Source organism: Caretta caretta, chromosome 1 (genome assembly GCF_965140235.1).
Source record: "Caretta caretta isolate rCarCar2 chromosome 1, rCarCar1.hap1, whole genome shotgun sequence".
NCBI lineage: Eukaryota > Metazoa > Chordata > Testudines > Cheloniidae > Caretta > Caretta caretta.
The window spans coordinates 6,668,912-6,741,000 of NC_134206.1; the positions used below are offsets into that span (position 1 = coordinate 6,668,912).

At 46.5% G+C, this 72,089-nt stretch overlaps 3 protein-coding genes and 1 pseudogene across 3 annotated transcripts; all 4 read right to left on the reverse strand.

The window, feature by feature from the left end:
* Positions 1-2,619: 2,619 nt before the first annotated feature.
* Positions 2,620-9,376, reverse strand: LOC125644419 (olfactory receptor 51G2-like; annotated as a pseudogene).
* A 7,659-nt stretch (positions 9,377-17,035) lies between these two features.
* LOC125633233 (olfactory receptor 51G1-like) lies at positions 17,036-17,971 on the reverse strand. Its single transcript, XM_048842243.2, has one exon. It carries the CDS (start codon positions 17,969-17,971, stop codon positions 17,036-17,038), a length of 936 nt encoding a protein of 311 aa, XP_048698200.2.
* Positions 17,972-29,077: 11,106 nt separating this feature from the next.
* Positions 29,078-30,013, reverse strand: LOC142073480 (olfactory receptor 51G2-like). The gene has a single exon (XM_075133337.1). It carries the CDS (start codon positions 30,011-30,013, stop codon positions 29,078-29,080), a length of 936 nt encoding a protein of 311 aa, XP_074989438.1.
* Positions 30,014-48,021: 18,008 nt separating this feature from the next.
* Positions 48,022-48,957, reverse strand: LOC142068339 (olfactory receptor 51G2-like). Its single transcript, XM_075133365.1, has one exon. It carries the CDS (start codon positions 48,955-48,957, stop codon positions 48,022-48,024), a length of 936 nt encoding a protein of 311 aa, XP_074989466.1.
* Positions 48,958-72,089: the final 23,132 nt, after the last annotated feature.

Sequence of the window (72,089 nt, forward strand, 5' to 3'; positions counted from 1 at the left end):
AGGGCCAGGATACCCTTGCACCAAATGCACACATATGCACCTCACCCTTAGGGCAGGTAATATAATACATGCTGCATTGGGTGCAATAAACTGGATAGCCTCTACTCTGTTCCTGGACTTCTGCCTGCATTCTCTTTCTACTCCTTCAGCTGGTTCCTTTGTTGTTGTTTTGTTTCTATGAAGGGGTGATTTTTAACTTCAGTTTAAAGAAGTTTAAGGAATGTTAAAAGAACAAGGAGTCCTGTTGCACCTATAAAATCAGTTGCGAAACTCCCGTTTCGCAGGAACAGCTGCTCCTGTTCACTAGCTCCTCTGCTTGTTTAGGAGTGGGCTTTTTAAAGCCCTGGTCTTCCTGAGTAGCCCCACCTCCTAGTTAAGGCTTGATGGGTGCTAAAGGGATTAGGGATCACAGCCTCGTTAAGAAGCTCTCAGATCTCAATCTTGTCTAGCAGGCCCCTAGGCTCAGCATCCACACCATCAGCACATGATTCCCCAAACAAACAAACCACATGATGGATTTGAGTCCAGCAGCAAACACACACACACACACACAACAAACTTACCCCAAGTGTCATGTAATCACTCCTCCTTCACCTGGGGCAGGATCATAGAATCATAGAATCATAGAATATAAGGGTTGGAAGGGACCCCAGAAGGTCATCTAGTCCAACCCCCTGCTCAAAGCAGGACCAATTCCCAGTTAAATCATCCCAGCCAGGGCTTTGTCAAGCCTGACCTTAAAAACCTCTAAGGAAGGAGATTCTACCACCTCCCTAGGTAACGCATTCCAGTGTTTCACCACCCTCATAGTGAAAAAGTTTTTCCTAATATCCAATCTAAACCTCCCCCACTGCAGCTTGAGACCATTACTCCTCGTACTGTCATCTGATACCATTGAGAACAGTCTAGAGCCATCCTCTTTGGAACCCCCTTTCAGGTAGTTGAAAACAGCTATCAAATCCCCCCTCATTCTTCTCTTCTGCAGGCTAAACAATCCCAGCTCCCTCAGCCTCTCCTCATAACTCATGTGTTCCAGACCCCTAATCATTTTTGTTGCCCTTCGCTGGACTCTCTCCAATTTATCCACATCCTTCTTGAAGTGTGGGGCCCAAAACTGGACACAGTACTCCAGATGAGGCCTCACCAATGTCGAATAGAGGGGAACGATCACGTCCCTCGATCTGCTCGCTATGCCCCTACTTATACATCCCAAAATGCCATTGGCCTTCTTGGCAACAAGGGCACACTGCTGACTCATATCCAGCTTCTCGTCCATGGATGAGGACCAGGATGAGGGTCTGGGGCTCCATACAGTGTCTCTGGCTCCCTGGGCAGCTCTTACAACATCCGGTCTCTGGTGTTGGGCCTGGAAAGGGGGTGGAGCCTTAGGTAAAGAGGAAGAGCAGTGGTGAGGCTTGCAGGAAGGGATGGGGCAGAGGGGGAAGAAGAGGAGCAGGGACTGGGTCATTGGGGGGATGTGGCTCCTGCATATGTTCTGCTTTTGCCTTTTTAAAAGCTAGTCACCCCACACTGAATGGGCTGACCTAGGACAGGAGATGGCGGTGACTGTGGGGGAGCTGAGGCCAGTTTTCACCACTTTGCACTGCTGGGGAAGCAGAAATGGAGCAGACAGGGATGGAGTCTGGGCCTGAGTCTCTTTCCAGGACTCCTGTGTGTCAGACCCTCACTCACACACACATCTCTGCCCTGTTCAGTAGGTGTGCTGTGTGCAGAGTCATCAATGGGGGTGGGGGAAGCTGCCTGAATGGCTTCTCCTGAACTCCTGTGTTAATTATGTTTCTGACAGGACACAGTCAAAATGTCCTGGCTGAGTGTGTGGGGGAAGGGGGGGTGTCCGTGCCCCTTGAATAGCCCCTGTCCAGAGCTGGTGCAGCCCCATGGATCACGCAGCACCTAGAGCGCTCAGGAAGGGTGAGCACTGTGACAGAAGAACAGCCCTGCAGCTTTCTTCATGGCCCCTCAATGTTTAACCAGAGACGGGACAGGGACAGGTCAGGTGTAACAGGAAACAACATCCACGTCCCTTCTCTTTATTGACTGTATTGACAGATATTCTGAGGTCAAAGCAGCCACTGATATGGCTATTTATGGGCCAAGAACCTACCGGTGCCCTGGATTTCCATGAACACAGTCACTAGGTGAATGCTGCTGCCTGCCATTGTCTCCTTCTCCAAGTGCCCTGTCCTCACTCCCCAGCTGGTGAGGACAGCCCCTATTCCATTGCTCCAAGCCTTAGATCCCATCAGAAGCTTTCTCTATTGAATGGAGATGAATAGCTCATTGGTCCTGGATGTAAGGGTCCATAATGTAATAGGTGGAGCATTTTTTAATCTCCCATGTCACAGGCGCTGTAGCCAGGTGATGAACTGACCCTTCACTTGATGAACAACCTGATTATCCTCCCACAAAGATGTTTGCTTTTCACGCTGTACACGATTGGGTTCGTCAGGAGTGGGACCAGCAGGTAGACATATCTGAAGCACAGACAGGACAATCTGAAGCAAGTCAGAAGAACTATTCCCTAATCTGTAAAAAGAAAAGGAGTACTTGTGGCACCATAGAGACTAACCAGTTTATTTGAGCATGAGCTTTCATGAGCTACAGCTCACTCTTATGTGCAGACAAACTTATCTCTGGTATATAGAAGAGCAAGACAACACAGAGGTGGGAAACACAGGTTTTCAGGGCTCTGAGACACTCCACCTTCGATGCAATGCTCAACACTGTTTTGAAGATCATCACATAAGAGAAGAAGATGAGCAGCGAATCCAACCCCATCGTTAAGAGTGAACCAGACAAGACACAAATGCTGTTGACTGTGATGTCTGAACAAGCCATCTTCATGACCTCCTGGTGCAGGCAGTAGGAATGGGAGAGGACATTGACTCTACAGTATTGGTACCGTTTCAGGAGAAGGGGGAGTGGGATTACTATGGCTACTCCTCTTGGCTATTCTCAGCAGGGTTAAGATGGAGGCATATCTCAGTGGGTTACAGATCGCAACAAAGCGGTCAAAGGCCATCAACAAGAGCATGGAGGATTCAATGCATTGAAGCAAGTGGATGAAGAACTGGGCAAAACAGGCATGGAGGCTGATCTCTATTGAGTTGAACAAGAATGTGCCCAATATCGTCGGTCTGGTGGCTATCAATAAGCCAAGGTCTGTGACGGCCAACATGGAAAGGAAAATGTACATGGGATCATGGAGGCTTGGATCTATTTTTATAATGAACAGAATGACTGAATTTCCTACTATTGAAATAACATACATTAAGCAGAAGGGGATAGAGATCCACAGATAGACGTCTTCCTGCCCAGGTATACCAGTGAGAAGGAACACTGCATAGTTGAAGTTGGTGTCATTGAGAGCTGACATAATGTACTGGGGAGGTCTGAGAAGTGTTGAACTTTCTTTCCTAAAAGGAAAAAGAACAGGAGACTAGATGATATTTAACTAGACATCATTCTGCTCGGAGTTGAAGTCTAGACACTCTCAGGAGTTCAAGGTAGATCAGCAAAAACATAGTAATGGATTTACAGCAATAGGAAGATAGGCACTGCCAGACTGGATCAGACCTGCAGTCCATTTAGCCCAGTGGCCAGTTCCAGATGCTGCAGAGGAAGGTTCAAGAAGCCCTGAAATAGGTAGCTATGAGATAACCTGCTCCCAGGGAATGTTTCCGCCTGACACCCAGTAGTTACACATATTTTGTGGTATAAATGAGGAAAGCTTAGAACCCTTACAAACCTCTTTTTAAAATCCTCATTATTGTAATTGGATTTTCTGGTTAACCATATAAACATCCCGTCCCTCTTTGAATCTTGCTAAGTTTTGGCCCCATTGATATCTTGTGCCTGGGAGTTCCACAGCCTAATGTGCATTGTGTGATTTTAGAGTTCTGACATTCCCAAAGACATCCTTTTCTGGCCCTTCCCTTTGGAATGTGGCCCATTTTATCATGATCCATGATATATGTATAAACGCATGGCAATTGCATGGTTATGAAAAGTCATTGTATGTATATGTCCTGCTTTGAAGATATTTACAAATGTGTTTCATTGCCTCATTATATGTATTTTTTTTAAAACTGTTCTCCAATTCTGAGAGTCCCAGTTATGTCAGTTCCTTTTTGCACTACATAGGATAAATTCTTAGGCGTATGTTCTGGATTCAATAACATTGACTTCAACTGCGTCACTCCAGATTTACATGTGTAAATTCGATCAGAACTGGGCTATATTAACTTTCCCTTAAAAATGCTCCCAGTGATACACTCTGACCCCAAGAGTCCCTATAAGAGAACCTGAAGTGCTTTGCCTGGCAAATGTTGACTGAATTCACAGAGTTCAATCACCCAACGAGTTTCTCTTCATCGTCACAGGACTTGCATCCTCTCCCCATCCAAGGTTCTGTAGATATCTGCAAAGTTACAAGCTAACACAGACAGTTACTTCAGCTGTGCAGGGGCAGGGTTGGCCTTCCACATGGATGAATACTGCAAACACTAGGTTTTCACTAGTATCCATTTGAGTGTGCAAGTTACTTCAGCCATGTGCGTGTAACAGGTGGTGGGCAAAAATTATATACAACCACTATAGCATTCCCCTTTCCTGGATCTCAGCTCGACTCTTTGCTGAAACACAGACCAGCAGTTCTGATCTCTCAGGACTTTTTGGAAAGTCTCACACAGGTATTGAACAGGGATTTTGTTCATGTCCCTGAATGAAGTGTTACAAAGAACTTCTGATCAGTTACCAGGAGACAGTATCATACAACTGTTCACTGAACAAAGAGTTAACACACAAATCCGTTCCAAACAGTATGTGGAGTACTTCTAAAATGCTTTCTAAAACAATACCAATTAAGCAGTAAAGTTACCACTGCTCCTTCCTGTAGAGATTCCAACAACTCTGCCATTGGCTTTCAATATACAGCCTGTCATGAAAGTTTGGTTTCTAATATTTATATAACAATGAAAAGTTTTGGCATAACATTTACACAAAAGCCATTCCACAGGGATCATTTCCAGGTCCAGTTCTGTTCAATATCTTCACCAATGATTTAGATAATGGCATACAGAGTACACTTATAAAGTTTGCAGATGATACAAACCTGTGAAGGGTTGCAAGTGCTTTGGAGGATAGGATTATAATTCAAAATGATCTGGACAAACTGGAGAAACGATTTTAAGTAAATAGATGAAATTCATTAAAGACAAATACAAAGTACTCCATTTAAGAATCAACAATCAGTTGCACACATACAAAATGGGAAATGACTTCCTAGGATGGAGTATTGCGGAAAGGGATTTAAGTGTCATAGTGGGCCACATGCTAAATATGAGTCAGCAGTGTAAAGCTCTTGCAAAAACAGCAAAAATCATTCTCAGATGCATTAGCAGGAGTGTTGAAAGCAAGACACAAGAAGTAATTCTTCCGCTCTGCTCTGCTCTGATTCAGTCGCAACTGGAGTATTGTGCCAATTCTGGCCGCTACATTTCAGAAAAGATGTGGACAAACTGGAGAAAGTCCAGAGAAGAGCAACAAAAATGATTAAAGGTCTAGCAAACATGACCCATGAGGGAAGATTGAAATAAATGGGTTTTAGTCTGGAAAAGAGAAGACTGAGAGGGGACACGATAATAGTTTCAAGTACATAAACATTGTTACAAGGAAGGGAGAGAAAAATTATTCTCCCTAACCTCTGAGGATAGGAGAAGAAGCAGTGGGCTTAAATTGAAGCAAGGGAGGTTTAGTTTGGACATTAGGAGAAAGTTCCTAACTGTCAGGGTGGTTAAGCACTGGAATAAATTGCCTAGACATGTTGTAGAAGCTCCATCATTAGAGATTTTTAAGAGCCGGTTAGACAAACACCTGTCAGGGATGGTCTAGATGGTGTTTGGCCCTGCCATGAGTGCAGGGGACTGGACTTGATGGCCTCTCGAGGTGACTTCCAGTTCTACATTTCTATGATTCTATGATTAAGTAGTAAAGTTAACACTGCTCCTTCCTGTACAGAGATTCCAACAACTCTGCTGCTGGCTTTCACTATACATGCCATGTCATCAAAGTTTGGTTTCTAATGTTTGGGTTACAATGTAACATGTTGGCCTAACCTTTACACATTTGCACTTTAGTACACACATGTCAACCCATTCTTTCCCCTCTCATCTACTTTCAGAGATAATTTCTCATTTTAGAGCTGGACTTAAACTGTAGCATCTTTCATCTGGATTTCTTCAGACCCTGAAAAGATCACAGCGTTTCAGCCTTCATTCAATCACTTGTCAGCAAACAAAAGTCTAGTATTCTCTCTCCCTGGGGTAATAGCTGACTGGTTCTCCTCAGGTTCTGGTATTGTGACAGACAAAGCTGAGCTGACAAAATGAATGCGTGAGTGTCAAGGTTCCTTCCCCACTCTGAACTCTAGGGTACAGATGTGGGGACCTGCATGAAAACCTACTAAGCTTACTTTTACCAGCTTAGGTTAAAACTTCCCCAAGGTACAAATTATTTTACCCTTTGCCCTTGGATTTCCACTGACACCACCAAACTTTATCTGGGTTCCTGAAAAAATGGAGTTTGGACATGTCTTTCCCCCCAAAATCCTCCCCACTTCCTGGGGAAGGTTTGGTAAAAATCCTCACCAATTTGCATAGGTGACCACAGACCCAAACCCTTGGATCTTAGATCAATGAAAAAGCATTCAGCTTCCTTACAAGAAGACTTTTAATAGAAGTAAAAAGAAAAGAATCACCTCTGTAAAATCAGGACGGTAGATACCTTACAGGGTAATTAGATTCAAAACATAGAAAATCCCTCTAGGCAAAACCTTAAGTTACAAAAAAGACACACAGACAGGAATATTCATTCTATTCAGCACACCTATTTTCTCAGCCATTTCAAGAAATCATAATCTAACACATACCTAGCTAGATTACTTACTAAGTTCTAAGACTCCATTCCTGTTCTGTCTCCGGCAAAAGCATCACCAGACAGACACAGACCCTTTGTTTTTCTCCCTCCTCCCAGCTTTTGAAAGTATCTTGTCTCCTCATTGGTCATTTTGGTCAGGTGCCAGTGAGGTTACCTTTAGCTTCTTAACCCTTTACAGGTGAGAGGATTTTTCCTCTGGCCAGGAGGGATTTTAAAGGGGTTTACCCTTCCCTTTATATTTATGACAGAGTGTTAAACCCAATTCTTGGGATGTTTCCGGTAGAGCTATAGTGGGCTATTTTTTGGGATGTTTATCTTATGGCTATATTATGTTAAACCAGTTCAGCTTCTCTTAGTTTAATAGCAGGCTGTTAGAAAACAAGCAGGAAGGGAAGCAACAGATCCAGAAAAGCCATCGTTCAGAAACAAGGCAGTTGAGAGACAACACCAGAGCTACGAGCTGGGAATAGCCTATTTTGGGGCTCCAGCCACATTACACAGCTTGTATTATCCTGAGAAGCTCTTCAGACTGACAGGGACCAACAGCAGTAGGGAAGTCTGCCTGTGTCCCCCGTCAGAATGGGAGGGCTTGGGGTAAGAGACAAGGTCAGACTGTTGTTTGAAAACCCTTTAATTCTCCCATGTTACACTTTATTCCTTGTGTTCAAACTAAACAGTGTTTTGGCTCTAGAAGGCTGGCTGGTCACTCATCTCACCACTACTCACAGACTCCCAAAGGGAAGAACCACAGGTGCCGAACCCACTCAGCAAGCACAGTTCACCCACAGTGTGCTGTAGCCCAGGGCCTAGTCTGAGGGTGGGAGGATCGTGGGATTCCACCCCTAGGAGAGGGCAGGGTCTGAGGTCTGACATCTGGCACTCAGAGACCAGAACGGGGGTCGAGATACCAGGAGCCCCATAACTCTGAGGGGTATCTATAGGCTAGAAGTGCTGGAGCCCTCAGCCAGTCAGGAAACAAAAATATGCCCTATCAGACCTGTTACCACAGATCAACATAACTGATTGTTCTGCCTTAACAATTGAGCCAGAGAATAAAAGCTTTGAAAATGCATTTGCTGATTAAATTTCCAGGAGGAAATAAACAGGAGGTGATTTGGGAACGAGTCACTGATATTTCAGGGGGGTCTCTTCTCACTCATCTGCTCGTAGGATAGGGCCCAGAGCACACAGCACCTCTCGAAATGAGAGCCCTTGAGAAATTCTGACACAGGGCACTGGAGTTTTAACACTCTGAGCTTGCTTTGAATGTCACATTTCTGTGTTGCTTGCACAGCTCATCATGGAGCATGGGAAGATGTAGGGGAAGGGCTCCTAAGCTACCTACTGCTGCCTGCCTTCCAGCCCCATTACAGAGTTACCGCGACAGCCCACCTGTGTCCTCTGCCACTCCACAGAACAGTGGCAAATGGAAACAGCTTGCAGACTTTTCCCTGCAAGTTTGCATTTTAAAGAGAGTGAAACCTGCCAACGTACCGAATTTCTGCTAGAAGGGAGCCGCTGACACCAGAGGTCTTCACCCTAAAGGACAAGGAGTCATCAGAGAGGTTACACGAGCAGCAGCATTTGTTGAGATAGGGAGGTAACTGTCTATATGAAGAATGTTTGCACATTCCCGTAGGGGGCAATTGGCCCTTGGCTCAGTGTGCACCAGCTTTAACCCCCATCACGGCCAATGGCAAACTGCAGAGGCCAAATCAGAGGAGACGCTTGGTGAACCTACCCAGCCGGACTACAGCGCCAGCCCTGCTGCAGGCTCTATTCCTGGGATCCAGGCTTGTCGTCACTGTTTGTATGGATCTGATTAGTCACATGGCTACATCGGGGGCGGCCACGTGGTAACAACGTCACAGCTGTGATCTAGCCGAAATAAAATTAATAAATAAGTAAATTAATAATAAAAATATTATTAATAAAGGACCAGATTTTTCCCCAGTAGCCCCCTGACCTGTATTACAAACCCAAGGTGCAGGCCAGGGAAGGGGAGATTCCACAACCCTCCCTACATGGAAATTTCCCTTGGATCGTTCCAGGAAGGGGGTCCCTTCCCTGCTCCCAAGGAATGAAAAGGGGGACCCAGGATCAAGGGATCCCCAAAGTTACGCAAAGATCTTGGTGATCCACTGGTAGCTAGGCCCCCCACCCACAATCTCTGGGCCTCCACAACTGCTCTAGGACCCTCTCCAGCTCCCTCTAGCACAGGCTCATCAGAGATGTGCTACCAGGGCCTGTCACAGTAGCCACTGCCCGCAGGATGTGCTGAAGGCACATTGTACAGTGTGGAGGGGGCAACACATAGATGGGAAGGCTGGTTAGAGTAGTTAATGAGCACAATAACCCACCTGCAGACGGTCAGGAGGTTTCGAGACTCCAGAGTCAGAGACTCCATCAGTTCAACCATCATTTACATTCTGAGGATGAGGCAGATGAAAAGCCTCCAATTTCTCTTGGGGATCCAGGCACCTGGAAGCTGAGCTTTCAGAGAACAATGTTCCATTTCCTATGAAAAGTAACCCCCAAAAAGGATGCAAAGGAAACATTTTAGTTTGGGTCAAAACGTTGTGTGTTTTCCAGCCCAGCTCCAGCCACTAGCTGGCAGTAGCCCTCCATCAGCCTCCCACACTGAGCAGCCCCTTAGGGTGACTATAATTCCCAAAGAGAAAACAGGAGACCCCCAGATGATCGCATTAAGCCTCCCACCCCCATGAGATGCTGTTGCCTATTGCTGTAACTCTGTAGGGGCCCCCTCAGATTTCAGGAGGCTGTTTCCTCCCCAACACCTCTGCCTCATCCCTTGCAGGTGGCTGGCATCTCCACTCACCTCCGCCGAACATTCCTCCACTCTCCACTTCCCCACTTCTTTGACAGAAGTGGGCATATCTCCTCTTTGCTGTTCCCAGCTGATCAAGTCAGCAAGAGGAAACAGGACAAATGCCTCCTTCTGGAAAAAAAAAAAAGTCTCACACAGGACTTAAAAAAGGGACTGTCCTGGCCCAAAAAGATACGTATTGAAACTATATGTATTGTCACCCTACCATAGATGATGGCCACACAAGCCCTATAATGGAGCGAGCCCCTGGAAAAGGCTTGTCTGAATCAAACCATCCATCAGAGGAACAGATTCAGAACATAAGAATGATCATATGGATTCAGACCAATGGTCCATCTAGCCCAGTGTCCTGTCTTCTGACAATGGCCAGTGAAGATGCTTCAGAGGCAATTAACAGAACAGCACAATTATTGAGTGTTTCATCCTCTGTCATCTGCTCCCATCCTCTGAAAGTCAGTGGTTTACAGACAGCCAGAGCATGGGGTTTCGTCCTTCACTATCCTGGCTAATAGCCACTGATGAACCTCTCTCCCTTGATCTTACCTGGACCCAGTTATGCATTTGGCCTTCACAACGTCACCTAGCAATGAGTTCCACAGGCTGACTGTGCCTTGTGTGAAGAAATACTTCCTTTTGTTTCTTTTAAACCTGATGCTCATTAACTTCACGGGTGACCCCTGTGAAGGGGCAAATAGCTCTTCCTGAATCACTTCCTCCACATCAATCATGACTTTACAGACCTCTCTCATATCCCCTCTGAGTCATCTCATTTCCAAGCTGAAAATTCCCAGGCTTTTCCTCTCCTCATATGGAAGCTGTTCCCTGCCCCTAAAGATTTTTGTCACCTTTGTCTGTACATTTTCCAAGTCTAATATATCTTTTCTGAGATGGGGCGACCAGAACGACACAAAGTATTCAAGGTGTGGGCATACCACAGATTTAGATTTTCATATATTTCTGTCACTCTTCGGGGAGGCGAGCCCTCCGGCCCCTCTCCTTCTGCACGAGGCACACCCTACCCTGCACCCGGAATGCCAAGCCCCCCACCATCCTGGAGATGCCCAGAGCCTCTACAGCCCACGGGGATGGAGCCGCCCCCCACCCGCCCGAGCCGTGCCACTCCACCTCTCTTGAGACCTGAAGCCAAACTGGGGAAAAGCTGGTCTCATCCCAAAGATCCTGAGCTTGTTATTTTCACCATGCAGGTTCCAGGGCAGCCGAGGAGAGGGTTGTGACACTGCCCGCATATTCATCACAGTAGTATCCTTGCGATATGTTTATGACGTAGTTCTGACATATCTTCTACAAAATATAGCCCGTGAGGTGTCTATGAAAAAGTTATGGTTTCCAGAATATGATGATCCTATTTGTGTGCATGTATCATTTTTATATCTGAACTTATGAATATAGACTATGTATCTATGTTCCAGATGTGGTTACACTGGGTTGACAACCACCAGGTAGAATGTTTCCATTGAAGACAGCTAGTTGTGAAGGGCCGGTTCAGGGTAGTGGGCCATTAGGGGATACAATAGGCCTTAAGAGAAGTTTATCCTTCACCAGGTGAGCATTCCTGAAAATGTTCCAGACAGCCTATTTGTAATGGCTCCTATGACTCAGTCGGGCATGCAAGGGCATGTGAGATAAATGAAGTTTCTGTGTGTGGTGTGGTGGGGGTAGCTCCCTTTTGGACTGGGAAATGCACCCTCCACCTTCCAGAAATTGCTACATAACCTTCTGGCTGGACTTGGAGAATTTGCAGTCACCTACCTTGATGATGTGGCTATATTCTTAGATTCATGGGGAATCACAGATGCCTCCGAGCATGGTGTAGGAGGAGTTTAAAAGCAATAAGGACCACATCAACAATTCCATCCTGTCGTGTTTCTCAGCAAAAGAACTTTCCGAGAGGCAAAGCCACTGGTCACTCTCCGAAAAAGAAGGTTACGCCATTGTGTATGCTCTGGAGAAGCTACGCCCATACGTTTGGGGACTGCGCTTCCAACTGCAGACTGACCATGCTGCGCTGAAGTGGCTTCACACAGTCAGAGAGACGAACAAAAATAATCTTCGCTGCAGTTTAGCTAGTCAACACTTTGATGTTGAGATACAACACATTTCAAGAGCCGCTAACAAAGTGGCTGATGCACTTTCGCGGGAAGGTTTCCCAGAATCAGCCGGATAAAAATGTCCCTGCATTCTAAGGCATTATACTCCTTCAAATGTAAAAGTACTGTTTAGTTCTTCATGTAATTATTAGTAAAATTAGCGGTGCATATAATTTATTAACTCTCTTTCCTAAACCTCCAGGAAGAAATCCCAGCCGGTCTGGACCTGACCTGAACCAGGCAGGCCAGCACTTTCTGTGATTTGGGGGGCATGAGATAAGTGAAGGTGTAGGGGGGGTAGCTCCCTTTTATGAACACCCAGACAGGCAGTTAGCTATAAAATCCCTCTTGGTGTCTGTTCTCTGTTTGCTTTACCTGTAAAGGGGTAACAAGCTAACAGGTAAAAGAAAAGACGTGGGCACCTAACCAAAAGGGCCAATGGGAAGGCTAGAACTTTTCAAATTGGGAAAGAAACTTTCCATTTGTCTGTTGTTCTCTGGAGAAGGAGACAGGGACCAGCAATGCTGTAAGCAGCAATGCTGTGTAAGTCTTGAAACAGGTATAAAAATTCATCTTCCATACCTAGAAGAAATCATGGGACACGGCATGGTTAAAGAGACATGATTAGGTTTATTTCTCTGTTTTGGCTTTTGGAGCTCCTCTGTGCTAATCCCAGATGCTTTTGTTTGCTTGTAACCTTTAAGCTGAACCCCCACGAAAACTATTTGGGTGCTTAATTTTTGGAATTGCTCTTTACAAATCTGGCAAAAGCCTAAATTCTGGATGTATTTTTCTTCCTCTTTGTTTTTAATAAAATTTTGCTTTTTTAAGAAGAAGACTGGATTTTAGGTGTTCTAAGAGGTTTGTGCACATGCTGTTTGATATAGCTGGTGGCAACAGCTACTTTCCTTTGTTTTCTTTTCCAGTACTTCCCCGGGGAATGGGGGGGAGGACTTTTGCATCCCCCACAGAGAGGAATTCCCAAGTGCTCCTTCTTGGGTCCAAGTTGTTTTATGTTGGGTTTTTTTTTGTTTTTTTTTTTGCATTTGGGTGGTGTCAGGAATTACCAAGCTACGGTCAGAGAAAAGCTGTAACCTTGGGAGTTTACTACAAGCCTAGAGTGGCCAGTATTATTTTTTGGACTCCTTGTGAGCCACCACCTTCTGCACTCGGAGTGACAGAGTGGGGATTCACCTTGACAGCATGTGACCAGACCACAAGACACTGACTCCATTGTGGTTACCTGTATTTTTCCACTATCTAAGCTGGGGAATAACATCATCTCTTGGCCTCACTCCCTACACAAGGGAACTCCTGCAAGCACCTGAGGAACAAGACTGAACGGGGGGAAGTGCCAGTGGTGGATATAAGCCTGGACAGGCTCAGCCTTCCTGGTGCTGCTGTGGCCACTCGCTGCCAGTTGCAGGGTTCGCACAGGGACCTTTTTATTCTTCTGTGCCATGCAGGTTCCAGGGTAGCTGAGGACGCAATATGTGCTACTCAGCTTCTTCAGGAATCTCGCTGCACTCCATGGAGATTACTGATGAAACCAGGAAGCTGAGAAACACAGAGCGCTGTGATAGGCTGTCACCCCCAGGGGGCAGTCTCGGTGCTGTGGGAACCCCTGTGCCGCTCATCCCGCCAGCATGGCTGGCCAATCGTACACTGCTTTGCTGGTGACAAAGATAGCCTCTTCAAGCCCTGTCATCACCCAACACAACGGTAGGTGGCGCCACACCCCCAATTGAGCGGCCTGAGTGCTTTAGTGAGCCACTCAAGGACAGGCTGGAGGCAACAGACAATTTCCCAACTCCCCAGCCCTTGCTCCCTTACTGGACTATAAACCCCAAATTATACCATTTTGCACGGCACAGGAGTACAACACAAGCTCATTAATCTAGGTGGCTTTCCCCTTGATGTGGAAGGATATACGACAGCCTTTGTACACAGAGCTGGGATTTTCCCCAGACACTTTACTCAAAACACGCTGGTAAAGATAAAGCATAAAATAGTTTTATTTCCTACAAAAAGATGGATTTTAAATTAATAGAAACCCGATTAAAGCACATTATCCAGCACATAAACAAAAAATGGAAACTAAGCGTAACACGCAAAATAAAATGGATATGAATGAACAATATCTCACTCTGGCTGATGAGACAAGCAGGCTATCAAATTTTCAGACACAAGCTAGAAATCCTTTTAGCTTGGGATCAGCACTTCCCCCTGTTCAGGCATTGTTCCTCAGCTGTTTCCAGGAGTTCTCTTGTGTGGGGAGTGAGGTCAAGAGATGGTGTCACTCCCCGTGTTAGATAGCAGAAAAATACACCTACCAAAATGCAGTGAACTACATTTGAAATACAGATACATAGTCAAGATTTATAATTTCAGATGCAAAAATGATACAAGCACACAAATAGGACCATCATATTCTCCACATCATAGCTTTCCATAGTAAACACCCAAGAATCTTTTTTCTACAAGACACACATAACTAGATCATAGTCATACCACAATCATAGCACTAAGATCAATATCGGGGACATATAAAAAGCTGTTTCTTTGGGAAGAGACATGCTTTTCCCATGGGCTGGCTTGGGGTCTCAGGAGAGTGAGCTCGGCATGGCTGGCAGTGCTCCGGCCAGCCCAGGGCTCCTCTAACATTGGGGGTGCGGTGGGGGGATCATTGGTTCAGCCATGCGGTGTGTGGAAGCTCTGGGCTGTTCTGGGAGAGGGGGCCTCGCTACTCTGGCTCTGGCTGTGGTGGTGCGGCAAAAGGAGTGGTGAATTAGAGTGGACTGCCCATCCCCAGTTGGGCAGGAGAGTCCCGAAATACAGAGTTCAAGTCCCGTTGTGGGCTGAATGACTTTAGAAGAGCATTTGTCCTGAAATACCTGCCATGCCGATCCATGCCTGCGGAAGGCTCATGGGCAGCACCACCCTTTTCACAGTCAGAGGAAGGAGGAGGTCCTTAGCTCCCCCTCCACCCGCTATGAGGCCACGCCCCAAGTTAGGGGGCAGGTGGAGGGTCTGGGGTTCCCCAGAGCAGCACTTGCTCCCAGGGCTCCTCTTACCATGGCCTGTCTGTGATGTCCAGCCTAGTCAGTGGGTGAGGCTTGGGGAAAGAAGAGGATCAGGAGGTGAGAGTTCAGGGGAAAGAAGAGGGCCAGGGGTGAGGCCATGTAGGGGGCAGGGCTCCTGCCTGTGTCCTGCTTTTGGCTTTTGAGAAGGTGCTCAGCCTACACTGAATGGGCTGGGCTGAGACAGGAGATTGTTGTGACTGCATTGCTGGGACAGCACAAACAGAGCGGAGGAGTCCTAGGAAATATACTTCTGTGTGCATAGCCATCAATAATGGGCAGGGGATGTTACCTGAATGCCTTCTCCTGGGGCTCCTGTGTTAATCATGTCTCTGTCTCAAGCACCTGTGTGAGGACATGGGGGAAGGGTGTGGGACTGTGTCCCTTGAATAGCCCCTGTCCACAGCTGGAGAATGGATCATGCAGCTCCCAGAGCACTCAGGAAGCACTAGGACTGTGACTGCAGAAGAGCTATGCAAGACCTCAGCAAGTTTGCAGATGACACTAAACTTGGAGGAGAGGTAGATACTCTGGAGGGTAGGGATAGGATACAGAGGGCCCTGGACAAATTAGGGGATTGGGCCAAAAGAAATCTGATGAGGTTCAAGAAGGACCAATGCAGAGTCCTGCACTTAGGATGGAAAAATCCCATGCACCGCTACAGACTAGGGACCGAATGGCTCAGCAGCAGTTCTGCAGAAAAGGACCTAGGGGTTACAGTCGATCAGAAGCTGGATATGAGTCAACAGTGTGCCCTTGTAGCCAAGAAGGCCAATGGCATTTTGGGATGTATAAGTAGGGGCAATGCCAGCAGATCAAGGGACGTGATCGTTCCCCTCTATTTGACCTTGGTGAGGCCTCATTTGGAGGCCTGTGTCCAGTTTTGGGTCCCACACTACAAGAAGGATGTGGAAAAATTGGAAAGAGTCCAGGGGAGGGCAACAAAAATGATTAGGGGACTGGAACACATGACTTATGAGAAGAGGCTGAGGGAACTGGGATTGTTAAATCTGTGGAAGAGAAGAATGAGGGGGGATTTGATAGCTGCTTTCAACTACCTGAAAGAGTGTTCCAAAGAGGATGGATCTAGACTGTTCTCAGTGGTAGCAGATGACAGAAAAAGGAGGAATGGTCTCAAGTTGCAGTGGGGGAGGTTTAGGTTGGATATTAGGAAAAATGTTTTCACCAGGAGGGTGGTGAAACACTGGAATGCGTTCCCTAGGTGGAATCTCCTTCCTTTGAAGTTTTTAAGGTCAGGCTTGACAAAGCCCTGGCTGGGATGATTTAGTTGGGGATTTGTCCTGCTTTGTGTAGGGGGTTGGACTAGATGACCTGCTGAGGTCCCTTTCAACTCTGATATTCTATGATTCTATGATTCTTTGATTTGGACAGTGTGACAGGCCAGGTGTAATGGGAAACAACCTCCACACCCCTTCTCTTGATTCACTGTATTGACCGGAATTCTGAGGTTGGAACAGCCACTGATAGGGCTCTTCATGGGCCAACATCTCACCAGTCCCCTGGCTCTCCACGAGCACAGTCACTTTGTATATGCTGCTGTTAGCCTTGGTCTCATTCCCCCACTGCCCTGTCCTCTCTGACCAGCGAGTGGGAAGAGCCCCACTTCCACTACTCCACGTCTTACACCCCTTCTGAACTTCTCCCTAAAGAGTGGAAATCAGTAGCTCTTCTAGGCCTGGTCTACACTGGGGGGGGGGCGGAATCGATCTAAGATACGCAACTTTAGCTCTGAGAATAGCATAGCTGAAGCTGACGTATCTTAGATCGACTTAGAATCACTTACTTCACGTCCTCGCGGCATTGGATCCACGGCCGCCCATCCCCTGTTGACACCGCTTCTGCCTGTCGCCCTGATGGAGTTCCGGAGTCGACAGCAGAGCAATCGGGGATCGATCACTACCCGCCGATCCAGCGGGTAATGTAGACGTGGCCCTAGACTCACACGTAAGGGTGCAGGATTGAATAGGTGTCCACGGTCTATTTTTCTTAACTCCTGTATCACTGTATGATGAACTGACTATTTATTTGACAAACACCCTAATTATCCTTGCACGAAGGTGTTTGCTTTTCACACTGTACACTATTGGATTAATCAGAGGCGGGCCCAGCAAGTAGATGTAGCTCAGGAGAATTTGAAGCAAGGGAGAAGAGCTCTTCCAGAATCTGTGTATGAGAGTCAGGCTGAACTCTGGCATGTAGAAAACCAGGACGGCGCAGAGGTGGGAGACACAGGTGTTCAAGGCCCTGAGGCACTCCATGTGGGAGGTGATGCTCAGCACTGTGTTAAGAATCATCACATAAGAGAGGAAGATGAGCAGAGAGTCCAACCACAGCGTTATGAGTGTAACAAACAAGCCATAGATGTTATTGACTGTGATGTCCGCACATGCCAACTTCATGACGTCCTGGTGCAGGCAGTAAGAATGGGAGAGGACGTTGGCTCGACAGTATTGGAACCGTTTCAGGAGTAAGGGGAATGGTAATGTTACGGCCACACCTCTTAGCACAAACACCAACCCCATCTTGGCTAATCTCGGCAGGGTTAAGATGGAAGCATATCTCAGTGGGTTACAGATTGCAATGAAGCGGTCAAAGGCCATCATCAAGAGCATGGCAGATTCAATTTTTGCAAGAAAGTGGATAAAGAACATCTGGGTAAAACAAGCATTGAGGCTGATTTCCCTAGAGTTAAACAAGTATATACCCAGTATCGTCGGTATGGTGGTTATCGATAAACCAAGGTCTGTGACGGCCAACATGGAAAGTAAAATGTACATGGGCTCATGGAGGCTTGGATCTGTTTTTATAGCAAACAGAATGAGTGAATTTCCTACTATTGAAGTAACATACACTAAGCAGAAGGGGATAGAGATCCAGAGATGGACGTCTTCCTTCCCAGGTATCTCGGTGAGAAAGAAAACTGCAGGGTTGAATTTGGTTTTATTGACAGCTGACATAATGGACTGAGAAGGTCCGACGAGTTTTAAACTTTTCTTCCTGGAAGGAAAAAAAACAGGAGACTAGATGATATTTATTGAGACATCATTCTGCTCTGAGTGGAATTCTAGAGACTCCCTGGAGTTCAAGGAAGATCAGCAAAAACATAGTTTTGGATTTTCAGCACCAATAGTAACCCATATAAACACCCTGCCCCTCTTTGCATTCTTCTAAGCAACTGTCCCCATTGAGATCTTGTCGATCACAGTGCCACAGTCTATTTGAGCACTGTGTGATTTGCAATTGTGACCTTCCCACAGACACCCTTTTTGGCCCTGCCCTTCTGAGTGTGGCCCATTGAATCATAGCATGTGTGTAAACACATGGCAAGTGCACGGTGAATATGGTCATAGTATTTATCTATCCTGCATTGAAGCTATTTACGTGTTTCATTGCCTCATTATATATATTTTATTTACTTTATCCTATCTGGAGAGTCCAAATTATGCCACTACCTCTTTGGAGCACATGAGATCATTTTTAGCCCCATTTTCTGAATTCAGTAACATTAACTGTAACAGCATCACTCCAGATTTACATGTGTCAATTTAATTAGAGGAGGACTCCATTAACTTTCCCTTGCCAAATGCTCCCAGTAATACACTCTGACCCCCTAGAGAAGCTGAAATGATTTTCGTAGCCAATGTTGACTGAATGCAGAGAGTTCAATTGTCCTATAGACTTCCCTTCATCCTCACAGGATCTGCATCCTGTATTTGGCAAATGAGAAGCTTGACAGAAAAGACAGAGAGTTATTTCAGCTAGGGTGGGGTTGATGTTACAAAAGGGTGAATAGTGCTAACACTAAGTTTGCACTAATATCCCGCTGAGTGTGCAAGTTACTTCAACCATGCTCGTGTAACAGGTGATGTGTGTAAACTACATTGAAACCACTATTACTCTCCCCTTTCATGCATCGCAGATCTACTCTTTGATGAAACATGGACCAGCGGTTCTGTTCTCCAGGACCTTTTGGAAAGTCTTTCACAGGTATTACAAAGTGGTTGAGTGCATGGCCCTGAATTCTTGCATTCACAATCGAGCCAGAGAATAAAATGGTTGAAAATGCATTTGCTGATTAAATTTCCAGGACAAAATAAACCTGGCTTGATTGGGGAACTAGTAACTCTTATTCCCTGGGGTCTCTTCTTGCTCAGCCCAGAGCATTATCGGGCCCAGAGCACAAGGCATCTACAGAAAGAGGAGCCCTTGAGAAATCCTGACAGAGGGCATCAGGGTTTTGACACTCTGAGCTCGCTTGGAATGTCAGATTTTGTGTAGCTGAAATTATTCACTGTGCAGCATGGATAGAGGTAGGGGAGGAGTTCCCAAATGACGTGGCGCTTCCTTTCCTCCAGCTCCATCACTGAGTCCTCTGCTGCTTCAGACAATATCTGCCAATGGAAACACGATGCAGCCTTTCCCCTCCACTTCACATTTTAAAGATAGCCAAACCTGCCAACGTACCCAATTCCTGCTGGAAGGGGAGCTGCTGACACCAGAGGTCTTCACCCTGTAGCACAAGGAGTCACCGGAGAGGTTGCGTGGGCAGCAGGCTGCAGGCAGTATCTGTTCAGACAGGGAGGAAACTCTTTATGAAGCAGGTTTGCACATTCCCTTGGGGCCTACTTGGCCATCAGGGAACCTCAGCTGCTTGGCTTAGTTTGCACCAGGTTTAATCCCCGTGACAGCCAATGGCATACTGCAGGAGGCCAAATCACAGGGGATGTGCAGTGATGCTAGTCAACTGGACTTCAGTGCCAAGCCCTGCTGCAGGCTCTATTCCTGGGATCCAGGTTTGTCGTCACTGTTCGTATGGTTCTGATTAGTCACATGGCTACCTCGGGGCGGCCACGTGGTAACAGTGGCACAGCTGTGATCTTGCTCAAATATAATTAATAAATAAGTAAATTAATAATAAAAATATTACTAATATAGGACCAGATTTCTCCCCAGTAGCCCTCTGTCCTGCATTACAAACCCAGGGTGCAGGCCAGGGAAGGGAGATTCCACAGGGCTCCCAACATGGAAATTTCCCTTGGATCATTCCAGGAAGGGGGTCCCTTCCCTTCTCCCTGAGGAATGAAAAGGGGGACCCAGGATCAAGGGATCCCCAAAGTTACGCAAAGATCTTGGTGATCCACTGATAGCTAGGCCTCCCCACCCACAATCTCTAGGCCTCCACGCCTGCTCTAGGACCCTCTCCAGCTCCCTCTAGCACAGGCTCATCAGAGATGTGCTACCAGGGTCTGTCACAGTAGCCACTGCCCACAGGATGTGCTGAAGGGACATGGTACAGTGTGGAGGGGGCAACACACAGGTGGGAAGGCTGGGGAGAGTAGCTAACGGGCACAATAACCCAGCTGCAGACTTGTCAGGAGGTTTTGACCTTTCCATACCCAGAGCGCAGCCAGAGACTCTGTCAGTTCAACCATCATTTATGTTCTGAGGACGAGGCAAATGAAAAGCCTCCCATTTCTCTTGGGGATCCAGGCAGGTGTAGCTGGGCAGCATCATGGCAGCTGAGCTTTCAGAGAACAATGTTCCATTTTCTGTGAAAAGTCACCCTGTCAGGGTTCCTTCCCCACTCTGAACTCTAGGGTAGAGATGTGGGGAACCGCATGAAAGACCCCCTAAGCTTATTCTTACCAGGTGTTACGAATTACACCTTGTAGGACACGCACACAAGTGCTATGAATTACACCTGGTAGGACACGAACACAAGTGCTATGAATTACACCTGGTAGGACACGCACACAAGTGCTGCGAATTAAACCTGGTAGGACACGCACACCAGTGCTGCGAATTATACCTGATAGGTCACGCACAGTTCGAATCTAGGCTGAGGCACAGAAACAAAGTCCACAACTGCAGAGTTCCCAAAAGACACTAAGTTTATTACGCTCGAGCGTGGTGCTCCCCTGCTAGCCAGGAGGGGACCCTGAATGCAGATTATACAAAGGTTACATACCTTTTAGCAAAGCATGTTGCCCTCCTGCATCGGAAACCTTAGCCAATAAACAAACCCTTGTCTTATCTACCACCTATCCCTGCTTGGTGCATTCCTCGTGCTATACCAGTATGTTAATTACACAGCATGGTCCTAAAGCCATGCATCAGTAACCTTTATTATCAGGATGGGAGGCCTCACATCAAGGCCAAGAGACAGGGAGTTAGAGACTGACAAAAACCAGATACTGGGAGTCAAGGCAGGCTGGAGACAAGGAGGAGGATTTTCACAGGGATTCAATATCTAAGGATTACTCCTCCTGGTGTATGATGTGCTGGCATTTAAACAATGGTGGGCCCAAAACCAAAATGGAGTCACATGTGCTAACTTTTCCTTAACACAGCTTAGGTTAAAAACTTCCTCAAGGTACAAACTTTGCCTTGTCCTTGAACCCTATGCTGCCACCACCAAGCATTTTAAACAAAGAACAGGGGAAGAGACCACCTGGAGATGTCTTCCCCCAAAATATCCCCCCAAGTCCTACACCCCCTTTCCTGGGGAGGCTTAAAAATAATAGCCTAACCAATTGGTTACAAAACCATCAAAGACCCAAACCCCTGGATCTTGGAAGAATAGAAAAATCAGTCAGGTTCTGAAAAGAAGGGTTTTATTAAAAAAAGAAAGGTAAAAATCATCTCTGTAAAATCAGGATGGAAAATACTTTACAGGGTATTCAGATACAAAACACAGAGTATCCCCCTCTGGGCAAAACCATAAACATACAAAAAAAAAACCAAAAAAAAAAAACCACCCAAGAATAAACCTACCTCTTAACACGGGGAAAATTCACATAAAACAAAAGATAAACTCACCCATCTTGCCTGGCTTACCTACACTGGTTGTAATATTGGAGACTTGGATTAGGATAGGCAGGAGAAGATGGATTTCTGTCTTACCTCTCTCAGTCCCAAGAGAGGACAACCACATAAAGAAGGAGCACAAACAAAACCCTTCCCCCACCCCAAGATTTGAAAGTATCATGTCTCCTTATTGGTCCTTAGGGTCGGGTGCCAGCCAGGTTAGCTGAGCTTCTTAACCCTTTACAGGTAAGAGGATGTTGCTTCTGGCCAGGAGGGATTTTATAGCACTCCATACAGAAAGGTGGTTACCCTTCCCTTTATATTTATGACACACTCCCAAAAAGGATGCAAAGGAAACATTTTAGTTTGGGTCAAAATGTTGTGTGTTTTCCAGCCAGGCTCCAGCTCCAGCTCCAGCTCCAGCTCAAACCATCAGCCTCTGTCACTTGTACTATAGGACCATGCCACTAACTGGCAGTAGCCTCCATCAGCCTCCCACACTGAGCAGCCCCATAGGGTGACTATAATTCCCAAAGAGAAAACAGGAGACCCCCAGATGATCGCATTAAGGCTCCCACCCCCATGAGATGCTGTTGCCTATTGCTGTAACTCTGTAAGGGCCCCCTCAGGGTTTCAGGAGGCTGTTTCCTGCCCAACAGCTCTGCCTCATCCCTTGCAGGTGGCTGGCATCTCCACTCACCTCCGCCGAACATTCCTCCACTCTCCACTTCTTTGACAGAAGTGGGCATATCTCCTCTTTGCTGTTCCCAGCTGATCATGACAGCAAGAGCAAAGAGGACAAATTCCTCCTTCCAGAAAAAAAAAAAAAGTCTCACACAGGACTTAAAAAAGGGACTGTCCTGGCCAAAAAGATACATAATGAAACTATATGTATTAGCACCCTACCATGGATGATGGCCACACAAGTCCTATAATGGAGGGAGCCCCTGGAAAAGGCTTGTCTGAATCAAACCATCCATCAGAGGAACAGATTCAGAATATAAGAATGACCGTATGGATTCAGACGAATGGTCCATCTAGCCCAGTGTCCTGTCGTTTGACAATGGCCAGTGAAGATGCTTCAGAGGCAATTAACAGATCAGCGCAATTGTTGAGTGTTTCATCCTCTGTCATCTGCTGCCATCCTCTGACAGTCAGTGGTTTACAGACAGCCAGAGCATGGGGTTTCGTCTTTCACTATCCTGGCTAATAGCCACTGATGAACTTCTCTCTCTTGATCTTACCTGGACCCAGTTATGCATTTGGCCTTCACAACGTCACCTAGCAATGAGTTCCACAGGCTGACTGTGCCTTGTATGAAGAAATACTTCCTTTTGTTTCTTTTAAACCTGATGCTCATTAACTTCACGGGTGACCCCTGTGAAGGGGCAAATAGCTCTTCCTGAATCACTTCTTCCACATCAATCATGACTTTACAGACCTCTCTCATATCTCCTCTGAATCGTCTCTTTTCCAAGTTGAAAATTCCCAGGCTTTTCCTCTCCTCATATGGTAGCTGTTCCCTGCCCCTAAAGATTTTTGTCACCTTTGTCTGTACACTTTCCAAGTCTAATATGTCTTTTCTGAGATGGGGCGACCAGAACGACACAAAGTATTCAAGGTGTGGGCATACCATAGATTTAGATTTGTATATATTTCTGTCACCTTCGGGGAGGCGAGCCCGCCGGTCCCTCTCCTTCTGCACGAGGCACACCCTACCCTGCACCCGGAATGCCAAGCCCCCCCATCCTGGAGATGCCCAGCTCCTCCACAGCCCACGGGGATGGAGCCGCTCCTCCGCCCCAGCTGTGCCACTCCACCTCTCTTGAGACCTGAAGCCAACCTGGGGAAAAGCTTCTCTCGTCCCAAAAATCCTGAGCTTGTTATTTTCTCCTTGTAGATTCCAGGGCAGCCGAGGAGAGGGGTTGTGACACTGCCCACATATTCATCACAGTAGTATCCTTGCGATATGTTTATGACGTAGTTCTGACATATCTTCTACAAAATATAGCCTGTGAGGTGTCTATGAAAATGTTATGGTTTCCACAATATGATGATCCAATTTGTGTGCATGTATCATTTTTATATCTAAACTTACGAATATAGACTATGTATCTATGTTCCAGATGTGGTTACACTGGGTTGACAACCACCAGGTAGAATGTTTCCATTGAAGACAGCTAGTTGTGAAGGGCCGGTTCAGGGTAGTGGGCCATTAGGGGATACAATAGGCCTTAAGAGAAGTTTTTCCCTCACCAGGTGAGCCTTCCTGACAATGTTCCAGACAGCCTATTTGTAATGGCTCCTATGACTCAGTCGGGCATGCAAGGGCATGTGAGATAAATGAAGTTTCTGTAGGGGGGGGGGGGTAGCTCCCTTTTGGACTGGGAAATGCATCCTCCACCTTCCAGAAATTGCTACATAACCTTCTGGCTGGATGTGGGGAATTTACAGTCACCTACCTTGATGATGTGGCTATATTCTCAGATTCATGGGGAATCACAGATGCCTCCGAGCATGGTGTAGGAGGAGTTTAAAAGCAATAAGGACCACATCAACAATTCCATCCTGTTGTGTTTCTCAGCAAAAGAACTTTCCGAGAGGGAAAGCCACTGGTCACTCTCCGAAAAAGAAGATTACACCATTGTGTATGCTCTGGAGAAGCTACGCCCATACATTTGGGGACTGCGCTTCCAACTGCAGAATGACCATGCTGCGCTGAAGTGGCTTCACACAGTCAGAGAGACAAACAAAAACCATCTTTGCTGCAGTTTAGCTAGTCAACACTTTGATGTTGAGATACAACACATTTCCGCTAACAAAGAGGTTGATGCACTCTCCCAGGAAGGTTTCCCAGAATCAGCCGGGTAAAAATGTCCCTGCATTCTAGGGCATTGTACTCCTTCAAATGTAAAAAGTACTGTTTAGTTCTTCATGTAATTATTAGTAAAATTAGCAGTGCATGTAACTGAACAAGCCCACAGGTAAAACAAAAGGAGTAGGCACCTAACCAAAAGAGCCAATGGGAAGGCTAAAACTTTTCAACTTGGGAAAGAGACTTTCCCTTTGTCTGTTGGTCTCTGGAGAAGGAGACAGGGACCAGCAATGCTGTAAGCAGCAATGCTGTGTAAGTCTTGAACCAGGTATAAAAATTCATCTTCCATACCTAGAAGAAATCATGGGACAGGGCATGGTTAAAGAGACATGATTAGGTTTATTTCTTTGTTTTGGCTTTTGGAGCTCCTCTGTGCTAATCCCAGATGCTTTTGTTTGCTTGTAACCTTTAAGCTGAACCCCCACGAAAGCTATTTTGGGTCCTTAATTTTTGGAATTGCTCTTTTCAAATCTAGCAAAAGCCTAAGTTCTCGATGTATTTTTCTTCCTCTTTGTTTTTAATAAAATTTCCCTTTTTTAAGAAGAGGACTGGATTTTTGGTGTTCTAAGAGGTTTGTGCACATGCTGTTTGATTAGCTGGTGGCAACAGCTACTTTCCTTTGTTTTCTTTTCCAGTTCTTCCCCGGGGAACGGGGGGAGGACTTTTGCATCCCCCACAGAGAGGAATTCCCAAGTGCTCCTTCCTGGGTCCAAGTTGTTTTATTTTGTTTTTGTTTTTGGTTTTTTTTTTGCATTTGGGTGGTGTCAGGAATTACCAAGCTACGGTCAGAGAAAAGCTGTAACCTTGGGAGTTTACTACAAGCCTGGAGTGGCCAGTATTATTTTTTAGACTCCTTGTGGGCCCCACCTTCTGCACTCGGAGTGACAGAGTGGGGATTCACCTTAACAGCATGTGACCAGACCACATGACACTGACTCCATTGTGGTTACCTGTATTTTTCCACTATCTAAGCTGGGGAATAACACCATCTCTTGGCCTCACTCCCTACACAAGGGAACTCCTGCAAACACCTGAGGAACAAAGACTGAACGGGGGGAAGTGCCAGTGGTGGATATAGGCCTGGACAGGCTCAGCCTCCCTGGTGCTGCTGTGGCCACTCGCTGCCAGTTGCAGAGTTCGCACAGGGAACTATTTATTCTTCTGTGCCATGCAGGTTCCAGGGTAGCTGAGGAGGCAATATGTGCTACTCAGCTTCTTCAGGAATCTCGCTGCACTCCATGGAGATTACTGATGAAACCAGGAAGCTGAGAAACACAGAGCGCTGTGACAGGTTGTCACCCCCAGGGGGCAGTCTCGGTACTGTGGGAACCCCTGTGCCGCTCATCCCGCCAGCATGGCTGGCCAATCGTACACTGCTTTGCTGGTGACAAAGACAGCCTCTTCAAGCCCTGTCATCACCCAACACAACGGTAGGTGGCGCCACACCCCCAATTGAGCGGCCTGAGTGCTTTAGTGAGCCACTCAAGGACAGGCTGGAGGCAACAGACAATTTCCCAACTCCCCAGCCCTTGCTCCCTTACTGGACTATAAACCCCAAATTATACCATTTTGCACGGCACAGGAGTACAACACAAGCTCATTAATCTAGGTGGCTTTCCCCTTGATGTGGGAAGGATATACGACAGGCTTTGTACACAGAGCTGGGATTTTCCCCAGACACTTTACTCAAAACACGCTGGTAAAGATAAAGCATAAAATAGTTTTATTACCTACAAAAATATGGATTTTAAATGGATAGAACCAGATTAAAGCACAATATCTAGCATGTAAACAACAAATGAAAACACACAAAATAAATTGGATATGAATGAACAATTTCTCACCCTGGGTGATGAAACAAGCAGTCCATCAAATTTTCAAACACAAGCTAGAAATCCTTTTAGCTTGGGATCAGCACTTCCCCATGTTCAGAAATTGTTCCTCAGGTGTTTCCAGTAGTTCTCTTGTGTGGGGAGTGAGGCCAAGAGATGGTGTCACTCCCCGTGTTATACAGCAGAAAAATACACCTACGAAAATGGAGTGAACTACATTTGAAATACAGATACATAGTCCAGATTTATAATTTCAGATGCAAAAATGATACAAGCACACAAATAGGACCATCAAATCCTGCAAATCATAGCTTTCTATCGTAAACATCCAAGAATCTTTTTTCGACAAGACACACATAACTAGATCATAGTCATACCACAATCATAGCACTAAGATCAATATCGGGGGCATATAAAAAGCTCAGGTTCTTTGGGAAGAGACATGCTTTTCCCATGGGCTGGCTTGGGGTCTCAGGAGAGTGAGCTCGGCATGGCAGGCAGTGCTCCAGCCGTCCCAGGGCTCCTCCAACATTGGGGGTGGGGTGGGGGGGATCATTGGTTCAGCCATGCGGTGTGTGGAAGCTCTGGGCTGCTCTGGGAGAGGGGGGCTCGCTACTCTGGCTCTGGCTGTGGTGGTGGGGCAAAAGGAGTGGTGAATTAGGGTGGACTGCCCATCTCCAGTTGGGCAGGAGAGTCCCGAAATACAGAGTTCAAGTCCCGCTGTGGGCTGAATGACTTTAAAACAGCATTTGTCCTGAATTACCTGCCATGCTGATCCACGCCTGCCCAAGCCTCATGGGCAGCACCACCCTTTTCACAGTTCGGGGGAGGAGGAGGTCCTTAGCCACCCCTCCCCCCTTCTATGCCCCCCAGTTAGGGGACAGGTGGAGGGTCTGGGGTTCCCCAGAGCAGCACTTGCTCCCAGGGCTCCTCTTACCATGGCCTGTCTGTTATGCCCAGCCTAGTCAGTGAGCGACACTTGAGGAAAGAGGAGGACCAGGAGGTGGGAGTTCAGGGGGGAAGAAGATGCCGGGGTGAGGCCATGTAGGGTGCATGGCTCCTGCCTGTGTCCTGCTTTTGGCTTTTGAGAAGGTGCTCAGCCTACACTGAATGGGCTGGGCTGAGACAGGAGATCGCCGTGACTCTGTTGGAGACCTGAGGCCTGTTTCTACCCCTCTGCATTGCTGGGGCAGCACAAACAGAGGGGAGGAGTCCTAGGAAATATGATTCTGTGTGCAGAGCCAATAATAAGGGGTGGGGGCTGTTACGTGAATGGCTTCTCATGGGGCTCCTGTGTTAATCATGTCTCTGACATGACTCAGTCTCAAGCACCTGGGTGAGGGCATGGGGGAAGGGTGCGGGACTGTGTCCCTTGAATAGCCCCTGTCCACAGCTGTGGAATGGATCATGAAGCTCCCAGAGTGCTCAGGAAGGTCGAGGACTGTGACTGCAGCAGAGCGCTGCAAGACCTCAGCAAGTTTGCAGATGACACTAAACTGGGAGGAGAGGTAGATACGCTGGAGGCTAAGGATAGGATACAGAGGGCCCTGGACAAATTAGAGGACTGGGCCAAAATAAATCTGATGAGGTTCAACAAGGACCAATGCAGAGTCCTGCACTTAGGATGGAAAAATCCCATGCACCGCTACAGGCTAGGGACCGAATGGCTCAGCAGCAGTTCTGCAGAAAAGGACCACGGGGTTACAGTGGACAAGAAGCTGGATATGAGTCAACAGTGTGCCCTTGTTGCCAAGAAGGCCAATGGCACACTTCCTTTGAAGTTTTTAAGGTCAGGCTTGACAAAGCCCTGGCTGGGATGATTTAGATGGGAATTGTTCCTGGTTTGAGCAGGGTGTTGGACTAGATGATCTCCTGAGGTCCCTATCAACCCTGATATTCTATGATTCTATGATTCTATGATTTGGACAGTGTGTCAGGCCAGGTGAAATGGGAAACAACCTCCACACCCCTTTTCTTGATTCACTGTATTGACCGGAATTCTGAGGTTGGAACAGCCACCGATATGGCGCTTCATGGGCCAACATCTCACGAGTCCCCTGGCTCTCCATGAGCACAGTCACTTCGTATATGCTGCTGCCTGCCTTGGTCTCCTTCCCCCAGTGCCGTGTCCTCTCTGACCAGCGAGTGGGAACAGCCCCATGTCCACTGCTCCATGTCTTACACCCCATCTGAACCTCTCTCTAAAGAGTGGAAATCAGTAGCTCTTCTAGGCCTGGTCTACACTGGGGGGGCGGAATTGATCTAGGATATGCAACTGTAGCTACGAGTATAGCATAGCTGAAGTTGACGTATCTTAGATCGACTTAGAATCACTTCCTCCATGGCCTCACGGCGTTGGATCAACGGCCGCAGCCCCCCTGTTGACTCCGCTTCCGCCTCTTGCCCTGGTGGAGTTCCGGAGTCGACAGCAGAGCAATCGGAGATCGTGTAGACATGGCCCTAGGCTCACACGTAAGGTTCCAGGATTGAATAGGTGGCCACGGCCTGATTTTCTTAACTCCTGTGTCACTGGATGATGAACTGACTATTCATTTGACAAACACCCTAATTATCCTTGCACGAAGGTGTTTGCTTTGCACGCTGTACACTACTGGATTAATCAGGGGCGGGCCCAGCAAGTAGATATAGCCCAGGAGAATTTGAAGCAAGGGAGAAGAGCTCTTCCAGAATCTGTGTATGAGAGTCAGGCTGAACTCTGGCATGTAGAAAACCAGGACGGCACAGAGGTGGGAGACGCAGGTGTTCAAGGCCCTGAGGCACTCCATGTGGGATGCGATACTCAGCACTGCTTTGAGGATCATCACATAAGAGAGGAAGATGAGCAGCGAGTCCAACCACAGCGTTAGGAGTGTTACAAACAAGCCATGGATATTATTGAATGTGATGTCCGCACATGCCAACTTCATGATGTCCTGGTACAGACAGTAGGAATGGGAGAGGACGTTGGCTCGACAGTATTGGAACTGTTTCAGGAGTAAGGGGAATGGTAATTCTATGGCCACACCTCTTAGCACAACCACCAACCCCATCTTGGCTATTCTCGGCAGGGTTAAGATGGAAGCATATCTCAGTGGGTTACAGATAGCAATGAAGCGATCAAAGGCCATCATCAAAAGCATGGCGGATTCAAGTGTTGCAAGAAAGTGGATAAAGAACATCTGAGTAAAACAAGCATTGAGGCTGATTTCCCTAGAGTTAAACAAGTATATACCCAGTGTCGTCGGTATGGTGGTTATCGATAAACCAAGGTCTGTGAAGGCCAACATGGAAAGTAAAATGTACATGGGCTCATGGAGGCTTGGATCTGTTTTTATAGCAAACAGAATGAGTGAATTTCCTACTATTGAAGTAACATACACTAAGCAGAAGGGGATAGAGATCCAGAGATGGACGTCTTCCTTCCCAGGTATCTCGGTGAGAAAGAAAACAGCAGGGTTGAATTTAGTTTCATTGACAGCTGACATAATGGACTGAGAAGGTCCGATGAGTTTTAAACTTTTCTTCCTGGAAGGAAAAAGCACAGGAGACTAGATGATATTTATTGAGATATCATTCTGCTCTGAGTGGAATTCTAGAGACTCCCTGGAGTTCAAGGAAGATCAGCAAAAACATAGTTTTGGATTTTCAGCACCAATAGTAACCCATATAAACACCCTGCCCCTCTTTGCATTCTTCTAAGCAACTGGCCCCATTGATATCTTGTGGCTCAGAGTTCCGCAGCCCATTGGAGCACTGTGTGCTTTTGCAATTGTGACCTTCCCACAGACACCCTTTTTGGCCCTGCACTTCTGAGTGTGGCACTTTATCCTATCCGGAGAGTCCAAATTATGCCACTACCTCTTTGGAGCACAGGAGATCATTTTTCGCGCCATTTTCTGAATTCAATAACATTGACTGTAACGGCATGACTCCAGATTTACATGTGTCAATTCAATTAGAAGAGGACTCCATTAACTTTCCCTTGCCAAATGCTCCCATTGATATACTCTGACCCCCCAAAATCCCTCCAAGAGAAGCTGAAGTGATTTTCCTAGCCAATGTTGACTGAATGCAGAGAGTTCAATTGTCCTATAGACTTCCCTTCATCCTCACAGGATCTGCATCCTGTATTTGGCAAATGAGAAGCTTGACAGAAAAGACAGAGAGTTATTTCAGCTGGGCGGGGTGGGGTTGCTGTTACAAAAGGGTGAATAGTGCAAACACTAAATTTGCACTAATATCCAGCTGAGTGTGCAAGTTACCTCAGCCAAGCTTGTTTAACAGGTGATGTGTGTAAATCACATTGAAACCACTATTACTCTCCCCTTTCATGCACCTCAGATCTACTCTTTGCTGAAACACGGACCAGCGGTTCTGTTCTCCAGGACCTTTTGGAAAGTCTTTCACAGGTATTACAAAGTGGTTGAGTGCACGGATTCACAATCGATCCAGAGAATAAAATGGTTAAAAATGCATTTGCTGATTAAATTTCCAGGACAAAATAAACCTGGCGTGATTGGGGAACTAGTAACTCTTATTCCCTGGGGTCTCTTCTTTCGCAGCCCAGAGCATTATCGGGCCCAGAGCACACGGCATCTACAGAAAGAGGAGCTCTTTGGAAATCCTGACATGGGGCGTCAGGGTTTTAAAACACTCTGGGCTCGCTTTGAATGTCAGATTTCTGTGTAGCTGAAATTATTCACTGTGCAGCATGGGTAGATGTAGGGGAGGAGTTCCCAAATGACCTAGCGCTGCCTTCCCTCCAGCCCCATCACTGAGTCCTCTGCTGCTTCAGACAATATCTGCCAATGGAAACACCTTGCAGCCTTTCCCCTTTACTTCACATTTTAAAGATAGCCAAACCTGCCAACGTACCCAATTCCTGCTGGAAGGGGAGCTGCTGACACCAGAGGTCTTCACCCTGTTGCACAAGGAGTCACCGGAGAGGTTGCGTGGGCAGCAGGCTGCAGGCAGTATCTGTTCAGACAGGGAGGAAACTCTCTTTATGAAGCAGGTTAGCACATTCCCTTGGGGCCTACTTGGCCATCAGGGAACCTTAGCTGCTCAGCTTAGTTTGCACCAGGTTTCATCCCCGTGACAGCCAATGGCAAACTGCAGGAGGCCAAATCACAGGGGATGCGCGGTGATGCTAGTCAACTGGACTGCAGTGCCAAGCCCTGCTGCAGGCTCTATTCCTGGGATCCGGGTTTGTCGTCACTGTTCGTATGGTTCCGATTAGTCACATGGCTACCTCGGGGGCGGCCACCTGGTAACAATGTTACAGCTGTGATCTTGCTGAAATAAAATTAATAAATAAGTAAATTAACAATGAAAATATTATTAATATAGGACCAGATTTCTCCCCAGCAGCCCCCTGTCCTGTATTACAAACCCAGGGTGCAGGCCAGGGAAGGGAGATTCCACAAGGCTCCCTACATGGAAATTTCCCTCGGATCGTTCCAGAAAGGGAGTCCCTTCATCAGTTCAACCATCATTTATGTTCTGAGGACGAGGCAGATGAAAAGCCTCCCATTTCTTTTGGGGATCCAGGCAGCTGCAGCTGGGTAACATCATGGCAGCTGAGCTTTCAGAGAACAATGTTCCATTTTCTATGAAAAGTCACCCTGTCAGGGTTCCTTCCCCACTCTGAACCCTAGGGTACAGATGTGGGGACCCGCATGAAAGAACCCCTAAGCTTAAAAACTTCCCTAAGGTACAAACTTTGCCTTGTCCTTGAACCCTATGCTGCCACCTCCAAGCATTTTAAACAAAGGACAGGGGAAGAGACGACTTGGGGAGACGTCTTCCCCCACAATATCCCCGCAAGTCCTACACCCCCTTTCCTGGGGAGGCTTAAGAATAATATCCTAACCAATTGGTTACAAAACCATCAAAGACCCAAACTCCTAGATCTTGGAACAATGGAAAAATCAGTCAGGTTCTGAAAAGAAGGGTTTTATTAAAAAAAGAAAGGTAAAAATCATCTTTCTAAAATCAGGATGGAAAATATTTTACAGGGTATTCAGATAAAAAACACAGAGGATCCCCCTCTGGGCAAAACCTTAAAGTTACAGAAAACAGGAATAAACCTCCCTCTTAAGACAGGGAAAATTCACATAAAACAAAACATAAACTCATCCGTCTTGCCTGGCTTACCTAAACTGGTTGCAATATTGGAGATTTGGATTAGGATAGGCAGGAGAAGATGGATTTCTGTCTTTCCTTTCTCAGTCCCAAGAGAGGACAACCACGTAAACAATGAGCACAAACAAAACCCTTCCCCCACCCCAAGATTTCAAAGTATCATGTCTCCTTACTGGTCCTTTGGGTCAGGTGCCAGCCAGGTTAGCTGAGCTTCTTAACCCTTTACAGGTAAGAGGATGTTGCTTCTGGCCAGGAGGGATTTTATAGCACTCCATACAGAAAGGTGGTTACCCTTCCCTTTATATTTATGACACACCCCCAAAAAGGATGCAAAGGAAACATTTTAGTTTGGGTCAAAATGTTGTGTGTTTTCCAGCCCAGCTCCAGCCACTAGCTGTCAGTAGCCCTCTACCAGCGTCCCACACTGAGCAGCCCCATAGGGTGACTATAATTCCCAAAGAGAAAACAGGAGACCCCCAGATGATCGCATTAAGGCTCCCACCCCCATGAGATGCTGTTGCCTATTGCTGTAACTCTGTAAGGGCCCCCTCAGGGTTTCAGGAGGCTGTTTTCTCCCCCACAGCTCTGCCTCATCTCTTGCAGGTGGCTGGCATCTCCACTCACCTCCGCCGAACATTCCTCCACTCTCCACTTCCCCACTTCTGTCACATACGTCCTCTTTGCTGTTTCCAGCTGATCAAGACAGCAAGAGCAAAGAGGACAAATTCCTCCTTCCGGAAAAAAAAAAGCCTGACACAGGACTTAAAAAAGGGACTGTCCTGGCCAAAAAGATACATAATGAAACTATATGTATTAGCACCCTACCATGGATGATGGCCACACAACTCTATAATGGAGGGAGCCCCTGGAAAAGGCTTGTCTGAATCAAACCATCCATCAGAGGAACAGATTCAGAACATAAGAATGACCGTATGGATTCAGACCAATGGTCCATCTATCCCAGTGTCCTGTCGTTTGACGATGGCCAGTGAAGATGCTTCAGAGGCAATTAACAGATCGGCGCAATTGTTGAGTGTTTCATCCTCCGTCGTCTGCTCCCATCCTCTGACAGTCAGTGGTTTACAGACAGCCAGTGCATGGGGTTTCGTCCCTCACTATCCTGGCTAATAGCCACTGATGAATCTCTCTCCCTTGATCTTACCTGGACCCAGTTATGCATTTGGCCTTCACAACATCACCTAGCAATGAGTTCCACAGGCTGACTGTGCCTTGTGTGAAGAAATAATTCGTTTTGTTTCTTTTAAACCTGATGCTCATTATCTTCATGAGTGACCCCTGTGAAGGGGCAAATAGCTCTTCCTGAATCACTCTCCACATCAATCATGACTTTATAGACCTCTCTCATATATCCTCTGAATCGTCTCTTTTCCAAGTTGAAAATTCCCAGGCTTTTCCTCTCCTCATATGGAAGCTGTTCCCTGCCCCTAAAGATTTTTGTCACCTTTGTCTCTACATTTTCTAAGTCTAATATATCTTTTCTGAGATGGGGCGACCAGAACGACACAAAGCATTCAAGGTGTGGGCATACCACAGATATAGAGATTCGTATATTTCTGTCACTCTTGAGGGAGGTGAGCCCACCGGCCCCTCTCCTTCTGCATGAGGCACACCCTACCCTGCACCCGGAATGCCAAGCCCCCACATCCTGGAGATGCCCAGAGCCTCCACAGCCCATGGGGATGGAGCCGCCCCCGCCGAGCCGTTCCACCCACCTCTCTTGAGACCTGAAGCCAACCTGGGGAAAAGCTTCTCTCGTCCCAAAAACCCTGAGCTTGTTATTTTCACCTTGTAGGTTCAAGGGCAGCCGAGGAGCCGGTTGTGACACTGCCCGCATATTCATCACAGTAGTATCCTTGCGATATGTTTATGACGTAGTTCTGACATATCTTCTACAAAATATAGCCTATGAGGTGTCTATGAAAAAGTTATGGTTTCCAGAATATGATGATCCTATTTGTGTGCATGTATCATTTTTATATCTGAACTTATGAATATAGACTATGTATCTATACATAGATACATAGATGCAGCTCCGGTACGAAACTGCAGAAAAACCTGAGTGTCTCTGGATTAAGTTTAGAAGTGTGTGCAACAAGAGTGATGTAGTGGTAGGAGTCTGCTATAGACCACCGGACCAGGGGGATGAGGTAGATGAGGCTTTCTTCCGGCAGCTCACGGAAGCTACTGGATCGCATGCCCTGATTCTCATGGGTGACTTTAATTTTCCTGATATCTGCTGGGAGAGCAATACAGCAGTGCATAGACAATCCAGGAAGTTTTTGGAAAGCGTAGGGGACAATTTCCTGGCGCAAGTGCTAGAGGAGCCAACTAGGGGGGGCGCTTTTCTTGACCTGCTGCTCACAAACCGGGTAGAATTAGTGGGGGAAGCAAAAGTGGATGGGAATCTGGGAGGCAGTGACCATGAGTTGGTTGAGTTCAGGATCCTGACACAGGGAAGAAAGGTAAGCAGCACGATACGGACCCTGGACTTCAGGAAAGCAGACTTCGACTCCCTCAGGGAACGGATGGCCAGGATCCCCTGGGGGACTAACTTGAAGGGGAAAGGAGTCCAGGAGAGCTGGCTGTATTTCAAGGAATCCCTGTTGAGGTTACAGGGACAAACCATCCCGATGAGTCGAAAGAATAGTAAATATGGCAGGCGACCAGCTTGGCTTAATGGTGAAATCTTAGCGGATCTTAAACATAAAAAAGAAGCTTACAAGAAGTGGAAGGTTGGACATATGACCAGGGAAGAGTATAAAAATATTGCTCGGGCATGTAGGAATGTTATCAGGAGGGCCAAATCGCACCTGGAGCTGCAGCTAGCCAGAGATGTCAAGAGTAACAAGAAGGGTTTCTTCAGGTATGTTGGCAACAAGAAGAAAGCCAAGGAATGTGTGGGCCCCTTACTGAATGAGGAAGGCAACCTAGTGACAGAGGATGTGGAAAAAGCTAATGTACTCAATGCTTTTTTTGCCTCTGTTTTCACTAACAAGGTCAGCTCCCAGACTGCTACGCTGGGCATCACAAAATGGGGAAGAGATGGCCAGCCCTCTGTGGAGATAGAGGTGGTTAGGGACTATTTAGAAAAGCTGGACGTGCACAAGTCCATGGGGCCGGACGAGTTGCATCCGAGAGTGCTGAAGGAACTGGCGGCTGTGATTGCAGAGCCATTGGCCATTATCTTTGAAAACTCGTGGCGAACTGGGGAAGTCCCAGATGACTGGAAAAAGGCTAATGTAGTGCCAATCTTTAAAAAAGGGAAGAAGGAGGATCCTGGGAACTACAGGCCAGTCAGCCTCACTTCAGTCCCTGGAAAAATCATGGAGCAGGTCCTCAAAGAATCAATCCTGAAGCACTTGCATGAGAGGAAAGTGATCAGGAACAGCCAGCATGGATTCACCAAGGGAAGGTCATGCCTGACTAATCTAATCGCCTTTTATGATGAGATTACTGGTTCTGTGGATGAAGGGAAAGCAGTGGATGTATTGTTTCTTGACTTTAGCAAAGCTTTTGACACGGGCTCCCACAGTATTCTTGTCAGCAAGTTAAGGAAGTATGGGCTGGATGAATGCACTACAAGGTGGGTAGAAAGCTGGCTAGATTGTCGGGCTCAACGGGTAGTGATCAATGGCTCCATATCTACTTGGCAGCCGGTATCAAGTGGAGTACCCCAAGGGTCGGTCCTGGGGCCGGTTTTGTTCAATATCTTCATAAATGATCTGGAGGATGGTGTGGATTGCACTCTCAGCAAATTTGCGGATGATACTAAACTGGGAGGAGTGGTAGATACGCTGTAGGGGAGGGATAGGATACAGAAAGACCTAGACAAATTGGAGGATTGGGCCAAAAGAAATCTGATGAGGTTCAATAAGGATAAGTGCAGGGTCCTGCACTTAGGACGGAAGAACCCAATGCACAGCTACAGACTAGTGACCGAATGGCTAGGCAGCAGTTCTGCGGAAAAGGACCTAGGGGTGACAGTGGACGAGAAGCTGGATATGAGTCAGCAGTGTGCCCTTGTTGCCAAGAAGGCCAGTGGCATTTTGGGATGTATAAGTAGGGGCATAGCGAGCAGATCGAGGGACGTGATCGTTCCCCTCTATTCGACATTGGTGAGGCCTCATCTGGAGTACTGTGTCCAGTTTTGGGCCCCACACTTCAAGAAGGATGTGGATAAATTGGAGAGAGTCCAGCGAAGGGCAACAAAAATGATTAGGGGACTGGAACACATGAGTTATGAGGAGAGGCTGAGGGAGCTGGGATTGTTTAGCCTGCAGAAGAGAAGAATGAGGGGGGATTTGATAGCTGCTTTCAACTACCTGAAAGGGGGTTCCAAAGAGGATGGCTCTAGACTGTTCTCAATTGTAGCAGATGACAGAACGAGGAGTAATGGTCTCAAGTTGCAGTGGGGGAGGTTTAGATTGGATATTAGGAAAAACTTTTTCACTAAGAGGGTGGTGAAACACTGGAATGCGTTACCTAGGGAGGTGGTAGAATCTCCTTCCTTAGAGGTTTTTAAGGTCAGGCTTGACAAAGCCCTGACTGGGATGATTTAACTGGGAATTGGTCCTGCTTTGAGCAGGGGGTTGGACTAGATGACCTTCTGGGGTCCCTTCCAACCCTTATATTCTATGATTCTATGATTCTATGATCTATGTTCCAAATGTGGTTACACTGGCTTGACAACCACCAGGTAGAATGTTTCCATTGAAGACAGCTAGCTGTGAAGGGCCGGTTCAGGGTAATGGGCCATTAGGGGAAACAATAGGCCTTAAGAGAAGTTTATCCCTCACCAGGTGAGCCCTCCTGAGAATGTTCCAGACAGCTTATTAGTAATGGCTCCTATGGCTCAGTCAGGCTTGTAAGGGCATGTGAGATAAAAGAAGTTTCTGTGTTGCGGGTATCATAGAATCATAGAATATCAGAGTTGGAAGGGACCTCAGGAGGTCATCTAGTCCAACCCCCTGCTCAAAAGCAGGACAAATCCCCAGTTAAATCATCCAAGCCAGGGCTTTGTCAAGCCTGACCTTAAAAACTTCTAAGGAAGGAGATTCCAGCACCTCCCTAGGCAACGCATTCCAGTGTTTCACCACCCTCCTAGTGAAAAAGTTTTTCCTAATATCCAACCTAAACCTCCCCCACTGCAACTTGAGACCATTACTCCTTGTCCTGTCCTCTTCCACCACTGAGAATAGTCTAGAACCATCTTCTCTGGAACCACCTCTCAGGTAGTTGAAAGCAGCTATCAAATCCCCCCTCATTCTTCTCTTCTGCAGACTAAACAATCCCAGCTCCCTCAGCCTCTCCTCAGAAGTCATGTGTTCCAGACCCCTAATCATTTTTGTTGCCCTTCGCTGGACTCTTTCCAATTTATCCACATCCTTCTTGTAGTGTGGGGCCCAAAACTGGACACAGTACTCCAGATGAGGCCTCACCAATGTCGAATAGAGGGGGACAATCACGTCCCTCGATCTGCTCGCTATGCCCCTACTTATACATCCCAAAATACCATTGGCCTTCTTGGCAACAAGGGCACACTGCTGACTCATATCCAGCTTCTTGTCCACTGTCACCCCTAGGTCCTTTTCCGCAGAACTGCTGCCTAGCCATTTGGTCCCTAGTCTGTAGCTGTGCATTGGGTTCTTCCGTCCTAAGTGCAGTACCCTGCACTTATCCTTATTGAACCTCATCAGATTTCTTTTGGCCCAATCCTCCAATTTGTCTAGGTCCCTCTGTATCGTATCCCTGCCCTCCAGCGTATCTACCACTCCTCCCAGTTTAGTATCATCCGCAAGGGTTGCTCCCTTTCGGACTGTGAAATGCACCCTCCACCTTCCAGAAATTGGTATATAACCTTCTGGCTGGATTTGGGGAATTTGCAGTCACCTACCTTGATGATGTGGCTATATTCTCAGATTCATGGGGAATCACAGATGCCTCCGAGCATGGAGTAGGAGGAGTTTAAATGCAGTAAGGACCACATCAACAATTCCATCCTGTCGTGTTTCTCAACAAAAGAAGTTTCTGAGAGGCAAAGCCACTGGTCACTCTCCGAAAAAGAAGGTTACGCCATTGTGTATGCTCTGGAGAAGCTACGCCCATACATTTGGGGACTGCGCTTCCAACTGCAGAATGACCATGCTGCGCTGGTTTCAGAGTAACAGCCGTGTTAGTCTGTATTCGCAAAAAGAAAAGGAGTACTTGTGGCACCTTAGAGACTAACCTATTTATTTATTTATTTATCCTTGCAACAAAGCCCGTTGCCAATTGTGCCCACATATCTATTCAGGGGACACCATCACATGGCCTAATCACATCAGCCACACTATCAGAGGCTCATTCACCTGCACATCCACCAATGTGATATATGCCATCATGTGCCAGCAATGCCCCTCTGCCATGTACATTGGTCAAACTGGACAGTCTCTACGTAAAAGAATAAATGGACACAAATCAGATGTCAAGAATTATAACATTCATAAACCAGTCGGAGAACACTTCAATCTCTCTGGTCACGCAATCACAGACATGAAGGTCGCTACCTTACAACAAAAAACTTCAAATCCAGACTCCAGCGAGAAACTGCTGAATTGGAATTCATTTGCAAATTGGATACTATTAATTTAGGCTTAAATAGAGACTGGGAGTGGCTAAGTCATTATGCAAGGTAGCCTATTTCCTCTTGTTTTTTCCTACCCCCCCCCCCCAGATGTTCTGGTTTAACTTGGATTTAAACTTGGAGAGTGGTCAGTTTGGATGAGCTATTACCAGCAGGAGAGTGAGTTTGTGTGTGTATGGGGGTGGGGGGGATGTGAGAAAACCTGGATTTGTGCTGGAAATGGCCCACCTTAATTATGCACATTGTAGGGAGAATGGTCACTTTGGATGAGCTATTACCAGCAGGATAGTGAGTTTGTGTGTGTGGTTTTTGGGAGGGGGGTGAGGGGGTGAGAGAACCTGGATTTGTGCAGGAAATGGCCCAACTTTATTATCATGCACATTGTGTAAAGAGTTGTCACTTTGGATGGGCTATCACCAGCAGGAGAGTGAATTTGTGTGGGGGGGTGGAGGGTGAGAAAACCTGGATTTGTGCTGGAAATAGCCCACCTGATGATCACTTTAGATAAGCTATTACCAGCAGGACAGTGGGGTGGGAGGAGGTATTTTTTCATATTCTCTGTGTATATATAAAGTCTGCTGCAGTTTCCACGGTATGCATCTGATGAAGTGAGCTGTAGCTCACGAAAGCTCATGCTCAAATAAATTGGTTAGTCTCTAAGGTGCCACAAGTCCTCCTTTTCTTCATGCTGCGCTGAAGTGGCTTCACACAGTCAGAGAGACTAACAAAAAACATCTTCACTGAAGTTTAGCTATTCAACACTTTGATGTTGAGATACAACACATTTCAGCTAACAAAGAGGTTGATGCACTCTCCCAGGAAGGTTTCCCAGAATCAGCCGGATAAAAATGTCCCTGCATTCTAGGGCATTGTACTCCTTCAAATGTAAAAAGTACTGTTTAGTTCTTCATGTAATTATTAGTAAAATTAGCAGTGCATGTAACTTATTAACTCTCTTTCCTAAACCTCCAGGAAGATATCCCAGCCAGTGTGGCCCTGACCTGAACCAGGCTGGCCAGCACTGTCTGTGATTTTGGGGGCATGAGATAAGTGAAGGTGTAGGGGGGGTAGCTCCCTTTTATGAACACCCAGACAGGCAGTTAGCTGTAAAATCCCTCTTGGTGTCTGTTCTCTCTTTGCTTTACCTGTAAAGGGTGAACAAGCCCACAGGTAAAACAAAAGGAGTAGGCACCTAACCAAAAGAGCCAATGGGAAGGCTAAAACTTTTCAACTTGGGAAAGAGACTTTCCCTTTGTCTGTTGGTCTCTGCACAATGAGGCAGGGACCAGCAATACTGTAAGCAGCAATGCTGTGTAAGTCTTGAACAAGGTATAAAAATTCATCTTCCACACCTAGAAGAAATCATGGGACAGGGCATGGTTAAATAGACGTGATTAGGTTTATTTCTTTGTTTTGGCTTTTGGATCTCCTCTGTGCCAACCCCAGATGCTTTTGTTTGTTTGTAACCTTTAAGCTGAACGCCCAAGAAAGCTATTTTGGGTGCTTAATTTTTGGAATTGCTCTTTTCAATCTAGCAAAAGCCTTAGTTCTTGATGCATTTTTCTTCCTCTTTGTTTTTAATAAAATTTCCCTTTTTTAAGAAGATGACTGGATTTTTGGTGTTCTAAGAGGTTTGTGCACATGCTGTTTGATTAGCTGGTGGCAACAGCTAATTTCCTTTGTTTTCTTTTTCAGGTCTTCCCCAGGGGGCGGAGTGGGGAGGTCTTGCAGGTCCCCCACAGAGAGGAATTTCCAAGTGCTCCTTCTTAGGTCCAAGTTTTTTTGTTTGTTTGTTTGTTTGTTTGTTTTTTGCATTTGGGTGGTGTCAGCAATTACCAAGCCACTGTCAGAGAAAAGCTGTAACCTTGGGAGTTTACTACAAGCCTGGAGTGGCCAGTATTATATTTTAGACTCCTTGTGGGCCCCCACCTTCTGCACTCGGAGTGACAGAGTGGGGATTTAGCCTTGACAGCATGTGACCAGACCACAAGACACTGACTCCATTGTGGTTACCTGTATTTTTCCAGGTTTCAGAGTAACAGCCGTGTATTCTCAAAAAGAAAAGGAGTACTTGTGGCACCTCAGAGACTAACCAATTTATTTGAGCATAAGCTTTCGTGAGCTTCATCGGATGCATACTGTGGAAACTGCAGAAGACATTATATACACAGAGACCATGAAACAATACCTCCTTCCACCCCACTCTCCTGCTGGTAATAGCTTATCTAAAGTGATCACTCTCCTTACAATGTGTATGATAACCAAGCTGGGCCATTTCCAGCACAAATCCAGGTTTTTTCACCCTCCGCCCCCCCCACACATGAACTCACTCTCCTGCTGGTAATAGCACATCCAAAGTGACCACTCTCTTCACAATGTGTATGATAATCAATTTGGGCCATTTCCAGCACAAATCCAGGTTTTCTCACCCCCCCTTCCAAAAACCACACACACAAACTCACTCAGCTGTCCTATCTCGGGGAGCTCTCCTGTCCCTCGGCAGCTCTCCAACACCACTTTCTACAAGCCATTGCCCTATGATCCCACTGAGAGTTACCAAAAGCAACTACAGCATTTGCTCAAGAAACTTCCTGAAAAAGCACAAGATCAAATCCGCACAGACACACCCCTGGAACCCCGACCTGGGATATTCTATCTACTACCCAAGATCCATAAAACTGGAAATGCTGGGCTCCCTATCATCTCAGGCATTGGCACCCTGACAGCAGGATTGTCTGGCTATGTAGACTCCCTCCTCAGGCCCTATGCTACCAGCACTCCCAGCTACCTTCGAGACACCACTGACTTCCTGAGGAAACCACAATCCATCGGTTATCTTCCTGATAACACCATCCTGGCTACTATGGATGTAGAAGCCCTCTACACCAACATTCCACACAAAGATGGACTACAAGCCGTCAAGAACACTATCCCCGATAATGTCACGGCTAACCTGGTGGCTGAACTTTGTGACTTTGTCCTTACCCATAACTATTTTACATTTGGGGACAATGTATACCTTCAGATCAGCGGCACTGCTATGGGTACCCGCATGGCCCCACAGTATGCCAACATTTTTATGGCTGATTTAGAACGCTTCCTCAGCTCTCGTCCCCTAACGCCCCTACTCTACTTGCGCTATATTGATGACATCTTCATCATCTGGACCCATGGAAAAGAAGCCCTTGAGGAATTCCACCATGATTTCAACAATTTCCATCCCACCATCAACCTTAGCCTGGTCCAGTCCACACAAGAGATCCACTTCCTGGACACTACAGTGCTAATAAACAATGGTCACATAAACACCACCCTATACCGGAAACCGACTGACCGCTATTCCTACCTACATGCCTCCAGCTTTCACCCTGACCACACCACACGATCCATCCTCTACAGCCAAGCTCTGCAGTACAACCGCATTTGATCCAACCCCTCAGACAGAGACAAACACCTACAAGATCTCTATCAAGCATTCTTACAACTACAATACCCACCTGCAGAAGTAAAGAAACAGATTGATAGAGCCAGAAGAGTTCCCAGAAGTCACCTACTACAGGACAGGCCTAACAAAGAAAATAACAGAACTCCACTAGCCGTCACCTTCAGCCCCCAACTAAAACCCCTCCAACGCATTATTAAGGATCTACAACCTATCTTGAAGTATGACCCAACACTCTCACAAATCTTGGGAGACAGGCCAGTCCTTGCCTACAGACAGCCTCCCAACCTGAAGCAAATACTCACCAACGACCACATACCACACTAACCCAGGAACCTATCCTTGCAACAAAGCCCGTTGCCAACTGTGCCCACATATCTATTCAGGGGACACCATCACAGGGCCTAATCACATCAGCCACACGATCAGAGGCTCGTTCACCTGCACATCCACCAATGTGATATATGCCATCATGTGCCAGCAATGCCCCTCTGCCATGTACATTGGTCAAACTGGACAGTCTCTACGTAAAAGAATAAATGGACACAAATCAGATGTCAAGAATTATAACATTCATAAACCAGTCGGAGAACACTTCAATCTCTCTGGTCACGCAATCACAGACATGAAGGTCGCTATCTTACAACAAAAAAACTTCAAATCCAGACTCCAGCGAGAAACTGCTGAATTGGAATTCATTTGCAAATTGGATACTATTAATTTAGGCTTAAATAGAGACTGGGAGTGGCTAAGTCATTATGCAAGGTAGCCTATTTCCCCTTGTTTTTTCCTACCTCCCCCTCCCCCCCCCGAGACATTCAGGTTAAACTTGGATTTATACTGGAAATGTCCCACCTTGATTATCATACACATTGTCAGTTTGGATGAGCTATTACCAGCAGGAAAGTGAGTTTGTGTGTGTGTTGGGAGGCGGGGGGGGGGGAGGTTGAGAAAACCTGGATTTGTGCTGGAAATGGCCCACCTTGATTATCATGCACGTTGCAGGGAGAGTGGTCACTTTGGATAAGCTATTACCAGCAGGAGAGTGAGTTTGTGTGTGTGGGGGGGGGGGGGGGGGCGGAGGGTGAGAAAACCTGGATTTGTGCTGGAAATGGCCCACTTGATTATCATACACATTGTAAGGAGAGTGATCACTTTAGATAAGCTATTACCAGCAGGAGAGTGGGGTGGGAGGAGGTATTGTTTCATGATCTCTTTGTATATAATGTCTTCTGCAGTTTCCACGGTATGCATCCGATGAAGTGAGCTGTAGCTCACGAAAGCTTATGCTCAAATAAATTGGTTAGTCCCTAAGGTGCCACAAGTACTCCTTTTCTTTTAGTATTTTTCCATTATCTAAGCTGGATGGAATAACACCATCTCTTGGCCTCACTCCCTGCACAAGGGAACTCCTGCAAACACCTGAGGAACAAAGACTGAACGGGGGGAAGTGCCAGTGGTGGATATAAGCCTGGACAGGCTCAGCCTTCCTGGTGCTGCTGTGGCCACTCGCTGCCAGTTGCAGGGTTCGCACAGGGAACTATTTATTCTTCTGTGCCATGCAGGTTCCAGGGTAGCTGAGGAGGCAATATGTGCTACTCAGCTTCTTCAGGAATCTCGCTGCACTCCATGGAGATTACTGATGAAACCAGGAAGCTGAGAAACACAGAGCGCTGTGACAGGTTGTCACCCCCAGGGGGCAGTCTCGGTGCTGTGGGAACCCCAGTGCCGCTCATCCCGCCAGCATGGCTGGCCAATCGTACACTGCTTTGCTGGTGACAAAGACAGCCTCTTCAAGCCCTGTCATCACCCAACACAACGGTAGGTGGCGCCACACCCCCAATTGAGCGGCCTGAGTGCTTTAGTGAGCCACTCAAGGACAGGCTGGAGGCAACAGACAATTTCCCAACTCCCCAGCCTTTGCTCCCTTACTGGACTATAAACCCCAAATTATACCATTTTGCATTGCACAGGAGTACAGCACAAGCTCATTCATCTAGGTGGCTTTCCCCTTGATGTGGGAAGGATATACGACAGCCTTTGTACACAGAGCTGGGATTTTCCCCAGATATTCTACTCAAAACACGCTGGTAAAGATATAGAATAAAATAGTTTTATTACCTGCAAAAAGATGGATTTTAAATGGATAGAAACCCGATTAAAGCACATTATCTAGCATATAAACAAAAATGGAAACTAAGCGTAACACACAAAATAAATTGGATATGAATGAACAATTTCTCACCCTGGGTGATGAAACAAGCAGTCCATCAAATTTTCAAATGCAAGCTAGAAATCCTTTTAGCTTGGGATCAGCACTTCCCCTGTTAAGACATTGTTCCTCAGCTGTTTCCAGGAGTTCTCTTGTGTGGGGAGTGAGGCCAAGAGATGGTGTCACTCCCCGTGTTATATAGCAGAAAAATACACCTACCAAAATGGAATGAACTACATTTGAAATACAGATACATAGTCCATATTCATAATTTCAGATGCAAAAATGATACAAGCACACACTAGGACCATCATATTCTCCACATCATAGCTTTCCATAGTAAACACCCAAGAATCTTTTTTCTACAAGACACACATAACTAGATCATAGTCATACCACAATCATAGCACTAAGATCAATATCGGGAGCATATAAAAAGCTCAGGTTCTTTGGGAAGAGACATGCTTTTCCCATGGGCTGGCTTGGGGTCTCAGGAGAGTGAGCTCGGCATGGCTGGCAGTGCTCCAGCCAGCCCAGGGCTCCTCCAACATTGGGGGTGGGGTGGGGGGATCATTGGTTCAGCCATGCGGTGTGTGGAAGCTCTGGGCTGCTCTGGGAGAGGGGGCCTCGCTACTCTGGCTCTGGCTGTGGTGGTGGGGCAAAAGGAGTGGTGAATTAGAGTGGACTGCCCATCCCCAGTTGGGCAGGAGAGTCCCAAAATTCAGAGTTCAAGTCCCGCTGAGGGCTGAATGACTTTAGAAGAGCATTTGTCTTGAATTACCTGCCATGCCGATCGATGCCTGCAGAAGGCTCATGGGCAGCACCACCCTTTTCACAGTCAGGGGGAGGAGGAGCTCCTTAGCTTCCTCTCCACCCGCTATGAGGCCAAGCCCCATGTTAGGGGGCAGGTGGAGGGTCTGTGCGTCCCCAGAGCAGCACTTGCTCCCTGGGCTCCTCTTACCATGGCCTGTCTGTGATGTCCAGCCTAGTCAGTGGGTGAGGCTTGGGGAAAGAAGAGGACAAGGAGGTGGGAGTTCAGGGGGAAGAAGAGGGCCAGGGGTGAGGCCATGTAGGGGGCCGGGCTCCTGCCTGTGTCCTGCTTTGGCTTTTGAGAAGGTGCTCAGCCTACACTGAATGGGCTGGGCTGAGACAGGAGATTGTTGTGACTCTGTTGGAGACCTGAGGCCTGTTTCTACCCCTTTGCATTGCTGGGACAGCACAAACAGAGCGGAGGAGTCCTAGGAAATATACTTCTGTGTGCAGAGCCATCAATAATGGGCAGGGGATGTTACCTGAATGGCTTCTCCTGGGGCTCCTGTGTTAATCATGTCTCTGTCTCAAGCACCTGGGTGAGGGCATGGAGGAAGGGTGCGGGACTGTGTCCTTTGAATAGCCCCTGTCCACAGCTGGTGCATGGATCATGCAGCTCCCAGGGCACTCAGGAAGCACTAGGACTGTGACTGCAAAAGAGCTCTGCAAGATCTCAGCAAGTTTTCAGATGACACTAAACTGGGAGGAGAGGTAGATACTCTGGAGGGTAGGGATAGGATACAGAGGGCCCTGGACAAATTAGGGGATTGGGCCAAAAGAAATCTGATGAAGTTCAACACGGACCAATGCAGAGTCCTGCACTTAGGATGGAAGAATCCCATGCACCGCTACAGACTAGGGACCGAATGGCTCAGCAGCAGTTCTGCAGAAAAGGACCTAGAGGTTACAGTCGATCAGAAGCTGGATATGAGTCAACAGTGCGCCCTTGTAGCCAAGAAGGCCAATGGCATTTTGGGATGTATATGCAGGGGCAATGCCAGCAGATCGAGGGACGTGATCGTTCCCCTCTATTCGACCTTGGTGAGGCCTCATTTGGAGTCCTGTGTCCAGTTTTGGGTCCCACACTACAAGAAGGATGTGGAAAAATTGGAAAGAGTCCAGCGGAGGGCAACAAAAATGATTAGGGGACTGGAACACATGACTTATGAGAGGAGGCTGAGGGAACTGGGATTGTTAAATCTGTGGAAGAGAAGAATGAGGGGGGATTTGATAGCTGCTTTCAACTACCTGAAAGAGTGTTCCAAAGAGGATAGATCTAGACTGTTCTCAGTGGTAGCAGATGACAGAAGAAGGAGGAATGGTCTCAAGTTGCAGTGGGGGAGGTTTAGGTTGGATATTAGGAAAAATGTTTTCACCAGGAGGGTGGTGAAACACTGGAATGCGTTACCTAGGGAGGTGGTGGAATCTCCTTCCTTTGAAGTTTTTAAGGTCAGGCTTGACAAAGCGCTGGCTGGGATGATTTAGTTGGGGACTGGTCCTGCTTTGAGTAGGGGGTTGGACTAGATGACCTGCTGAGGTCCCTTTCAACTCTGATATTCTATGATTCTATGATTCTTTGATTTGGACAGTGTGACAGGCCAGGTGTAATGGGAAACAACCTCCACACCCCTTCTCTTGATTCACTGTATTGACCGGAATTCTGAGGTTGGAACAGCCACTGATATGGCTCTTCATGGGCCAACATCTCACCAGTCCCCTGGCTCTCCACGAGCACAGTCACTTTGTATATGCTGCTGTTAGCCTTGGTCTCATTCCCCCAGTGCCCTGTCCTCTCTGACCAGCGAGTGGGAACAGCCCCACTTCCACTACTCCACGTCTTACACCCCTTCTGAACTTCTCCCTAAAGAGTGGAAATCAGTAGCTCTTCTAGGCCTGGTCCACACTGGGGGGGGGGGGGCGGAATCGATCTAAGATACGCAACTTTAGCTCTGAGAATAGCATAGCTGAAGCTGACGTATCTTAGATCGACTTAGAATCACTTACTTCGCATCCTCGCGGCTTTGGATCGATGGCCGCCCATCCCCTGTTGACTCCGCTTCCGCCTCTCGCCCTGATGGAGTTCCGGAGTCGACAGCAGAGCAATCGGGGATCGATCACTACCCGCCGATCCAGCGGGTAGTGTAGACGTGGCCCTAGACTCACACGTAAGGGTGCAGGATTGAATAGGTGTCCACGGTCTATTTTTCTTAACTCCTGTATCACCGTATGATGAACTGACTATTTATTTGACAAACACCCTAATTATCCTTGCACGAAGGTGTTTGCTTTTCACACTGTACACTATTGGATTAATCAGGGGCGGGCCCAGCAAGTAGCTATAGCCCAGGAGAATTTGAAGCAAGGGAGAAGAGCTCTTCCAGAATCTGTGTATGACAGTCAGGCTGAACTCTGGCATGTAGAAAACCAGGACGGCGCAGAGGTGGGAGACGCAGGTGTTCAAGGCCCTGAGGCACTCCATGTGGGAGGTGATGCTCAGCACTGCTTTAAGGATCATCACATAAGAGAGGAAGATGAGCAGAGAGTCCAACCACAGCGTTATGAGTGTAACAAACAAGCCATAGATGTTATTGACTGTGATGTCCGCACAAGCCAACTTCATGATGTCCTGGTACAGGCAGTAAGAATGGGAGAGGACGTTGGCTCGACAGTATTGGAACCGTTTCAGGAGTAAGGGGAATGGTAATGTTACGGCCACACCCCTTAGCACAAACACCAACCCCATCTTGGCTAATCTCGGCAGGGTTAAGATGGAAGCATATCTCAGTGGGTTACAGATTGCAATGAAGCGATCAAAGGCCATCATCAAAAGCATGGCGGATTCAATTATTGCAAGAAAGTGGATAAAGAACATCTGGGTAAAACAAGCATTGAGGCTGATTTCCCTAGAGTTAAACAAGTATATACCCAGTATCGTCGGTATGATGGTTATCGATAAACCAAGGTCTGTGACGGCCAACATGGAAAGTAAAATGTACATGGGCTCATGGAGGCTTGGATCTGTTTTTATAGCAAACAGAATGAGTGAATTTCCTACTATTGAAGTAACATACACTAAGCAGAAGGGGATAGAGATCCAGAGATGGACGTCTTCCTTCCCAGGTATCTCGGTGAGAAAGAAAACAGCAGGGTTGAATTTAGTTTCATTGACAGCTGACATAATGGACTGAGAATCTCAGACGAGTTTTAAACTTTTCTTCCTGGAAGGAAAAAGCACAGGAGACTAGATGATATTTATTGAAACATCATTCTGCTCTGAGTGGAATTCTAGAGACTCCCTGGAGTTCACGGAAGATCAGCAAAAACATAGTTTTGGATTTTCAGCACCAATAGTAACCCATATAAACACCCTGCCCCTCTTTGCATTCTTCTAAGCAACTGGCCCCATTGATGTCTTGTGGATCACAGTGCCACAGCCTATTTGAGCACTGTGTGATTTGCAATTTTGACCTTCCCACACACACCCTTTTTGGCCCTGCCCTTCTGAGTGTGGCCCATTGAATCATAGCATGTGTGTAAACACATGGCAAGTGCACGGTGAATATGGTCATAGCATTTATCTATCCTGCACTGAAGCTATTTACGTGTTTCATTGCCTCATTATATATATTTTATTTACTTTATCCTATCCGGAGAGTCCAAATTATGGCACTACCTCTTTGGAGCACAGGAGATCATTTTTAGCCCCATTTTCTGAATTCAGTAACATTGACTGTAACGGCATCACTCCAGATTTACATGTTTCAATTCAATTAGAAGAGGACTCCATTAACTTTCCCTTGCCAAATACTCCCAGTGATACACTCTGACCTCCCAAAATCCCTCCAAGAGAAGCTGAAGTGATTTTCCTAGCCAATGTTGACTGAATCCAGAGAGTTCAATTGTCCTACAGACATCTCTTCATCCTCACAGGATCTGCATCCTGTATTTGGCAAGCTTTAGAAGCTTGACAGATAACACAGAGTTATTTCAGCTGGGCAAGGAGGGGTTGACATCAAAAGGGGTGAATAGTGCAAACACTAAATTTGCACTAATATCCAGCTGAGTGTGCAAGTTACCTCAGCCAAGCTTGTGTAACAGGTGATGTGTGTAAATTACATTGAAACCACTATTACACTCCCCTTTCATGCACCTCAGATCTACTCTTTGCTGAAACACGGAACAGCGGTTCTGTTCTCCAGAACTTTTTGGAAAGTCTTTCACAGATATTACAAAGTGGTTGAGTGTACGGCCCTGAATTCTTTTATTCACAATCAAGCCAGAGAATAAAATGGTTGAAAATGCATTTGCTGATTAAATTTCCAGGACAAAATAAGCCTGGCGTGATTGGGGAACTAGTAACTCTTATTCCCTGGCGTCTCTTCTTGCTCATCTCGGAGCATTATAGTGCTCAGAGCACAAGGCATCTACAGAAAGAGGAGCCCTTGAGAAATCCTGACATGGGGCATCAGGGTTTTAACACTCTGAGCTCGCTTGGAATGTCAGATTTCTGTGTAGCTGAAATAATTCACTGTACAGCATGGGTAGATGTAGGGGAGGAGTTCCCAAATGACCTAGCACTGCCTTCCCTCCAGCCCCATAACTGAGTCCTCTGCTGCTTCAGACAATATCTGACAATGGAAACACCTTGCAGCCTTTCCCGTTCACTTCACATTTGAAAGATAGCCAAACCTGCCAATGTACCCAATTCCTCCTGGAAGGGGAGCTGCTGACACCAGAGGTCTTCACCCTGAAGGACAAGGAGTCACCGTAGAGGTTGAGTGGGCAGCAGGCTGCAGGCATTATCTGTTCAGACAGGGAGGCAACTGTCTTTATGAAGCATGTTTGCACATTCCCTTGGGCCTATTTGGCCATCATGGAACCTCAGTTGCTCGGCTTAGTTTTCACCAGGTTTAATCCCCATGACAGCCAATGGCAAACTGCAGGAGGCCAAATCACAGGGGATGCGCGGTGATGCTAGTCAACTGGACTGCAGTGCCAAGCCCTGCTGCAGGCTCTATTCCTGGGATCCGGGTTTGTCATCACTGTTTGTACAGTTCCAGTTAGTCACATGGCTACAAGTGGTAACAATGTCACAGCTGTGATCTTGCTGAAATAAAATTAATAAATAAGTAATTTAATAATGCAAATATTATTAATATAGGACCAGATCTCTCCCCAGTAGCCCCCTTTCCTGCATTACAAACCCAGGATGCAGGCCAGGAAAGGGAGATTCCACAAGGCTCCCTACATGGAAATTTCCCTCGGATCATTCTAGGATGAGAGGTCCCTTCCCTTCTTCCTGAGGAATGAAAAGGGGGAGGCAAGATCCAGGGATCCCCAAAGTTATGCACAGATCTCATTGATCCACTGGTAGCTTGGCCCATCTGTAGTAAGATGAAACCCTGAAACTCAAGCCCATGTATCAGAGGCCTGGTATGAGACCTGACACCTGAACCAAAGTATCTACAACTTTGCTAATATAAAGCAAAGTTAAGCTGTGAGCAAGAGGCAGGCCCTGCTCACAGAATCTTGGGAAAACAGGGTCGATGTTGCAGAAACACACATACCTAAGTGGTAGTAGGCACAAGTCTGTAGACACATTCCAGGGTGGTAGCGGCACCTTGATATGTAGAAGGGTCACACCTCTTCATGTCAGGAGTAATGTGTAACTCGTTTGTATCTGTGTATAAAGATGTGTAAGCAGAGTCAGGATGAGCTCTACCCTGACATCTGGTGGCGAGTCATGGTGGGTTGTAGAAAAGAAATTCAGGGGCTGATCTCATTTGGATAGGCACACATCCTGCCTAGATGGTCACTTTGGCTGCTGTAGGAGCCCCAGTTTCTCTGTTATTGGGGCAGGAATAAACTGTTATTATCCTGATTATATGAATCAAGGACAGTGGAACTGTACTTGGCCTTTTGTTATGATGGAGGGACTCACCATCAACTAAGCAGCACTCGCTAGGCAAGGGTCATGGGTTCCAAAACCCAGTGAATAGAAAGGGGTTGGGGACAGGTATTGATGTTTGATGGTATGGGTCCCCTAGTGAGGGCCTTACATGCTAATTGCACTTCCTTCTCTCTCTGTTGTGGAATATCAGGGCTAATTTTGATTCCATTAGAAGTCTAGTTACAGGCTGGTGAGCTGAATTCACTTTGTTCTAATGGTGCACCAGCACTGGGGCTCCCCTACTACAAGCAGAAATCACAAAAGAGCTAAACTTACTGAGAGCTGAAATCACTGAGTGTTGTGTTAAGTAGTGGGGGAGCCTGAAGCTATATTGCGGAGCAGTTTGCGGGACGGCTGGCTGGTTGAGCAGAGCAGTTTGTGGGACGGCTGGAGTAGCTCATGGGGGCGGCTGGCAGAGTGGAGCCCCGTGGAGAGGTGGGACCATGTAAGGTTCCCCTTACCCCTCCTCCCCCCCCATCTCCACCCAGGTTGGGAGGTGAAACTCTGCAGATAAACTTTCAAACTCTGGGGCTGCCCTGACCAGGGACAGAGACTTTTGGGTTCTTGGACTTTTGGGACTTTGGGTGATTTTGGTTGCTGGACTCAAGAACCAAAAGGAAAGGACACTCCCCAATTTGCTTGGGGTGGATTTTTTGCTCATGGGTTGTGTTATGAATCCTATTGGTGGTGTTTCCCCAACATAATGCCACATTGTTTCTCTCTGTTATTAAAAGGTTTTTTTGCTACACTCAGACTCTGTGCTTGCGCGAGGGGAAGTATTGCCTCTTGGAGGCGCCCAGCGGGGGTGGTATATATTTGTCCCAGGTCACTGGGTGGGGGCTCGAGCCGATTTTGCATTGTGTAATTGGAATGGAACCCCTAGATACTGAACCTGGCCCTTGTTGCTGCCAACTCTGACGGCCGAAGGGTTACATTTTGGCGGGCTCTTCTGGGATCCCTGACTCAGTACCCCTCGCAAGCACCTGTTGAGTGATCCACTACATTGGGAAACAATTTATATTTTGTTTTGTTTGTGCTTATATTTTGAGGAAATTACTGTTTGTATAATGGCTAATATGTCAGGTTTGTTGGGCCCTGGCTCAGCAGATTCCAGCTCAGAGGCTGCAGCCTCGGCCGATGATTGGACAAAAGCTCTGGGGCAAACATTGCAAAAGGTTGTGCTGTCCCATGCTGCAACAAACTCTTGTCGTAAGTTAAGGTTATTTGCTGGGAAGGAGGAGTTTGAACCCTGGTTGGCGTATACCACTGAAATGCTGCAAGAGTGGGCCGTACCAGATGCAGAAAAGTGAAGATACCTCATAGAGAGCCTTCGCGGTCCAGCATTAGATATGATTTGCACCCTGAAGCTCATTGACCCTGGGGTCAGTGTGAAGGACTGCCTAGAGGCCCTTGAACACACCTTTGGGAGCGTAGAGGGCCCTGAAGACAGCTACTTTAAGTTCCTTAATTCCCAACAGCAAAAGGGTGAGAAGGCTTCAGCCTACATATAAAGACCGGAGAGACTGCTTCAGAGAGCTGTCATGAGGGGAGCAGTGACTGCTGAGCAGATGGATCAGACTAGACTGGCTCAAATTGTAAGAGGAACTCAGTATCAGAACCCAATTCTACTTCATCTCCAGCTAAGAGAACGACAGGAACATCCCCCAAGTTACTCCCAGCTAATAAAAGAGGTCAGAGAGGAGGAAGAAAGGCAGGCTGCCAGTGAGTTTTGGGAAGCCCAAACATCGGAGCCAGCCAGCACAACACCACTGCAAACGGCCAGTGTACTGATGGTGAGCACCAGAGAGGAACTTGCCCAACAAATGCAGGTCCTGACGGAACGGATAGCTGAGCTGCAAAGCACCGTTGACCGAGTTAAGACTTCCAGGAATAAGGAGCCTCAAACTGTTGCAATTGAGAAGCCCACACTTAGAACCACCATCCCACCCAGGCAAAGGGGGAAAGGTCAATTCTTCTGCTACCAATGTGGTGAGGATGCAGTGCTGCCAAGTGCCGTCATGAAGAAAACCCCTCCTTAGTGTATGGAAAGCTGAGGATCAGTTGGGAGATATCTGGTAGCTGCCAGAGGGTTTGGGGACAGGGACCTGCAGGATTTGAAGATTCCCCCAGAAAAGACTGTCCAGCTGGGATCCCCACAGGACTGAGAGGGCCTCGAGCAGAGGTCACGGTGAGGATCGAAGGGGTGGAGTGTAAAGCAGTGCTTGACACTGGATCTCAAGTGACTATTATATTTCAGTCATTCTACCAACAGATGCTTAGGCACTTGCCTATACAGCCACTGACTGGCCTTGGCCTGTGTGGCCTCAGCATGGATGAATACCCCTACCAAGGGTATGTCATACTGCACCTGGAATTCCCAGAGGAGGTTGCTGGGGTAAGAGAAGAGGTAGACACAGCTGCCTTAATATGCCCTGACCCTAGAGGGACCTCTGATGTGTCTGTGCTGATAGGGACCAACTCCAGTCTCTTCAAGGTACTCGCGGATTACTGCAGAAGGCGGGCTGGGGACCCATACCTGAATACCCTGATGATCCACACGCTTTGTGCTGAAGCCTATAGGAAAATTGAGAGTGCTAAAAGGGACACATCTGAGCTACCGCTTGGGGCACTGAAGTACGTGGGCACGACCCCCTTAATAGTGCCTGCAAGGACGGAGCAAGAAGTGCTTGTCATGAATACCTGGCTGAAAGGCAGTAAAGGGACGTTAGCAATGATAGAGCAGCCGATGGGAGGAGAGCTCCCTGAAGGAGCGCTGGTCCCCAGTGGAATCATAACCCTACCTGCTGAAGCCCAAGAAAGGGTGACTATACTGATTGCTAATGAAACAAGTCATGATGTTGTTGCGAAGCAACGACAAAAGATAGCAGACCTCTTTGAGCCTGAGTCGATTGTAAAACCCCAGTGTGAAACTCAAGTTCTGACAATAGACCCAGCAAAGTTTGACTTTGGAGATTCACCAGTGTCCAAGGAGAGGAAAGATGGCCTGAGGAAGAAGCTTTATGAAAGATCCAAGGTGTTCTCACTGCATGAGTGGGATGTGGGATGTGCAAAAGGAGTAGAGCACAATATCAGTATCAATACATGACTCTCGACCTTTCAGGGAGAGATCTAGGAAGATTGCTTTCTCTGAGATGGAAGATGTGTGACATCATCTTCAGGATCTGGCTGTGAATGACATCATTAGAGTGTCCTACAGCCCATACTCCTCACCCATTGTGGTGGTCCATAAAAAGAATGGGAAAATCCGGACGTGTATTGACTACCGCACCCTAAACAGCCATACTGTGGTTGACCAGTACACTATGCCTCGAGTCCAAGATGCCTTAGACTGTTTGCTGGGAAGCCAGTGGTTCTCTGAATTGGATCTTCAAAGTGGATACTACCAGATCCCTCTGGGAGAAGAAGATAAGGAGAAGACAGCCTTCCCCTGCCCATTAGGGTTTTATCAGTTTGAACACATGCCCCAAGGGATTTCTGGAGCACCTGTCACCTTTCAATGTCTCATGGAGAAAGTTGTGGGAGACATGAATTTACTGCAAGTGTTAATTTATTTGGATGACCTGACTGTGTTTGGAAGAACCTTAGAGGAGCATGAAGAAAGACTTCTTAAAGTGCTTGATAGGTTGGAGGATTATGGTATGAAGCTTTCAATTGACAAATGCCAGTTCTGCAGAACCTCAGTGAAGTGGGTCACATCATGTCCCAAGAGGGTGTGAGTACTGATCCCGATAAAATAGAAGCACTCAATAATGACCATGTCCAAATAACTACAGAGAACTCAAGACCTTTCTTGGATTTAGTGGCTACTACCGCAGATTTGTGAAAAACTATGCTACGATTGTAAAGCTTCTGAATGATCTTACCAGGGGACACCAGTCTAGCAAGAACAAATCTAAGACCAAGAATAAGGGGAGCAGAGCCAAAGCCTCCTGTGCAGAGACACTATGGCCCCTTCGAACCATTTGGGCCACGGTGGGATGAGAGATGTGAAAGGGCTTTTCGAGAAATCATTACTTGCCTAACTCATGCTCCAGTCCTAGTCTTTGCTGACCCAAGCAAACCGTTTATCCTGCATACTCATGCCAGTTTGGAGGGTTTGGGAGCAGTCCTGTACCAGGAAGTGGAAGGCAAACATAAACCTGTATCCTTTGCCAGCCGAGGATTGTCTGATAGTGAAACTTGCTATCCCACCCACAAGCTAGAATTCTTGGCCTTGAAATGGGCCATCACTGAGAAATTTCGAGACTACTTTTATGGTGCTCAGTTCCAGGTGTGGACAGACAACAATCCACTGACTTACGTGTTAACAAGTGCTAAGCTGGATGCTACAGGGCAGAGATGGGTGGCCGCCTTGGCTAGCTATGAGTTCAGCATTCAATATCGATGAGGGAGAAGCAATGTAGATGCAGATGCATTGTCCAGGTGTCCGCAGTCACCAGAAGTTGCTGTGATATTCATGGATGGAGTGAGAGCTATTTGCAGTGTGAGTCGCTGAGAGCCAGAGGCCCGTGAGAGACTTCAAGGATGTGTTGCAGAAGCTTTGGGCCTGCCCCTGAATGTATGCCTTCTGCTTCAGTGAACTATATTGCATTGGACCAATCTCCCTTGGCCATGCTCAATGCGACTGACTGGCAAGAATCCCAGCTGCAAGATATTGGCATTCGTGATACACTACTTGCCAAAAGGGAGGGACGAAGCCCAGCTGCGGTTGTCCCACCAAACCCGGAGGGAGAGAATGGACCAAACTAAAACTGATTCAGGGAGTGCTACACCAAATGACCACCGACCCTTTACAAAAGCAATGAGCACAACTAGTGCTGCCAAACGAGTACAGAGCCCTGGCCATGAGGGCCCTGCATGATGATTTTGGACATTTAGGGATGGAGAGGACCCTGCAACTTATTTGTAGTAGGTTCTATTGGCCCCGGATTTCTGTCCCTATCAGCACAGACACATCAGAGGTCCCTCTAGGGTCAGGGCTTAGAAAACCCGTGGAAGGTTTGCTGGCTAGGGCTCGTTATTCAGGAGTGGAGTGTCTCCACTCCTGCTGTAGGACCCTGTCCAGCTCCCTGCTATCACAGGCTGATCACAGAGGTGCTACCAGGGCCTGTCACAGTAGCCACCACCCACAGGATCTGCCAAAGGAACATTGCACAGAAGGGCTGGGGCTGCACAGAGATGGGAAGGCTGGTTAGAGTAGCTGATGGAACAATACCCCAGCCATAGACTGATTGAGAGGTTTCGACCTTTCCATACCCAGAGTGCAGCCAGAGACTCCATCAGTGCAACCTTCATTTATGTTACGAGGGAGAGGCAGATAAAAACCCCGCAGTTTCTCTTCAGAATCCAGGCAGTTATAACTGGGCAGCATCATGGCAGCTGAGCTTTCAGAGAAAAATGATCCATTTTCTATGAAAACTTACCCCAGAAAATGGATGAGAAGGAAATATTTTAGTTTGGATCAAAATTTTTCATTGGGGGGAAAAGCTTTCTGGTTTCCAGCCCAGCTCTAGCTCAAACCACAACCCTAGGTGACAGTACTTGCTCCCCATCAGCCTGTCACTCTCAGGAGCCCTTGAATGTCTGCTAGGATGGCTATGATAACTCTGTAGCTGAAGGAGGCTTGTCTGCAGCAGCCCATCCATCAGTGGAACTAGTTAAGAACATAAGAACGGTCATACTGGGTCAGACCAATGGTCCATCACGCACAATGTCCTGTCTTCTGACCGCTGCCTGTGCAGATTCTTTTTGGGAAACAAAGAGAACAGTACAATTATTAAGTGATCCATCCAATGTTGTTTGCTCTTAGCTTCTGGCAGTCAGAGGTTTAGAGACATCCAGACAATGGCCACAGGGGACAATTCGGGTCTCCCCACAGTGGCCTGGGCTCCCGGGGCAGCTCTTATCACAGCCTGGCTCTGGTATGGCCAGGGGCAGGAGCCTTGAGGAAATGGAGAAGCAGGGGGCAGGACCTAGTGGGAAGGGATTGGGCAGGGGATGCGGCAAGCCTGAACCAATGCAGACCGCAGCAATCAGGAGGGTGGGGGGTGATCCTGAGTATAGGAGGAGGGTGGGGCTGGAGAGTAGGAGACCTTGTGTTTTGGAGAAGACTGAATTAATGTGACTCCACAAAGGGGGCTCTTGTTTTAAGCATCCCAGGCTGAGAGTAGGTCTTTGGAAGGACCTTAGAGCGAAGGGCAGGCCCCAACGGAGTACTCTGGGGTGAAACCTGTTCATAGGGACTTGGCCAGAATGTGCTGAGCTCTTGGAAGCCATTACCACCAGGCAGAGGTCAACCTAGGCCCCAGGCTGCTCTAAACACTGCTGAAGCAGTGGGAGAACAGGCCCAAGGATCAAACTGCTGTAACTGGCTCCTTTCCATCCCCAATCTCGACAGCGTACCGGGAAGCTCTGCTATTGCAGCAGGGAATCCAGGAGGCCTGTCACTGCTTGGATGGCTGGTCCTGTGATCTGGGCACTGCTCTGTGACTCAGACCAGTGGGGTTTGAATCTCTTGCCGGATGTGATTACCTGCGTGAGGAAGAAAAGTTTAACAATGGGCTCTTCAATCTACCAGAGAAAGTTATAACAGGATCCAATGGCTGGAAGCTGAAGCTAAACAAATTCAGAATGGAGCTAAGGTGTAAATTTTTTAACAAGTTGGGCAATTAACCATTGGAACAATTTACCGAGGGCCGTGGTAGATTCTTCATCACTGACAATTGTTAAATCACGGCAGGAGGTTGTTTTAACAGCTCTGCTCCTCTTGCCCTGGATTTGTGGGGTGTGGTACCCCAGAACATGATCAAGCCAATTGCAACGATTTTATGTGCATTCAGCCACCATGAATTAAGGAAATAGAACACCACATCGTTAAGGGTTAATTTGGAGACAGTCTTTTGGAAGGAAGGTCATATCCAACTGGCAGTTTCTGCTAATCAAAATGGGAGGCGGGGACAGATAATTAACCATGTGACACTCAAAACCTTTGTTGTTGGAAAACCTTGAATTTAGGCTTGTCTGACATTAGAAGGTTGTTGAAAGTTAGGAAAGTGATGATTTAGTAGGTGCCATTATGACCTATATGTTTTGCAGAAGTTAGTTATAAAAGATTAGCCGTCAGAGTGTACTTTGGAACAGTCCTCTGGAGCTATTGTGGGAGAGACATTTTTCTAGATACCTTTTCTCTCCAGCAGGGAGGCATTTGGCCAGTGCTGACCCATTGTAGATTATTCAATACCGTCACAGAAAGTAGGCAAATATCTGCGATGTTCTACAACTTTTGCTTATGTCTGTGTTTGCTTAAATCTAATAAACTGCAGTGTTTGACAAGACTTGCATTTAATCCGCGATTGGACAAATTGCTGTGTTCCCATTGATATATTCCTGACACTGCCTGGAATTGAAATAGGTAAATTGCCCCAGTTGGGGGTTCTGAAAATGCCGGGTAACACTATATGAGTTATTGCGTGGCAGGTCACTGGCCTGTGCTATGCAGGGGGGGGGGGGTGTCAAACTAGGTGATCACAGTGGTGCCTTCTGGCCTTGGGATCCGTCCAGTATTGTTAATAGCACTGTCCTACTGCACAGGGTGTTGTACTGATAAACATGCTATGGATTGTGAGGTGCTCATACGCTACAATAATTGGGGCCAAAGCTAAGTGCTGTAGGGAGATTTCAGCTCGGTGTGCCCCATAGGGACGATTTGGGACACTGGGTGGAGAACCTGAACTCCTGCCAACACCCCTTACTGATGAGGCCTCTGATTAGGACAGGACCCTCTCATGATTACCTGTTCATTTCATTCCCTCTGGGGCACCTGGCACTGGCCACTGTCAGAAGACAGGATACTGGGCTAGATGGACCTTTGGTCTGACCCAGTCTGGCCGTTCTTATATTCTTATCAGTTGTGCCTCAGGTGCCCAGAGCGTCTGTGAGCCAGTCACTGTTATGTTCGGCTGTCTGTGGCGTAACGCTGTTCCTCACTACCGGGGGCTCTGTAGCCCAGTGAAGAGGGACAAAGCATCTGTGCTACTGATGGACTGTGTGACCAGAAATGTCCATGAACTAACCCTCAGTGCTCTCGTTTGTGTGTGCTGCTCTTTGATACAGAGAGCAGTGCCAACTCTTAGGAATCTATGCAGAGTCTCGCACTAGTTCCTGTCTTTCTGAAAGCCCCTAATGCTGAGATGAAGACACTGTGTGGGAATCTCAGCTTTCAGTTTTCTTTTAAAAGTGAGTTGCAGAAAAGCTAGAAAACCTGAAACAGATAATGCCAAAGACTCAGGCACGAAAGTCACATGAACACAAACCCGTCATTAGTGTATTTTTAAATCTCACTATTTTTAAAATAACCCCATGTATTTTTGCGGGGGCGGGGACCTCCTACTTGTTGAATGGGGCTTGGCAACACTGCATGCCTAGATCAAAAGATCTGAAAAGCACCTAGCAAATGACACAAAAACTAACAGCAGATGATTTTTTTTTTTTTTTAGTACATCAGATGCAGGAAGCCTGCCAAACAATGAGTGGGTTGGGCCACTGAATGATTGAGATGCTAAAGGAGCATTCATGAAAGATGAGCCTGGTGCGGAAAAGCTAAATGAATTCTTTGCTTCGGTCTTCACAGCAGGGGATGTGAGCCACTCCTGAGCCATTCCGTTTAGGTGACAAATGTGAGGAACTGTCACTTCTTGATGTGCCAGTAGAGGAGGTTTTGGAATAAACTGATATATTAAATAGTATTAACCAATGAGGACCTGATAGAAGAGTTTGAAAGGAGCTTGAATATAAAACTGCAGAAATACTAACTGTGGTGTGTAACCTATGGCTTAAATCAGACTCTGTGCCAGATAACTGGTAGATAGCTAATATGATACTGATTTTTAAAAAAGGCTCCAGAGGTTATCCTGGAAATATAGGCTAGTAAGCCTGACTTCAGTATCAGGCAAATTGGTTGAAACTATAGGAAGCAACAGAATTATCAGACACATAGATGAATACACTTTGTTTGGGAAGAATCAACACAGCTTTTCAAAGGGAAATCACGCCCCACCAATTTATTAAAATTCTTTAAGCAAGTCAACAAAAATGAGGGCAAGGGTGATCCAGTGGATATAGTTTACTTGGACTTTCAGAAAGTCTTTGACAAGGTCCCTCACCAAAGGCTGTTAAGAAAAATAAGCAGCCATGGGAGAAGAAGGAAGGTCCTCTCATGGATCAGTAACTAGTTGAAATATACAAAACAAAGGATAGCTATAAAGGGTGAGTTTTCAGAAGAGAGAGGGGTAACTAACTAGTGGTGTCCCCCTGGAGTCTGTACTGGGATCAGTGCTGTTCAAAATATTCATAATTGATCTGGAAAAGGGGTTAAACATTGAGGAGGCAATATTTACAGATGAGACAAAATTACTCAAGATATTTAAGTCCAAACCAGATTATGAAGTTTTAAAAAGGGATCTCACAAACTTGGGATACTGGGCCACAAAATAGCAGATGAAATTTGGTGTTGATAAATGCAAACTAATACACATTGGAAAGCATATTTCCAACTACACATATAAAATGATGGGGTTTAAATTAGCTGTTACCACTCATGTAAGAGATCTCAGAGTCATTGTGGATATTTCTCTGAAAACATCCACTCAATGTGCAGCAGCAGTCAAAATATCGAAAAGAATGCTGGGAATAAATTAGAAAGGGATAGAAAATAGGACCAAAAATATCATAATTCATCTATATAAATCCATGGTATGCCCACATCTTGAAAACTGTGTGCAGATGTGGTTGCCCCATCTCAAAAAAGATATACTGGAATTGTAAAAAGTTCAGAAAAGGGCAACAAAAATGATTAGGGGTATGGAATGGCTTCTGTATGAGGCGAGATTAATAAGACTGGGACTTTTCAGCTTGAAAAAGGGATGGCTAAGGGGAGATATGATTGAAGTCTGTAAAATCATGACGGGTGTACAGAAAGTAGATAAAGAAGTGTTGTTTACTACTTCTCATAACACAAGAACTAGGGGTCACCAAATGAAATTAATAGGCAGCATGTTTAAAACAAAAAAAGGAAGTATTTATTCACACAATGCACAGTCAACCTGTGGAACTCCTTGCCAGAGGATGTTGTGAAGGCCAAGAGTTCATGCTCCAATATGTCTGTTAGTCTATAAAATGCCACAGGACTCTTTGCTGCTTTTAGTAATTTTGTATCATCTGCAAATTTTGCCACCTCACTGTTTACACCTTTTTCCAGATCATTTATGAATATGTTGAATAGGATTGTCCCAGAACAGACCAGTGGGGGACACCACTATTTACCTCTCTGCATTCTGAAAACTGACCATTTATACCTACCCTTTGTTTCCTATCTTTTAACCAGTTACCAATCCAGGAGAGCACCTTCCCTCTTATCCCGTTGCAGCTTACTTCAGTTAAGAGCCTTTGGTGAGGGACCTTGTCAGAGGCTTTCTGAAAATCTAAGTACACTATATCAACTGGATCCCCTTGATCCACATGCTTGTTGACCCCCTCAAAGAATTCTAGTAGATTGGTGAGGCATGATTTCCCTTTAATAAAACCGTGTTGACTCTTCCTCAACAGATTATATTCATCTATATATCTGACAATATTGTTCTTTATTATAATTTCAATCAGTTTTCCTGGTACTGAAATCAGGCTTACCGGCCTGTAATTGCCAGGATGACCTATGGAGCCCTTTTTAAAAATTGGCATCACATTAGCTATCCTCCAGTCATCTGGTACAGAAGCTGATTTAGATGATAGGTTACATTCCACAGTTAGTAGTTCTGCAATTTCACATTTGAGTTCCTTCATAACTCTTGGTTGAATCCCATCTAGTCCTGGAGACTTATTGCTGTTTAATTTATCAGTTTGTTCCAAAACTCCTCTAAAGATACCTCTATCTGCGACAGTTCCTCAGATCTGTCACCTAAAAAGAATGGCTCACATTTGGGAATCTCCCTCACATCCTCAGCCGCGAAGACTGACGCAAAGCATTGATTTAGTTTCTCTGCAATGGCCTTATCATCCTTGAGTGCTCCTTTAGGACCTCAATAGTCCAGTGGCCCCACTGGCTGGTTAGCAGGTTTTCTGCCTCTGAACTACTTAAAAATTTTTTGCTATTACTTTTTGAATCTTTGGCTAACTGTTCCTCAAATTCTTTTTTGGCCTTCCTAATTGTATTTTTACACTTCATTTGCCAATGTTTATGCTCCTCTCTATTTTCCTCACTAGGATTTAACTTTCACTTTTTGTAGGATGCCTTGTTGCCTCTCACTGCTTCTTTTACTTTGCTGTTTAGCCACGATGGCTCGTTTTTGGTTCTCTCACTATGTTTATTAATTTGAGGTATATATAATTTGGGGGCCCTTGTTTTAAGTATCCCAGGCTGAGAATAAGCCATTGCAAGTACCTTAGAGGGAAAGACAAGGCACCTGCAGGGCTAACTTAGGTCCCAAAGGGGCACTCTGGGGTAGCACAGATCCTCAGGGACTTGGTCAGAGTGGGCTGTGTACTTGGAAGGTGTTACTGGGCAGAGGTCAGCGCAACCCTCAGGCTGCTCTAAACTCCACTGATGCAGCGGGAGAGGCCAGCAAATTAAACCACTGTAACTGGCTCCTTTCCAGCCCCAATCTCTGTAGCACAGGGGGTGGGGGAGCCCTGATGACACAGCAGAGAATCCAGCTGGGCCTGTCCAGTGCTCAGATGGCTGGAAGGCTAGCTATGTGGTCTGGGCACTGCTCTGTAACTCAAGACAGCTGGATTTGATTCCCTTGCTGAGTGTGACTGTGGGCAAGCCCTTGGCTGTCTCTGAGTCTTTGAACAGGTGGATAATAGCCCTGTCCTGCTTCACAGCAGTGGCGGGAGGACAAATACATTCAAAGTGCTCAGATACTCTGAGACCCTAAAATCAGGACTATGTCAGGGTCCCAACAACGTCCCTGACATTTGTCTATAAAAGGCCTCTTACCACAGCCTCCTGTGACAGCTGGATTCTGGGAAGCCCGATGACTCCAGCATCTTGGTGTCTGTGGCAGATGTGGGGGTGCTTAGGGTGACAGTGAGGGGTAGGTAGTGGGTTTCTGAGGGGAGTGTTGGAGTGTCACAGGGATGCCAAGTGGTTCAACATAGTCACTGGACCTGTGTTTGCAGCCCTTGAGACTGAATGGGTCTAACTGCCAAACATTGGATCAATGGCCACAGGGGGTTCTTCTTAAATGGTCTGGCTGAGAGAAAGCATTTTCAGGACAAAGGTCAGCTTTGCACCTTGACCCTGTAACACAGACATGGCTGCGCACTGCAGTGACTGGGCCCAGGCTCACACAGGTTTCAGCAAAGGCTGCTTCCACAAAAAAGGGGCAAACAGATGGGAAGATGCTCTCAGGGACACAGGGAAACTAGGCTGGGTCTCAAGAACTCCTTGGCTTTCCAAAAGAATGTAAGTTGGGCCAGCTCTGTTCCTCTATTTCCAGAGCAAACCCTGTCTAACTCAGTTGGTAGTGAGACGTGAGATAGACGAGAGTAGATGTGTGAAAGCTGCTTGTTATTTTAAAACCATTTTCTCTAATGCTTTGTGACATTTGCCAATAAAACTACTAGCTTTAAGGAGGCTGGGGGGTGATTGTGTAGCTCTGGTCACAAGCACCCGAAGGGAAGAGACTGAGGTGTCCAATCGGACCTGCTTGGTGATAAGCCTTAGCACAGATGGGGTGTTATTCCCAGCTGGAAGAATGGGATAATTGTGAGACTCCCTAAGACAGGAAAGTACTTGCTTTAGAAGGTAAAAAGGCCATATTTCCAGGTTTTACTCTGAAAGTCCTGATTATTCTTGACAAGTGTATATTCCTGTTGAGTGCCTATTCACAGTAGAAACCTGTTCACGTTGCATCCAAGATAACAAACTACATCTGATGAAGTGAGCTGTAGCTCACGAAAGCTCATGCTCAAATAAATTGGTTAGTCTCTAAGGTGCCACAAGTACTCCTTTTCTTTTTGCTCAAGAAAATGATTCATGGAATTTAAGGCCAGAGGGGACCATTAGATCATCAAGTCCAGAGGTTCTCAAACTGGGGGGGGGGCGGCGGGCACCCCTGGTAGGGGTGCAGAATGTATTCAGGAGGGGTCATGAGAAGATTTAGGGGGAAAAAAACCTTCCTCTGCACTTTTTCCCCACAGCAATGAATAACTAGCCAAGCTGATTCCTCCTTCAGGGCTGTGCATTTGACTGTAGGTGGCATTGTGCATTTAGACAGGTTTCTGCTAAGCTTGCGCAGCGTGATACAAAGTCTTTGCCGTCTGTACATGGATCCATTTGCTATGGCGCGGCATGCACATTTCATTGTAAGCAGGGACCACAGTCACAGTTTTGCTTTTGTTCTTATTTCAGTGGATCATTGCCTCATGCGTGCAACAACAACAAATCAAGTGAAAAACAAAGAAGCTGAAACTGATTCAATTGAAGCCCCATCCCTGCATTTTTCAGTATATGTTGTGACAAAGCTCTGTCCTTGCCTCCGTGGGTCCCGCGTTTCCTGGAGGATTTCGCTCACCTCAGGGGCTCACTGTGACCCTCCACGTAACCTTTCTCTCTCTAGAGACAAGGGTCACAGTCTACTGAGCCATTTTCATCATAAGCCAGCGAGAGAGGTGAGGAGAAGTTATCCTTCCTTACACAGTCTCTGTTGTCTCCCAGACTCAGTGATTAATCAGGGGGCAAAGTGGGGGAGCCTGGGCCCACCCTCTACTCTGGGCTCCAGCCCAGGAACCCTAATAGTATCCGCTATGGTAGCTGACCTTTTAGAAACATGACATGTACAATTCCCTGGGCTACTTTCCCCACAGCAGCCCTCACTTCCTCAAGCTCCACTTCACCCTTACCTCAGGGCCTCCTTCCTTGTGCCTGCTATGGTGTGTACTACTCAGCCTCTCCAACAGCACAACTTCCTCCCACAGCTCCTGACATGCACACCCACCTGACTGACTGGGAGGCTTTTAACTAGTTTCAGCCAGCCCCTGATTGGCTTCAGGTGTCCCAATCAACCTAGCATTCTCCCTGCCTTCTGGAAAGTTCTTAATTGGCCCCAGGTGTCTTAATTGACCTGGAGCAGCTGCCATTTCACTTATCCTGGTGCCAAGGATTTGTTTAGCCTGGAGCTAATATATCTATCTCCCCCTACTTTTCTATAGCCATCTGGCTTTGCCCCATCACAATGTGTTTGTCTGGTTTGGGGGGTGGGCATAAACTTTTACAGATACAAAGAAGGGGGGCTTGATCAAAAGAGTTTGAGAACCACTGATCTAGTCTGACCTCCTGTATAGCACAGGCTGGATACTTTCACCCATTACCGCTGTATTTAGCCCAATGACTTGAGTTTGACTAACTCATAACTTGTGCTCCTCTAAAGTGTATCTTCCACGTATGCATCCAATCTTGGTTTGGAGGTATCAAGAGAACCAAACACCTCCCTTGGGTGTTTGTTCCACTGGTTAGTCACCCACACTGTTAAAAATGTCAGGTTTCAGAGTAACAGCTGTGTTAGTCTGTATTTGCAAAAAGAAAAGGAGTACTTGTGGCACCTTAGAGACTAACCAATTTATTTGAGCATAAGCTTTCGTGAGCTACAGCTCACTTCATCAGATGCATACTGTGGAAAGTACAGAAGACTTTTTATACACACAAACCATGAAAAAAATGGATGGTTTCCAAATTTAATTTGTCTGGCATCAGTTTCCAGCCATTGGTTCATGTTCTACTTTTCCCTGCTAGATTAAAGAGCCCGTTATTACCTGGTACTTCAAACCTGTGAAAGTGCTTGTACAGAATCATCAAGTCAGTTCTCAATCTTCCCTACTTCTACTCACTACGCCCCAGTTCATACACTAAGGGGATGTTGGAAATGAAAAAGGAGGAGAAAGACGTGGGTGTGTTTGTTGGTCCTAGGATGACTGTGAGCCAGTGATGTGATGCGGCTGTGAACAAGCTGCATGAGATCATAAAATGTATCAGGTGAGATAAGGAAGAGTTAGTATGATTACACCAGGCTGTGGTGAGACCTCCTCTGGCAAATTGTGTAAAATTCTGGTCAATCATATTCCAGAAAGAAGAATTCAGACTGGAACTGGTGCAGAGAAGGGCTCCTAGGATGATCAGGGCAATAGAGGGCAGGCTTAGTGGGTATCAGATTGCTTTATAAATACATTTTGGGGAGTAAATACCGGGGTGGGAGACGAGCTCCTGAAGCTCAGGGACAGTGATGGCCAAAGAACAAATGGGCCCAAACTGACCAAATGTAAACTGAAACTGGAAAGGAGAAGAAGGTTTCTGACCAGACACCCACCCAACAGAGACAGTGGGGAGCAAACAACCCAACTGGTTTTAATGTGGAGCTTGATAGGTTTCACCCTTCTGCCACTTGGAGCTAGCAGCAAGCAGGGCTGGTTTCAGTATCTATAGGTTCCTTTTCAACAATACAGCACAGAAGCAACTCGAGCCCCACCCAGTAACTTGGGAAAATTACACACCATCACTGGGCACCTCTGAGAGGCAATGCTTCCACTCTCACAAGCAGAGAGTGTGAGTGTAGAAAAGAAACTTTTAATTAAAGGAGGGAAGTCACCCGAGATTAATTAGAGAAAATGCCACAAGCAGGATTCAAAAACATAAAGCTGTCAGCAGGACACCCACCCCAGAGTGCATGGGGCAGTGTCTTCTGCCTCATGTTCTTGAGTTTTACAACCAAAAGTTCCTTTACTCTGCTCCCTCTGCTCCCCCACCACACCCCACTCACTGTGGTTATCCTTGGTCAGTGAGGACCCAGGGTTCCAAGGTGCATGTGTGTGAGTTCACCTGGGGAAGAAGGCTCCTTGCTTGCTCTTGCTTGCTCCTCGGCCAACCCGCCAGCTGATATTGCTCTCCACCAGCTGCCATGCCAGCCGCGGTGTCTCCCTGCTTCCAACCCAACAGCCACAGTTCCTCTCCACTGGCCAACCTGCCAATTGCTGCTCCTGCCAGCTGAGTGTCAGTTACCATCCGCGACCACCTTCATCTCTGTAGTCATGTCTGCAGGTCAGTCTCTTAGTGACTGTCCACTCTTAGTGATTGCCAGCTTGTAGCAGACGGGGCAGAAATGCTGTCACACCACAAGTGATTTCAGCTCCCGTTTGAGCATTTAAAATAACAAAAGGTTTCTAATGGAGACTATTTAGCTCTATCGTTGTACAGTGGGGAGGAACAGATTAAGCCAGACTGGAGATCCTTAAGGAAAGTCCACACCTACTGGCTGGGATATCTATCTCTATCTCTCTTACTCTAACAGAGAGTCTGGCGTTTGAGCCCCTGGCTTAGCGAGGTCCTTTCAACCATGAAACAGACACTGGAATTTCTCATTTAGTACATCCTTACTGTTGCTCTAAGGGTAAGACAAAATCAAGAATTTGGGATGAAACTGTTACAAAAGACGCAGACCCATGAAACCCAATCACATGGACACGCTCAATTGTTTGACCATCTGAAGCGAAGTGTACCAACAAAAGGGATGAAATGGACTATTATACTCAGTCTAGGACTTATCCACCATCCTATTTGACAGGGTAAGGGAATTAGAGGGGAAGATGTCATCTTTGAATATAAATTAGATGGAGCAGTTTCGCTGACATCCAGTGGATGGAAAAAGATTTGGCCCCTAGATGATGACTCAAAAGTGGGGAGGATGTAAAACTTATACCACCTCACCAACAAATTCAACTTCTCTTATGCCTGGAATACCTTATTGGACTTGGAAAAACAAAGCCATGTGTGATAACTTGATGACTGGGAGGAGTTTGACCTTGTATAAACTTGAATATAAGGATGAAGGATGATATGAAGTTTGCGTTACAGCTACTGTTCATATTAAATCAGGAAACAAAAAGTTCATGCTGAATGTGACTTTTGAACTTAAGGTTTGTGATCCAATTATTGACGATGACTATGACAATCCAATTCCTGATGATGTAACATGTCTAATGATGGAACCAGGACCCACTAGTGATCGCACCACAATGCCCATATTAGGAGAATTAAGTAATCAAATTTGGTTTATGCATATTCATATGGTGTTAAATTTGTCTAATTAGTATCTAGGTGAATTTAACTATTGTCAGCATACCAAAGTGGCTTCCTTTTTCTCAGTACTCCTGGTGGATAGGATTGCAGTGTATGAACAACAGGTACGAGATGTTGTTCTATTGGGGATGGGTAAAGAAATCCATAACTTGCATACCTCTAAGAGAAAGCGTAGTGTGAATTCTCTTGGAATGTTAGGGCCCCTGACAGGACTATTTGGTTCAGGGATGTCAATTTGGAATCAAGTAGATGTTTGCAAAAATTAGCAAACATATAGCTTATGTGACACAAGAGGAAGTCAACCAGGTGGTCAACCCTGTGTTACAGGGAATAAGGGGATTGTCACAGGAAGAGTGATTTACTGTTTACAACATGCATAATATAACCCAAGTATTTAAGGAGACACAACTTAAAATTAGTCAGCTGGTCACTTTAAACAATTATCAGCACAAGGATCAGTATTTAGGAAAGGAGATTACCTGCTCTGCTTATGGAGAGTATGTTGTAAATACAATCACAAATGCATTACAATCTCTAAGATTAGGAAAGGTTCCTCACCTAATCAAAGATGAGAAACAGTTGAGTTGGTATTGCCCCAGATATTTTCAAAGGTTGGAAAAGGAGCAATCCACTTGTTTGATTTGTGCCAGCATTTATCAATAGGTACAAAGAGAGAGATGGGATCTGTGACACCTCACCCCAACCGAGACAGTTGTTATTTTTCTAAAATTGTATGATGACATGATCCTTGTATGTCTCATTCAGCTTCAATAGCTCTTAGCTTTAGCTTCTCCAGGCTCTGCACCTCCCACTCAAGAATTAAGGACCCTGGTCTGAACTCTTGGCATGCCAGAAATGAGGCTGATCCTTTGTCTCTTACCACCAGGTTATCAGGGAGGGCTGTGAGCATATTAAGCAAAAGCTTTATAGTGCATAATGTCATACGTATCTTTAGAAGAATAATACTGCATTTGTAACTCTGATTATTTTACCATTTACTTACTATTTGAGTCTTATTCCATTTATCTCAATAAAAGACTTTAAGGCTATATTGGTCTCAGTGTGAGCATCCTGTCATACACCCGAGGGTCCTTTGCAAAAGTTGTGTAATCTGATTCTGGAACAAGAACTTTATTATTTTACGATCAGATAACCCATATTATCCAAATTAATAATATTAACCTCCTAAAATAAGGGAACACCCAGGATGACTGTGAACCACGATGTGATGTGGCTGTGAACAAGGCAGATGAGATCCTAGAATGTGTCATGTGAGATAGGGAAGAATTAATGTCACTATACAAGGCACTGGTGAGACCTCCTCTAGAAAACTGTGTGAAATTCTGGTCACTCATATTCCATAAAGAAGAATACAGACTGGAACAGGTGCAGAGAAGGGTTCCTAGGATGGTCAGGACAATGGACGGTCTGGCTTTCTTGGAGACTGAAAGAGCTTGGCTGGTTTAGCCTAACACAATCCAGGCTGTGCAGGGATCAGATTGCTCTATAAACACCAGGGAGGTGAGGAGTTCCTGAAGTTAAAGGACAGTGTTGGCACAAGAACAAAGAGGGAGAGAGTGGCAAAGAGTAAACCATCCAAAGAGGGAGGTTCTGGAAAAATCACCCAACAGGAGCAGTGGGGGGGGCAAAAAACCCAGCTAGTTTTTAGATGGAGCTTGACAAGTTTATGCTCCAGATGATATACCGGGGTTTCCTGTGATAGCAGGGGTCCAGGACCATTGCCCAGGAGGTCCCTTCCAGTCCTACGTCCCCATGGGTCACATATGCCTATTGTGTGTGACACTGGGAGCTCATGTGGAGTTCCTTATCCACTATCACCGCTGCTGTGTGCCCTGGACAATGGATTTGTCCCTGAATAGAGTCAGGAGAAAGCATAACTCATCATTGTCATCTGGAAAAGGAATTGTTCTTGGATTCCTGTTTAGTTATGTCACATGACTTTAGTTCCCTGAGTTTCTGGTAATCTCAGCATGCTGAGACAACAGATGCCGCTCCCCAGTCACTAGCCCCAGAGAGAAAGGATGGTTCAGGGGTTAAACTGCTAACTTAGGACTCAGAAGAACTGACTTCAGTTCCAGAACTTTCACAGAGTTCTTCTGTGGCCATGGGCAACTCACTTAGTCCTTCTGTGCTCAGCAATATGTGTTTTAATATGGTTCAATGTAAAGGTGTACATCTCGGAACAAGGGATGCAGGCCATCCTTACTGGATGGGGGAACCAATCCTGGGAAGCACTAACCCTGAAAAATATTTCAGGGTCATAATGGATGATCAGACGAACATGACCTCCCAGTGTGAGGCTAATGCCAAAAAAGCTAGTGCAATCCTGGAGGTACAGCCAAGAGAATCTCAAGTAGGAGCAGAGAATTTATTTTACCTCTGTTTGTATTTGGCTCTGATGTGACCACTAATGGCCTCCTGTGTCCAGTTCTGAGCCACAAGAATGATCAAAGGAGTAGTATACCTGCCTTAGAGTGATAGCTTGAAGGAGGTCAATCTATTTAGCTTAATGAAGAGCACATTAAGGCATGACTTGATCACAGGCTGTAAGAACCTGCATGAGGAACAAACATTTAACAATGGGCTTTTCAAACTAGCAGAGAAAGTTATAACAGGATCCAATGACTGGAAGCTGAAGCTAGACACACTGAGACTGGAACTAAGGTGTAATTTTTTTTTAACAATGAGGGTAATTAACCATTGGAACAATTTACCAAGGGCCGTGGTAGATTCTCCATCACTGACAATTGTTAAATCACGGCAGGAGGTTGTTTTAACAGCTCTGCTCTAGGAGTTATTGTGGGGCAGGTCTCTGGCCTGTGCTCTATGGGCAGTTGGACTAGGTGATCCCAATGGTGCCTTCTGGCTTCGGGATCTGCCCACTGGTGTTAATAGCACCGCCCTGCCGCATGGGGTTGTTGGAGACCCCAGGGCATGGCCACTAGTTAAGTTGAGAGGATGGAAGGCCATAAGGGTTGAGGAAGTCTCTCTGCTGAAGGCCTAAGGGCTTCTTCTTAACCCCTCTTAAAAGAATTCAGGCCTGGCTGGTTTGACTAAGCTCTTTTGCTTTTAAAACAATGTTGTAGCCGCAAATAATGCCTTATAGTGTAAGATTTGCTGACGCCAAGTTAAAAATAATCGGAGATAGTTACAAGGCCAGGCAGGATGTGCTGGTTGTTTAAGTTGCTAGGAA

Coding starts and splice junctions, on each gene's coding strand:
- LOC125633233 (XM_048842243.2), bottom strand. CDS start 17,971: ATGTCAGCTGTCAATAAAACCAAATTCAACCCTGCAGTTTTCTTTCTC.
- LOC142073480 (XM_075133337.1), bottom strand. CDS start 30,013: ATGTCAGCTGTCAATGAAACTAAATTCAACCCTGCTGTTTTCTTTCTC.
- LOC142068339 (XM_075133365.1), bottom strand. CDS start 48,957: ATGTCAGCTGTCAATGAAACTAAATTCAACCCTGCTGTTTTCTTTCTC.